This window comes from Camellia sinensis, chromosome 6 (genome assembly GCF_055761805.1).
Source record: "Camellia sinensis isolate YWXY chromosome 6, ASM5576180v1, whole genome shotgun sequence".
NCBI classification, from domain to species: domain Eukaryota; kingdom Viridiplantae; phylum Streptophyta; class Magnoliopsida; order Ericales; family Theaceae; genus Camellia; species Camellia sinensis.
In genome coordinates, this window is record NC_138966.1 from 122243515 (window position 1) to 122315603 (window position 72089).

Consider the following 72089-nt stretch of genomic DNA (forward strand, 5'->3'; position numbering starts at 1 on the left):
GGCTTGGCGAGTTGAAGCCCACTACTGTTACTCTTCAGTTGGCTGACCGGTCTCTCAAAGTGCCACGTGGCATGATTGAGGATGTGCTAGTTAAGGTTAATAGGTTCTACTTCCCTGTTGACTTTTTGGTATTAGATATGGAACCGGTAGCCAGTTCGAGGAAACAAATCCCGGCGATTTTGGGTCGACCTTTCTTGGCTACGGCCAATGCATGCATTAATTGTCGGACCGGGGTTATGGAAGTTTCATTTGGTAACATGCAAGTGAAACTTAATGTTTTCCAAGCATCACAACAACCTCATGAGAGAGAGGAGTGCTTATTAGTGGATGTTGTGGATGAGATTGTTGAGGAGGCTTTGCCCTCCATTCTTGTAGAGGACCCTTTGGAGGCTTGTCTAGCTCATTTTGGGTTTGAAAATTTTGATATAGATGGGTTAATTGAGGAGGTGAATGTCTTGCTTAATTCTTTTTCTACACCGGATTTTCCTCCATGGAGAGCCCGGTTTGAGTCACTTCCTCCTCTGTCGAGAGAGCCTGCCACAACTTCTTTGGTCACACCACCTACACTTGAGTTGAAGCCACTTTCGGCCACACTCAAGTATGCATTTTTAGGGCCCCAAGATACTTTACCGGTCATCATTGCATCTGACTTGACTGCAGCGCAGGAGAGTCAGTTAATGAGTGTTCTCGTGGCACATTGGAGTGCTATAGGGTGGTCAGTGGCTGATTTGAAATGGATAGATCCCTCCGTGTGCATGCATTATATACACCTAGAGGAGGACACCAAACCTTCTCGCGAAATGCAACGGAGACTGAATCCTAACATGAAAGAGGTGGTGAAGAAGGAGGTTTTGAAATTGTTAGATGCGGGTATCATATACCCCATCTCAGATAGCAAGTGGGTGAGTCCCACACAAGTAGTGCCCAAGAAATCGGGCATCACTGTTGTTGAGAATGAAGGAGGAGAGTTAGTCCCCACACGGACCACTACTGGGTGGCGAGTGTGCATTGATTATAGGAGACTAAATTCCTCGACTAGGAAGGACCATTTTCCCTTACCTTTCATTGACCAAATCCTAGAGCAATTAGCGGGGCAGGGTTTCTATTGTTTTCTTGATGGCTATTCGGGGTATAATCAAGTCCTGGTGTACCCCGCTGACCAGGAAAAGACCACATTCACATGCCCTTTTGGCACTTTTGCTTACAGGTGCATGCCTTTTGGGCTGTGTAATGCACCGGCGACCTTTCAACGGTGTATGATGGCTATTTTCTCCGACATGGTGGAGAAATTCTTAGAGGTTTTTATGGATGACTTGTCGGTGTTTGGACCGTCTTTTGAGGAATGCCTTAGGAACTTGACTAGAGTGTTAGAACGATGTACTGAGGCAAACCTAATCTTGAGTTGGGAAAAGAGCCATTTTATGGTTCGTGAGGGTATAGTGTTGGGACACATTGTGTCCCCTCGAGGTATAGAAGTTGACAAGGCTAAGGTCGACCTCATTGCAGGCCTTCCTCCACCCAATTCTGTGCGTCAAATTAGGTCTTTCCTAGGGCACGCAGGTTTTTACCGTAGGTTCATCAAAAACTTTAGTAAGATATCACGTCCTTTGTGTAGTTTACTAGTTAAGGACGCGCCTTTTGTCTTTGATGACGTATGCTTAAAGGCATTCGAAACACTAAGAATGGCCTTGACTACCGCCCCAATCATGAAATCACCAGATTGGTCTCTTCCCTTTGAAATCATGTGTGATGCCTCTGATTATGCCGTCGGGGCTGTGTTGGGCCAAAGGGTCAATAAGGCACCATTTGCTATATATTATGCTAGTCGCACTCTCTCGGATGCTCAATTGAACTACACTACTACCGAGAAAGAGTTGCTAGCTGTGGTCTTTGCCTTAGACAAATTCTGGTCTTATCTCCTAGGTTCCAAGGTCATAGTCTTCACTGATCATGCCGCTTTGCGGTATTTACTATCTAAGAAAGAGACCAAACCTAGGTTGATTAGATGGATTTTGTTGCTTCAGGAATTTGATTTAGAGATCCATGATAAGAAAGGATATGAGAATGTGGTAGCGGATCATCTCTCCCGAATCCTCGTTGAGTATAATAGTGACCCTTTTATTTTGCATGATTCGTTTCCGGACGAACAACTTTTTGAGCTGTCACAATCGAGCCCCCCGTGGTTTGCACATATTGTGAATTACTTGGCCATTGGGCAAACTCCGCAGAATTGGTCTAAGCAAGACAAAGACCGATTCTTTTCATAGGTCAGGTATTACTTTTGGGAGGATCCGGAGTTGTTTAAATATTGCTCCGACCAAGTGATCCGACGGTGTGTGCCGGAGAGTGAGGTGCATAGCATTCTTACATTTTGTCATTCTTCGGCATGTGGCGGTCATTTTAGTGGGCATAAAACGGCTGCCAAGATTTTACAAAACGGGTTTTATTGGCCCACATTTTTTAAAGATGCCCATCAATTTTGTAGAACTTGTTTGCGTTGTCAGCAAATGGGTTCGATGTCTCGGCGTGACATGATGCCAATGTCCCCTATTCTTGTGGTAGAAATATTTGATGTTTGGGGAATTGATTTTATGGGCCCTTTCCCGTCGTCGTTCGGGTTTGAGTACATTCTCTTGGCAGTAGATTATGTGTCTAAATGGGTGGAGGCAATAGCTACCCGAACAAACGATCATAGAGTGGTAATCAAATTTTTGCATGAAAACATCTTTAGTCGTTTTGGGTTTCCTAGAGCCATAATAAGTGATCAGGGTACACATTTTTGTAACCGGTTCTTTGAGTCGGTAGTTAAGAAATACTCTATCACCCATAAAGTTGGCACTCCATACCACCCTCAAACTAGTGGCCAAGTAGAAGTCTCGAATAGGGAGGTAAAGCACATAATTGAGAAAACGGTGAGACCGGATAGGAAAGATTGGTCACAATGGTTAATTGATGCATTATGGGCTTACCGCACTGCTTATAAGACACCCATTGGGATGTCACCATATAGGGCAGTGTTTGGCAAAGCTTGTCATCTCCCGGTTGAACTTGAGCATCGAGCATTGTGGGCCATAAAGAAATTTAACTTCGATATGGCCGTGGCTGGGCTCAACCGGAAATTGCAACTCAATGAGCTGGAGGAAATCCGAAATGATGCATATAAGAGTTCGAGAGTTTTTAAAGCTCGGACTAAGGAATTCCATGACAAGCACATTAATAGAAAATCTTTTGAACTCGACCAAAAAGTGTGGCTTTTTAATTCAAAATTGAGACTCTTTCCGGGTAAGCTAAGATCAAGATGGGATGGCCCCCTTGAGGTTGTTGAGGCATTTAGTCATGGCGCCGTTGAGGTGCGGGATCCAAAAACTGGCCACACTTTCAAAGTGAATGGCCAAAGATTGAAACCATATATAGAGGGGATTGGGAATGGGGATATGATTGAGTCCATTGCTTTGATGGACCCATTTTACTATGATTGATAAATTGATTTCTTGTTCTCTTTTCTTTCCCTTCTATGCTATTTAGTTTTTCTTTGTTCTCGATATGCTTTACTTGCGTCTAGGAGACTTTAAATCCTCTAAAGGTGTAATTCCTTTGGTGTTTGCCGTGCCCGAACGGCATCTGACGGTCTGGTATAGCCACCTAACTGTGTTTGTAGTGAGTTCCTAGGAGACCAACTGAGACGGTGGAAACTAGAGTTCGAATGGCAAAGCCTAGAACACAAAGGTTTGGGATTTCCGAGACTAAAGTCTGGTTTAAATACCCAGGGGTGTGGAGATTGCTTCAAAACTACCTCGGCTTGAACTCTGTATGGCAGCCCCATAGATTGAGGTAGCTTTATGCGCCTCGATTCTGGATACCAAATCAACCTAGTCTGTCACCCTGTTGGAGAATAGGGAAAGTTACAAATACAGTTAGGGAGAAAAGTAGTATCCGTGGTTTTCGCGTGAAGATTATACCTTTAGTGGGCATTCCGTTATTTTCTTATGTACTATATTTATTTCGGATGTCAATTGAAGGTAGAAATGCTTTGTTTTGATTTTTAAAAAAAAAAAAAAAGAGTTATACTTGTTCATGTTAACAAAAAAAAATAACAATAATAATTTTGTATTGTACTTGTTGTAAAAAAAAAAAAAAAACACGTGCGGCGTTGACTCCCACACGTGCGGGAAAATTCCTTAAAACCAACCTTGCACTCTGCTAAATAAGCAGGTGCGGAGGCCCGTGCGTGGACCAGCCGCACGTGCGGGACGCCGATTTGCGAAAAAAAAAAAAAAAAGAAAATTAATTTTGAAATCGCCGCATGTGCGGCCTGGGCCCCGCACGTGCGGGAAAATTGGGCAAAAACCAGTTTGCACCCTGCTAAATATGCAGGTGCGGGACGGACGTGCGTTGACCGGCCGCACGTGCGGCTTGACTCCCGCACGTGCGGGACGACGATAATAATTAAAAAAAAAAAAGAAAAAAAAAGAGAAGCTCGGGGGATGGAATCGCCGCACGTGCGGCCTTGACTCCCGCACGTGCGGGGCGGGGAAATTTTCAAAAAATAAATAAATAAATAAAAAATTATTGTGTTTTGTTTTCTTATTATTATTATTTTTTATTTATTTATATTTTCATTTACTATTTTTTTTTTTTATTTTAAATTTTCGTACCCAAAAAATAATAATAATAATAATAAAATAAAATAAAATAAAACAAACAAATAAAATATTTGTTTATTTATATTTTCATTTACTAATTTTTTTTTATTTTAATTTTCGTACAAAAAAAAAAAAAAAAAAGAGAATCAAACCACCTTATCTACTCACTCTCTCCTAATCACTCTCACACTCTCAGATCTCTATCTCTCTCTCTCTCTCTCTCTTATCCCCACAAACCCATCTTCTTCTTCTTTTTCTTCTTCTTCTTCTTCCCTTTTCTTCTTCTTTATTCTTCCTCACCACCATCATCTCACCGCCGGTACCACTTCCCTCTCCGTCCGGCGAAACTCCGGCGACCACCATTTTTTCCGGCGAACCTCCATTCTTTTTCTCTCTTTCTCCACTTTTTCAAGGTAAATTTTTCTTTTTCTTCTTTTCTTTCTTTTGCATAGATTTGTGAAAGTAGAAATTATTTTGTAAAGTTTTTGATTGATTTATTTATTTATTTTATCTTGATCTAGTGTTCAAAAAAAAAAAAAGAAAAAAAGAAAGAAAACCAGACTCAAACTCGGCTAAGGAGAAAGATGAGGCCGCACGTGCGGCTTGACTCCCGCACGTGCGCAAAAAAAAAAAAAAAAAAACCTCATAAATATTGGTACTAACACTAATCCTAATTTAGTTTTTTTTTATTTGTTATATTTAGTTAGTTTAAATTGCTTCGTAGTGATTCTGGTTAAGTTAATTAGTTAGTGAAATTTGGTTTTATTTTTATTTGTCTTATACTTGTGTAGTTAGTGCTTTTATTTTTATCTTATTCTATGATGTCATTGTTCATATATTTTCTAAATAGTTTAGTTCATTTTCTTTTATTTTATTTTCTGAAGTTTTATTTAATTTTCTTCTCTTCCAAAAAAAAAAAAAAAAAAAAAAAGGTTTAATTTTGGTTGTTTTACTCTATACTTTAGTCTATTTGGTAGTTTAGTTATTTTATAGTTTAGTTTAGTTTATTTTATAGTTTGGTTAATTTAATTTAAAGACATTTTACTTCATTTATTTAATTAATTTCGTTTTTATATATAATAAAAAAAATAAAATAATAATAAAAAAAATAAAAAATAGAAAAAAAAAAAAAAACAAAATAATAATAAAAATATATATATATACATAAATTTTTGGGAATTGCATGTGGTACATTGGTGGGCAAATTTGTGCTTTCCTATTTTATTTGATTCTCATGCTGGTTTCACGGGTATCTGTATTTCTTGTTGGTGTGTGCAGGATATGAGTCGCCGTGTCTCTGCTCGGGCCTCCAAAAAGGCCAAGGGTGCCTCCTCTTCGGCGCCACCACCACCATCATCACCACCATCCTCGCCACCACCACCAGGAGACTTGCCCCGGCCGGAGTGGGCTTCACGGCCTCTGCACAAGCTCACACAGTTCAACCTGCCATTTTTTCAGCATAACGAGGACACTACTTGGGCGGTTGAGCAGCTCCGACTCCGGCAACAGTTGGGCATTTGTGCTGTGACAGCGCCCACTTATCCTCGTCTGGTGCGCCTATTCTACCAGAACCTGGATGAGACACCCACTGCGGTTGGACTGCTCTCTGACATTGAAGGTCATGTTGTTCACATCACCTCGGCCATGATTGCCACAGTGTTAGAGTTTTTCGCCAAACCGGAATATCAGCCTTTCCCGGAAGTTGAGGATTGCCAACCCATACATCGCCTCATCCAGCAATACTTCCCGGGAGCCCACGGTGACAACAGTTTCACTTGCCTGTAGCGGAGCAAGCTACCTAGCCGCTTGCTTTTCCTTGATTCTGTGGTCCATAAGAATGTCCTTCCACTTGGGCATCGAGCTGAGCGCCGTTTGGAGTTTGTGCGGATTTTACACGGGTATCATCTTGGCTATCAGGTCCCGCTTGAGGATTTCATTTTGCTGCATTTGCAGAAATTTCTACGTGAGGCAGTTCGGCCTACTCCTATGCAGAACCTGACTTGGCCACTACCATTCGCCAATTTGTTGACCCTTGTGTTTGCGCTGAACCACCTCCCCATTGCTGAGGATGAGGAGATTGATAGAGGGTATCCGACATTCGGCCAGCGGGAATGGCAGCATAGCATATCTCGCATCCCGCAGCCGGTAGGTGCCCCGGTTGATGAGGCCCAGGACCCCATCCATGACCACCCAGCTCATCCTGTTCCCCCTGTGCCTCCCCACGGGGACCCACTCTACATGACTCGCGAGGAGTACTTACAACTTCAGCACTCTGTCGATCAGGTCCATCATACTCTTCGTGATCACCACCAGAGTCTCATGGAGTTGCGCACGGATTTTCAGGCTTATCGCGACTATTCTCAGGCGCGTTTCGATCAGCTCCACGCCGACAACCTCGCCATCCAGCAACAGGGTCAGGATAACGCCTTCGAGACGCGCGCTTTGATGCAAGCCTTGTTTGCCCAACATTTCCCACCACCACCACCACCACCGGCTTCTCCCTAGTACCCACCTGTCTATTGCTTTGTCTCTTTTATTTTTATTTTTATTTTCCTTTTTCTTAAAAAAAAAAAAAAAAAAAAAAAAAAAAGAAAAAAAAAAAAAGAGTGAAGTGTGTATATGTTACTCTCTGCCTGCCTGGATGTGCACCTACAATTCTGGTAATTTTCTCTCATTTCTCTTTACTTTTCCATTGAGGACAATGTCATATTCAAGTTGGGGGATGAGGGTTATATTTTATTTTGTGCATTCCTATTTGGCTCATAATTCATGCTTATACCTGTTTCACTTGACTGCATTACTTCACCTGATGTGACTTTTTGCTAGTAGGGTGATGATATTTGCATATGTTATTTGGAGATCATAGTAGACTTGTATGAAAAGGATTTATTGGGTAGATACTTGCATGCCATGTTTGCACGAGGAGAGTTGTCTGTGTTTGTGATTTTAGTACACTTGTCATGAGTATGTCTTAATTCACATGAACACACTATCATAGCGGTGATCTTTTTATTATAATACCTAGTGTACATCATTGATAATAGCTATAGTTGCAGAAAAGAATAAATGAAGAACCAAGATTCCTAAAAAAAAAAAACACTTAACTGGTTTGGGTCCGTAGCCTTTTTAACTCGAGTTATTAAGCCCGTAGGGGTGTCTCTACACTTAATGCCCTAAAACCATCTGGTTTGGGAGTCATTGGCCCAAAACTTGCTACATGGGTTAATTAGAAAGCTTAAGGGACTTGGACATTGCACAGTTAAGGAAAAATAAGAAGAATGACTTGTTCAGATTCGTAGCCTTTTCAACTCGAGTGATTAAGCCCGTAGGGGTGTCTCTACACTTAATGCCCTAAAACCGTCTGGTTTGGGAGTCATTGGCCCAATGCTCGTTACATGGGTTGATTAGAAAGCTTAGTGGATCAAGGCATTGCACAGTCATTTAAAAAAAAAAAAAAAAAAACAACTTTGAGAATCTTGGCTGCAACAGGTTAGTTTTTCTGTATATGTTGGGTGTTATTATGAGTTATACTGGGCTATTATAGTGGATAGTTAACTAATATGGAGATTGCACTTTACACCGAGGGTACTCATGACTTGTCTACTAGCATGCACAAGTATAGGAAACTTTACTTTTGTATGAACTGAATTGTGGTTTTGACTCAATAGGTTCCTTCATGCTTGTCCACTGTGCCTTTAATGACTCATGATGTCTAAATATCACACTGTAGTGGCACATAAGTTGATTGTTAGATGGTGTAGTGTGGTCATTTGTTGTTGAGTATATATGAATATGTTAATGTTTGTGGGTATCATTTCTGGAAACCCTCACGAGACTTTACTCGTCCACCTGGGGTCACCTTGTGGTTTAAAGGCTTGTTGCATATGCTAAATGCAACCGTTTTCCCACGAAAGAGGAAATAGATAGATTTTGTTTAATTTTATTTTATTTTACTTGCTTGAGGACTAGCAAGTAGTAAGTTGGGGGATGTGATTAAGGCCGAAATGTACATCATTGAGGCCGTTAATTAGAATCTCTTAACTTCACTTGTTGGTCAAACTGTATATTTTATGTGTGTTGAGTGTCAATCAGGTTGTACATCGTCGGAGCATAAAATGAGCAAAAAGCCAGAATTTGGGCAGAGTTGACTTTCCCGCACGTGCGTTGACTTTTTCCGCACGTGCGTTGACTTTCCCGCACGTGCGTTGACTTTTTCTGGGAAAGTCAAACCGACGTTTTAAACCTGTTTGGACGAGATTGGAAGGATAAAAAGACAAGAAAAAGGCTGGATTAGGGTTCTGAAATTGTTTTGACCTAAAGAGGGAGGCTAGGGTTTGCAAAGGAGGAAGAAACAAGAAGCTTCAAAGATGTCTCCCATGGTTGTTCCTTCTCCTTCTACCTCTTTCCACTCCTCCATGAGTGGCTAGTCTTCTTTTCTAGGGTTTTGATGAAACCCTAGCCATGTAATTATGTAGTTTTCTTTTTTGATTTTATATTATGTAAAGGTTTGAACCATTGTATGGTGTTTTAGAAATTCTTTATATATGATTTTCATTATCTTTTCAAATATTTGACTTTCTGTGATTGTTGAATATTATCCATACATGAGTTTTCTATTCCTTCATATTCAAGGTATGGGACGAACCATGCTACGAGGAACGAGTCGTATCACTACCCTAGTTTAGAGTGAACGATTCGTATTACTTGAGATGGTTCGTGCTCGTACATTGAATGTGATGATCTTCTTGTTAAATGCTTTGAGCTTGTAGTTGTGAAGCATTAATTCGTTCAAACCATAGCATAATTAATTTCAATTGGAAACCCTAATTATGTGGTTAGTGGTGAATTCTCTACCCTAGGATTTTTCCCTAATTTAGTAAATCCAATTTCATTTATTATTTAATTTAATTCCTTAGTTTAATTTATTTGTTATTAAATTAGGTTATGATCATTCAATCTTTTTATCAAAATTAATTTAGGAATTTAACAATTAAATTAGTTTAATTTCACAATAGTCCCTGTGGATCGATACCTGGACTTACCATTATTTTAATAGAATTTGGTATAGTTTAGTATTTAATTTTGGTGTGTTCAACGACCCATCAGTGACATAATGTTTAGGATTACCTTTTCCGTTGAACTGCTGGAACTTGGGAGATTGGTATCCACTAGGCATTTTGAGAATGTCTATCCTCTTTGTGTAATGCTTGGAGTACATGAAAGAGCTTTGCGAGGGCCCACCGTATTGTGCTCGAATGGTATTTGCAATCATGTCTTGGAGTTGTTGAACAGACAAAGAAGCAATAGATGTTGGTTGACTACTTGTGTCAAACTCTTGCCTCACAATAGATGTATGGCAAGTTTCCTCCCCAACAACTTGCTTGGACTTATACGTAGGGTTCACCTTCTCAACAAACGTGCCTTGTGGTGTAAAGCCAGGTGGATGAGAATTGTCTTGATTTGTCTTGTCAGCATTTCGTGCTTTTAACTTGTTCATCAAGGTGGCAATCTGAAGATCTTTCTCTTCCATAGTTTTGGTGAGCTTGTCAATGGCACGAGCCAATTGTTCTTCAACTGAAGTGATGCCAGTGGTCATAACTTGCATAGCCACTGAGTGAGACAAATTTGAATGATTTGATGAAATTGAACGTTGAGGACTACTACGAGATGATCCTGAGTGTGAGCTTGTGCTTGAGTTTACATCAGACGCTACGGGTATTGGGTGTGGAGAGAAACCTTCTGGTAGAGGATCCTTTGAGATAGAAGTGAACTTCTTCCATTCCCTCACTTCCTTTTGCTTAGCCCTCGACGTGGATACCATGAAAGATTTGTGAGACTTGTCTTGTGCTTGCTTTGTTGCATTGGCGATCGACATGAACTTGTGAGTGGTGAGAGCAATGGTAGCCTTGGTCTTGCTACGAGTGATGGGACCCGTAGAAGTGCTGTTGTTGCTGGTCATGACAGCGGAATTCTTGCAAGCGTTCTTATTAATCAGAGCAATTTGAACTTTCTTTGAAGCCATTATGCTTGATCAAACAAGACTTCGAGAAGATGCTTTAGGAGAAAGAGATTAGAGGCAGAGAGGTCCTACAGGGTTTGCCAAAATTTGTAAACACAAATTTCATATCATGCATTTAAAACACGAAATAAATACAAAAATAGTTAATTTTATTGATTATAGTAAATGGGTACAATTCTTTGTGGTTTGCTCTATTATAAAAGAACAAATCCTCTGATTCGATCTCCGAAATTGGTGTGATTCAGCAGTTGTAAAAGCTTGTTGTTGAACTAGACAAGTTGATGGATTTCTTCAAGTTTTCGAATGGAGAAACTTGGAGAAAAAAAAATCTTGATCTCGGGCTTGAACGACTTGATCTCGAATGAGTCTTGAAATGATCTCTTTAAAAAGATAGACCAAATTTGTATTTGTAACTTGAAAAGATTGGCACAAGTTTGGAGTGCTTGATAATCCTTTCTTCTAAATTTGAGGAATTTTAGAGAGAATTTTAAGAAGAGAATTTGGCAAAGTCTCGAGATTGCTTAGAGTTTGCAAGACCATTAGCCAAAGAATATCCCCCATCCTCATGGTGAGAGCCTCTATTTATAGGCCTATGAGGGAAGAGTTAATTTTGGAAGCTCCAAAATTGACTCTACTTTTCAAGAAAAATAGCAATTTATTTATTACTTTATGGAAATGATTTGTATTGAACTTTGAATTATTCCACTAATTTTTTGATAAAATATCTTCGTGGCCCCCACACTTTTGGGTTTACCCAATTGTCAAAATAGGTTCACTTTTGTTTTAGTGTGACTCATAATTTAAAATGAGTTAAATCCATAATTTTAGTTAGACCCATATCCAGTTGAAAATTTTGACCATCTTAATTTTGACCAATTAATCAAGAAAATTTATTTGTTTTGATTAATCAGACGGTGATCAAGACACGTAAAAATTTAAGTGTCTACACATGGTATAAATAATGACACTGGAAAAAATAACTTGAAATATTTTTCTTCTTAGAGAACTTGTAATAGCTTTCCCTAAACTTTAATCATTAGGTTTTCAACTTAATTGGACTCTAAGTGAGTTACTAGAAGCTTAAACTTGTGTGAGAAAACATTCCTTGGGTTAGAAAGATACAGTTATGACGGCATGACTTTAATAAATTTGAGAACTAAAAGCCAAACACAATCTTGCTTAGGAAGATGGTGGTTCACTCCTTGGGAACTCATTTTGTTTGAGCATTCATGAAAATGAGGCCTGATACAACTATTCTTATACTGTTGGTACAGTTAAAATGTGTAGGTATTCAACTCATCTTGATAATGAAAACAAAAAAAAAAAGTTGAAAAATGTCTAAGCTAGATGTTGCAAGCATTCTATCATTATATCACATAGACAAACCAGTTTTCTGAGAATTACAATTGAACAAACAATGGAAAATACCATTGAAAATACACAACAACCATTGAATTAAGATGCTACAAAGAAAGCTACCAAACATTTGGGGCACAATGGGAAGCTTTTTCCTCCTAGCAAAATTAAGAAAGCTCATCATCAATTAACAAAATAATATGCAAAAAACTTTGAAAAAAAAAAAATCAGTAATAGATTCAACTAGTATATACCCAGAAAGCATACTGAAGCAGAAGTATCACAATTTTTATAAATTCAATCATCATAACATAAATCAATCAAACCCAGATGAATTCACACACATATGTATAGACACATTAAAAAAATATCTTCAATTGTTCAGTAAAAGTAAATCAAAGCCCCCTACATTAAAAAAAAAAAAAAAAAAAAAACCTTGAAATCGACCTTCAGGCACGGGCATACAAATTTTATTCTACTCTTCAGAAAGGATATGTCAAATTAGAAACCTGTGATAGAATAAAAAAATGATCATTCTATTTAATCAAAAACAGAACCAGCCTACTATATACCCCAATCTATCAAAAATCTAGATTTTTAATTTCAATCCAACCCAATAAACACCAGTTGAACAAAAAATATATTCACTGTACAAACTAAAAACAAAATAAACAATTCATTATAACCACTTAAAATCAAAATCATAATTTTCCATTACAAATCGCAACAGATCTAAGACAGCCCTATTAACCCACCATAATTTAACCCAATAATCACCAATTGACCAAAAATTCAAGGTGTAAAAAAAAACCCCAGAAAAATCAAACAGATAGAACCAAATATGGAAGCAAAAAACTGAAGAAATGAAGTACCTCTGTTTTGGGGTTTGAACAGACACAACCAGGAAAAAAGAAAACCCATGCTATGCTGTGGTACAGTGATGATGTCGTTGTGGCTGGAACAAAGAAATCTAAGAAAGGAAAGCCATAAAAATCATACACATACAAATGTATATAATAAAGTATTCTAATAAAAACAGGAAATAAAATCCCAAATTAAATTGCCTCAATAGTTTACACAGATTGAAAACCCTAAATTCAATTGCCTCGTATCTATTTTAAACCCAGATAAACAATCAAACCTTGAAGCCTCAAGTTTGGTGTTGAATGATTATACACAATTAAAGTATCGTATGTGAGAGAGAGACAGAGAGAGAGAGAGAGAGAAAGAGAGAGAGAGAGAGAATTGAAGTACCTCTGTTTTGGGATTTGAACAGACACAACCACAATGAACATGCAGTATATTAGTAACCCAAATAAATTCCAAATTCAGAAAAATTAATATACATTTTTATATGGGAATCAAACTGCTAACCATATCTATTGTTTTCAATGGAGGTTAGTGGACAAAGCTGTAGTGGTATATTGGCAGTGAAAAGACATGGGCAGTGTCTACATAGATAAAACCCCAAATTCAAAGAAAGAGAAATGAAAGAAATCTGGAGCAAAGAGGGAATAGAAAGATAAAAAACATAACAACAATTAAACCTTGATAAACAATCAAGCCATTATAGACTAATGTATTCAAATTTGTCCAGAAATTGAAATCAGAGATAATCAAACCATTATAGACTGATGTATTCAAATCAGAGACATGGGTAGTATTGCGTGTGTGTGTGTGTGTGTATGTGTGTGTGTGTGTGTGTGTGTGTGTGTGTGTGTGTGAGTGAGTGAGTGAGTGAGAGATAGAGACTGACCTCGCCTAGGAAGGTCATGTTCTCTTTCTTAATGCTAGGTCATGTTCTCTTTCTTAATGCTAGGTCATGTTCTCTGCTGTCATTTTGTTCTTTATAGTTATCTAAATTTTCGATCAACAACTGCAAAACATATCTATCACTTGAGTTAAAGAATTGCCACTTATTACTTTCATCTCATAACTACCTCTTTATACCTTTAATTGGAAAAAATTTAACTGGGAAAAAAATATTATAACAGGAATTTGAGCATCAAAAGGAATACTATAAAATAATAATTCTAATCAAACCATTATAGGCTGATGTATTCAAATCTGTCCAGAAATTAAAATCAGAGACAATCAAACCATTATAGACTGATGTATTCAAATCAGACAATAGAGAAAGAGAAAGAGAGAAAGAGAGAGAGAGAGAGAGAGAGAGAGAGAGAGAGAGAGACCGACCTCACCTGGGAAGGTTTTTTTTTTTTTGTTAATGCTAGGTTCTGTTCTCTACTGTCATTTTGTTCTTTATAGTTATCTAAACTGTCTATCAACAATTACAAAACATATTTGTCACTTGAGTTGAAGAATCACCACTTATTACTTTCATCTCATAACTGCCTCTTTATGCCTTTAATTAGAAAAAAAAAATTACAACAAGAATTTGAGCATCAAAAGGAACACTATAAAATGATAATTCTATTTAACCCATTATAGACTGATGCATTCAAATATGTCCAGAAATTGAAATCAGAGACAATCAAACCATTAGTATTCAAATCAGAGACATGGGTGGTATTGCATGAGAGAGAGACCGACCTCGTTTGGGAAGGTCCTGTTCTCTTTCTTAATGCTAGGTCCTGTTCTCTGCTGTCATTTTGTTCTTTATAGTTATCTAAACTGTTGACCAACAACTGCAAAACATATCTGTCACTTGAGTTGAAGAATTGCCACTTATTACTTTCATCTCATAACTACCTCTTTATGCCTTTAATTGGAAAAAATTTAACTGGCAAAAAAAAAAAATGACAACAGGAATTTGAGTATCAAAATGAACATTATAAAATGATAATTCTATTTAATCAAAAATAGAACCAGCCAATAAACTCCAAATTTAGAAAATTTAATATAGAAATTTAATATCTGTAGTGGTACATTGGTAGTGAAAAGACATGGGTAGTGTCTACATGGATAAAACCCCAAATTCAAAGAAAAGAGGGAACAAAACCCCAAATTCAAACCTTGATAAACAATCAAACCTTGATAAGGTAGTGTCTACATGGATAAAACCCCAAATTCAAAGAAAGAGAAATAAAAGAAAAGATGGAATAAAACCCCAAATTCAAGCCTTGATAAACAATTAAACCATTATATACTTGAAACATAGACAGAAAGATAGAGAGGGTGAGAGGTACCGGAGGGGGTTCGAAGAAGTTGATGATGATTACTGAGGCTGTGGTGGTGGTGAAGCCAATCAAAGCACAGTGAGAGGGTTGCGACTTGAAACCACTGAGGAGCCAACTCGGTGAGCCAATCGAAGTACAGTTTCACCAAAACATTGAATCGGGAATAAAAACTTACCTTGCGAGCAGCGAGTGAGAGGGTTGCGACTTGAAGCCACTTAGAAAGAATGGGGGAAAGGCAAAATCGAGGCCGAGTTCGAGAGGGAGGGTAGGAAGAAGAAGAATAGAGAGGAAGAGGGAAAGAGAGAGAGAGAGAGAGAGAGGGGAATGGAGAGGAGATGTGCAATAGAGAGGGAGAAAGAGATAAAGAGAGAATGAGGAGGAGACGTGGATAGATGAAAGGTTGAGGAAGGAAAATGTTTGGGCGGGAAACAGAGAGAGAGATAAAGAGAGAATGTGGAGGAGATGTAGATAGGTGGAAGGTTGATGAAGGAAAATGTTTGGACGGGAATGAAAGTCATCTCAACCATGGATGTTTATTAGAATTGATATGAGTCATTTAAATAAAATGTATCTCTAATACATGTTGACATACTTTCAAAAATCGTCTTATTTTATTATATAGATATTATTATATTATTTTTTAAAAAATTTTGTAGTGGTATGTGAATAGTGGGATAGATTATATTTATATATTTTCTAATTTTTTTTTATATTTTTCTAGTCGAGAAAATGTAAATATATATATTTTTAAAAAAAGTTTTAAAAAGATCATAAAAAACAAAAACAAACAATAAAAAATTACTTTAAAACCTATATCCAAATATCACCTACAAAATTAGAGGAAAGGTTTGTTAAGATTTCTCAAAATGACATGTGACAATTGGAGCACCATTACTATAATTTGGCAATTTAGTATTGTAGATTGCCAAATTATAGCAATGGCAATGTTATTATACCATTTGCCATTAGAGATGCTCTACCTTCTATTGGGAAGAAAAAGTTTTGATTTTTTTTGACTAAAATAGTACTAAAAGACAAAATATGCTAAAATAGTTAATAAGATAAAACGTCGTATCAAATTTATAATCATTTCACTTTTTTTCTCACAAACATCATATCAAATTATAAAAAATTCAACTCTCTTTCCAAACATAACTATTTTAGTCTACTAAAATAATCAAAAAATTAGTATAACCTACTAAAATAACCAACTTTCCAAACACCCACATGTACAATTTAAGGCCATCAACCAAATTCAAAATGGCCCAAGCCACAACTCTCGGCATAGGGTCCTTATCGAAGATGCAAAATTTCTCCTGAAAAGATGCAATTGTTCTCTTAGCCACACCTTTAGGGAAGGAAACAGAGCTACAAATAAGCTAGCAAACATGGGAGTGACCGAGGATGAACATCTGGTAATCTTAGGGGATCCACCAGAAGATGTTAGAACTCTGGTCATTGAAGATATGATTCCTCTAGGCTGTAGTAATTGTAATGCTACTTTGAACTACTATAAGCTTTTTATTTCAATTAAATAAATAAATAAAAATGAAAACAATTTAGTGTTCAGCTTGCTCGGGCTATCCTATATCTTTACTCGAACTTGACTTAAATTTAATTTGAACTTCTAAATTTTACCAAGCACTCACTAAATTTAAAAATATATTGCCGAAGTCCTAAAAAACTTAAGAACAAATTTAGATTGGATTCGTTGGAATTACACCCTTAATATCTAAGGTTTCGTCCCAACTAGAGGTGTTAAGTGGGCAAACTCACCAAATTAATGAGTCGAAATGAATTATATATTAAAATAACTCAACTAAAACTCAAGAAATTAATAAAGTGGAATTGGTTTGAATCGGATATGAATTAGGCAATTCAACCCAATCAATTCATTTATTTTATTAAACTTTTTTTTTAATTAATGGCAATGGAGTGGTAGTGGAAATAGCTGAAGAGAAAAGGTAGTGGCGGTGGCAACAACTATGGCCATGACAATGATTATAACTCATTTATGATTTAGACGGTTTTAAACAAGTGCAATTAAATGGATTCCTAGTTTTCGGATTAAATTTGCAAACTTTGATCCCAAATAATCTTCTAAAATAAAATAAAAAATCTTGAGAATTGTCTTTCAAAAATTATAAAATAAAAAATCCTGAGAATAGTCTTAAAAGAAAATTGAAGAATTAAATACTTAACCATTGATTTTTGTTGAAATTCATAATATGTGAGATAGGGTAATATAAAATTCTGATAATCTGGACAATTTGTTAGACTATAGTTATAGAAATGCTCTCCTTGGTCTATTAAAGAAAAGTAATAAAATCTTGGCAGGATTGCGTTGCTGTGAATAGTCATACAGCTAGGAATTAAATAAATAAAAGTGAAATAAGATGAAAAGTGTATTAAATGTCAAAAGGGGTTAATTAACAGTTGGTGGTTACATATAGCATCACATTTAATAATGTGGTTGGCTTCAGAGCTATATAGCTGGATAAAGGAGTGATTTTGGAGCAACGTTTTTGATACTTTCTATTTTATGGTTGCAACTTGCAATAGAAGTTCTTTAATTATGTGAATTAATTATTATTTTAAATTACTAAAATTTATTGTACATGTCGAGGTGATATTTTCACTACCTCTTGTTAAAGCAGAATACGTACAACCAATTTGAGTTTTAATAAGGGTAAATTAAAGTAAACATTTTAAAATTATGATTCATTTGTATTTTGTCTCCTTAAATTTAAAAATTTAATAGTTAATCACCTCAAAATATTTTATTACACTTGACACTTTCCGTTATAAGTTAAAGATTTAAAAAGAATCAAAGTCATGTGTGAATCACATACACACTTACTGATCTTTTATGATAATAATACTCTTATTTAGTAATTTTATTTATATTTTATCTCTCTTATCTGACCAAATAAGAATATTATTGTCCTAAAAATTCAATAATTATGCCATGTGTAAATTTCTAAGAATAGAATTTTAATGAACGGGGTTAATTGTAACAAAAATAAATACTTTGAGATGATTAACAGTCACATTTGAAGTTTAAAAGAATATAAAGCGCAAATGGGTTATGACGTGGGTAGGCCCATAAAGGCCATAACCCACTATGAACAACCCAAGCCTACCACTTAGGGCTTAATACAGAACTCAACTGACAAGGCCCAGCACAGCTGGAAGTCAACATGACTTGAAGGACCAATGATATTCAGACACGTGGCAGGTAAAGGGCAAGCCACATCAGCAAACAAAGATCTGTAAAGTTATTGCCACTACACATCGCCATTAATGCAGCCCCTCACAGCATTTATTACGACAATGCCTCTCCATTGGGACAGCACGCTCTCACCCTGAATAAGGTAAGCTACAACATAAACTTTTGGCCAAGGTGACAGGTCGGAAGGGACAACGAAATGATTACCTAAAAATATAAGTAGACGTTGAAGACAAAAAGAAGGTTAAGCTTTTCTATCTCTATTCCATCTCTACACTCCACTTCTCTCTCTAACTTGCTCATCGGAGGGTTCGCTGGGGGACTCCCCGTTCCCCGTTGAACTCTTGTGCAGGTCTTCAAGTGGGCTTGGTCATTCGGACATAGGATTGAGGAGCGTGGATCAGTCCGACCCGTTCTACCATCACAAACTGTATCATCAGTTGGCGCCGTCTGTGGGAATGCTTTGCTCTGCGCGCCAGTTGTGTTCACTGTCGCCAGAGACCCTGTCCCAATAACCCTTTCCTGCTACCCATTAAAGTGTATGGTCACGACTAGATTCATGGCTTCTCACCATAATGCTGCCGACCATCAAGCCGACCCCCCCAATCCAAACAACCCACCACAGTATTTCATCGAGCTTACCAATAACATTAACCGCATGGCCGAGCAAAACCAAGCCCTAATTAATGCCCTACTCCAAAGAAACCTTCATATGCCTCCTCCACCACCTCTGGATATTCCGTCCAACCAAGAACGAGCCCCGAGCCATACTATCCCGCAGCCTAATCCACCCAACTGGGAAGGCTTGCAACCCCCTCCCCCAGGTATAAACCCGCCACCCCGGGGCCCACAATCGTTGATCCTGGCACCAACCCCTGAAGGGGAAGCCAGTAGCGTCCAACCCCCGCTGCCTTCCAGTGGTATAACATCCCTTTCTAGGATGCAAAACTCTGAGCCATGAAGCTCCAACTCCAAGGGGTCATGCAGAACATCCAGCATAAACTCTCTACCCTAGCAAACTCACCATTTGATGCCTCTATCCGGGACAAACCACTACCCCCAAGTTCAAACCTCTACCAGTCGACCATCTGGAGACCTACAGAACCCTCATGATCCTCCATGCATTCCCCGATGAAATCATGTGTTGAGCTTTCCCCGTAACACTCAAGGGGTTGGCTCGACTTTGGTTTAGTCAACTCCCAACAGACTCTGTCTCCACTTTCCAGCACCTCAGTGACTCCTTCCTCAGCCATTTCATAGGAGCCCAGCGCCAGCTACGTCCAACAACCCAACTCCTCAATATTCGTTAGACTGAGGGGGAGTCGCTGCGCAGTTTCGTTACCCGCTTCAACACTGAAGCCTTGCAGGTAGCCGAAAACGATGACAAGGTCATCCTTATGACTTTCATGGCCGGCCTATGGTCATCTGATTTCCTTTTCTCCCTCTCAAAAAACCCCCCAACCTCCATGGCAGCCCTACTCTCCAAAGCCCAAAAATACATGAACGTAGCAGATTCCCTAGCCGCTCGCCAAGACCCTACAACAAAAAACCCGACCTCCCGAGACAAGCGAAAAGACTCAGAAGCCAGAAACACCCAGTACAATAACCAAACACCGCATTATACCAACCAACCCCCCCGAGCCGACTTGTTGGCACCAGTCCGACCGCCCGGTCGGTTCGAGTGTTACTCATTTTGGGGTTAAAGGCAAGTTAGCGTCGCGATATGTCGGACCGTATGAGATTATCGAAAAGATTAATCCGGTGGCGTATCAAGTAGCGCTTCCTCTTGAAATGGAGCATATGCATAACGTATTCCACATTTCAATGTTGAGGGAATACCTTCGGGATCCTTTCCATGTAATTGAGCCTACCCGTGTAGTGCTAAGTGATGACTACACTTATGAAGAACGGCCTATCCAGATTGTAAACTGACGGATCAAGAAGTTAAGGAACAAAGAAATTCCGTTGGTGAAAGTTGACTAGCAAAACCATGGTGGCGTGTGTGCCACTTGGGAGAGGGAAGATGATATGATGAAGAGATATCCTGAATTGTTCCCACTGAATCCTGTTTTCTTCCAAAATGAAGGTAATTCGAGTTTGGAGGACCAAACTCTTTATAAGGAAGGGAGACTGTGACAACCCTCACTGTTGTTTACTGATAACACCACTGATTACTGCTAAGCTGTGACTGATCATGATAAGTAATTAAATTGATTAAAATTCTGAGCTAATTGATTGAGTGTGTTAGTTTAAATGCATGTCTATCTATTTGACTGTTAAATTATCTGTTCATGTATTATGCTTAAATTGCAAATTGAAGGCCTTATCGGCGGCCGAATATGAAATTGATTAATGTTTTATACTAATTAGAATTTATGTGATTTTATGGTATACTTGATTGAAATGTGATTTGGTATGATTAAATTGGATTAAATAGTGTTAAATCACATAAGTTGGACTTATTTACCAGAATGCCACTTAATGGACTATTTCATGAGCCATTTGTTTGATTTCTTTATGTTAGCTTTATCACATTTCCTCAGCCATTTGAGTCCAAACCGACTAGAGAGAGAGGGACTTAGGAGAGAATTGTTTTCATCTTGTTTTGGCTTGGAGGCTTAGGAGATTGAAGGAAATTTGCATATTTGAGCTTCTGCATTTGTAATTCAAGGTCTAAGGTAGGAGAACCATCTTCTTGAGCTTGCATTTGAGTTATATCTTGCATGATTCATGGAAGTTTAGAGATTAAAGTCAAGTTTTGGTTTAGATTGTTGAATTGAAGCTTAAATAATGCATGCATGTGTATATCATGAAGTTTGAGGTTGTTTTCATGGAAATTCTTGCATGCATGTCCACATTTTTGTTATAGTCCATGAACTCACCATGTTTTGAAGTTAAATCTTGCATTTGATCTTGTTTTAGAACATTGAAGTTTCAAGGAACCCATGCATGTGTTGAATTTGCATTGTTCTTCATGTTCTTGAAGTTTATTTGAAAATTGTGTTTAATTGAACTACCTTTGGGCTTTGATTTGTCAAATTGATCTTTGAAGCATGTCATATTATGAGTTTGCAAGTGTTTTCTAGAAAATTAGCCCAAGAGGATCGAATTTGATGATTTAAAGTTGAGTTTTGATCTTGAGGTTCAAATTTGGAAATTCCAGATTTTGGACCCACGCTCGAGCGAGGAACTCCACGCTCGAGTGTACACTTTGAATACATGACGTTTGCTCGAGCGTAGAAAGTGACGCTCGAGCGTGAAATGCGTGTATCCAGTACTTTGCATGTGTTTACAGTCCGCTCGAGCGAGAGAGTTCACGCTCGAGCGAGGACTTGTGTTTCACGCTCGAGCATGGATCGAGCGCCCGTCGAGCGTGATTTTTGTGCATCCAGTATTTTTACTGTAGCTTACAGTCCGCTTGAGCGATAGAAGTCACGCTCGAGCGGAGCTCCTTTGTCTGCATGTTCGTTCGAGCACGCTCGAGCGAGACCTTTGTTTTCTAAAAATTCTGAAAAGTGTTTTAAAGTGTATCTTTGCATTCTCATTCCATCCTAGGCATTCCTAGGCCTAGTTTAAGGCATCTTAATGAGGATATTGATGTAGAACCACACCGAGGCAAATTAGGGATTAAGCTATTATTTTCCAACTATGTAGCTTAGTGTGTGTTCGTTCTGTAACTGTGTAGGGTTGGCATCCGAGGACGCGTACTAGCTTATCTGTAGCCTAGAACTCTGTGAGTAACTATGTTGTAAAGATATGTTCAATTGAGATTATTTTCTGAACAAATGACTGTACTGCTTTATGAAATGACACTGTTTACTGAATGAATGTTTGTCCTATTTGTGAACTGTATTCGTGGCATCCATAGCAATTTACTGTTACTGAACTGTTACTGCTACTGTTACAGAGATCTTTGTCAGTTCCCATGTTTGGAACCACTACTGTTTACTGATATGATGGCCATCAATTGACTGTTCAGTCTGTTAAGACCTACTGTACTGTTTGCTATTGGATGTACCACTTATAACTACTATGATTGAATAACTAATATACTGTTCAAATGACTGTTTTAAATATTGAAAGGACATTCATTCTTAACCTCTTTACGCATATGTTATTCACTGGGCTTTAGTTTACTGTTTATATATATATGTAGGTATCCATGCACCGGATCGGAGCTAAGGGCGTGGGGTTTAAACTCCCTTTTTGTCAAGCCAACCAATGTGCCTCACTGCGAGGTTCCAAGTGCTGCCAAGCTAAGGCTGCTTCGGGGTGTTTTAGATTTCTCCCTTTCTGTATCTGTTTTGTATAGACTGTATAGACCTGTACTGTACTATTATGGTAAGGACTTGATCCCTAACCCGAATGTTTGTATATGTATGTATAGCATTGTTTTGTTCTGAATGTGAATATGTTTAAAAAAAAAAAAAGTCTTTTTGCATACAGACTGTCACAGCTTATTCCGCCAGCCCCTGTACTCTGTATTACTGTTTTACTGTTAAGCAAGCCTTCGGTAATCTCAGATTACTGGCCGGTTACGGTGCTAAACCCATAAGGGCGGGTTTGGGTCGTGATAGAGGTTTACTCCTACCCATTTCTATGATAAAAAGAGTGATACATGTAATGTTAGTAGGATAAGCTTTGCTTTTAATAATTCTTATAGCTTGGACATCCAAGTGGGTTATAGCAGGATACTCTTAATAAGAAGTCACATATATGAGTGTGAACTGGGCCGGTTCTGTGATAATTGAGAAGGCTAAATTCTCTAGAGCACTCATGAATTACTAGGCGTTGTTCAGGGCCAAAATGAACACAACCGTAAGAACCAAACTGTGTTTGCGAATACACTATGTGTAGTCTATTGTTTTGGCTTACACAAACAGCTGAACAGTTCAAGGCATTGCGTCCACTAGTTAGCCAGTAAGTCTGATAGGCTTTCACTAGAGGAAGTTCAAAGCCAAAAGCTGCCTATTTCGATATGGTGTATCTTTTTTATGCACTCTTTCTTTGTCTGCATCTTGTTGCATGTCCGTTATCGTGAATTCTATTCATGTAGGGGATTGTTTGAAAATGACTTTTGTATAATCTTATTTTTGGCTAACTTTGAGCATTAATTAAGGTGAGACCCAAGCGTTATTTTTAACGTTTCTAATTGGGTTCATGTTTAATACCGCGTAGTGAATAAATTCATGTATTTGGTTACTCAAAACCATTTCCAGATGAATGAGAATTCAACATGCGTTTTCGAGTTCGTGGAACTAGTTTTTTTGATGGGTTTCCTACACATTTGTAAAATGTGCTCGTCCCACATTGGAAAGGCTTGAGGTTTTGAATGGGTTTATATACCTTAACTTGGGATACTTGGGATGGGCCCCAAGGGGTACCCAAGTTTGTGGAAAGGTGAGGTTATGGGTGAAGTGGGCTAGACCCATTAGACCCAAAATTAAAACCACACGCGTGCGCGTTGCTACCGTTCGTCCGGGCGGGCGGGCTGGTGTAGATGCGCCCGAACGTCCCGGGAAAATCTCGTTTTGTTCATTGGGCTCACTACAGTTCAAACTCAATGCCACAGTTCTGAATCTGATCTCGCAAAGTGCAATGCAAGACCGATAAATCACTAAAGAGTCCAAATCCGGCAAATCGTTTTGAAAAATTGATTTTTAGAAAGAAGTGCCAAACATGGACTGCTTTGCCAGATATAGAGTCGCCACCTAAATATTTTATTTTGGGGGAATTTAGGAAACCCTGATTCGCGCCTAAGGCCACGTGTCCGTCACCACCAAAGCTGTCTCGGCTCGGGAACTTGGGTACGAGAGGGGAAGGTCATGCAATGAGCACCCCTGCTCGCCCGATCAAAGATCGACCTTTACTAACATGATATCTTGTTTTTGAAAACACATGCGTTCTTATTCCGGTTATTAGCCTAGAATTACTCTGTGATGCGTACAACACACAAGTATAGACTAGATCGCCTAAGTTGGAACAAAATATCTCATGTTGGTTTATTTGAAAATGGTTTGAAGGTACTACTCGCAAGTAGGCTAAGACGTGGATTTGCCACCCTTAAGTGGGCTTAAACTCAAATTTGATGAATTGTTCCAATTCAAGTAATCCAACCTTCACCCACAGGCATTCAGGCAGTTATATCACATAAGCACATAGCCTCATGGCAAGTATGCTATCATGGCAACACTCACACGCATGCAAGGATGTTAAAGCGTAAACACTCACAGTGTACTCCGAGCCAAAACAGAAACTAGTTAGTAATCAATGCATGATCCTAGTTCATGTTAAGATGGCTAATGCAACACATAAAAAATGCAACTAAGATAGGCTCGGTTATTCTAAAATGTCATGTGGAATGCAAGTGGATACATGTATTCAAACAGGAATTGAAATACAATGCAATTAGCATGATACGCCGAGCCCGGTGCATACAAGACAGATGAATGGATGCAAACATGCGAACATAAGGATGCTAATGCAAACATGCCTTAAAACTAACTATCGCAAGCTGGTAAATAAAAATGAGAAAGAAATGGGGGTTGGAAGACATGCATCACACACACGCATACTTATTTACAACAGTTGTGCCCTCTCGATGGAGGGTTCGAATAAATAATATAGAACCGACTAATTAACTAATTATTCTAGCTAATTAATTATTACAAAACAAGTTGAAACAAATAAATATTCTAAGTTAACAAAGCACTGAAATGGCCTTATGACGAGGGATGCATGCATGTTCGAATCGCCTCGCTCAGAAATCCATCGCGATGCCCCAACTTGCCTTTGCTTGCAACTGTTTTCAGAACATTTCACCAAGCTCTACAAAGCTTCAACTCCACCTAGGAGACCTCTGGGGATGCTGCTGACCAATTGTTGGAGAGGGAGACCACCTGCCGACCATTTTTCTTGCTGAAAAACCAGGAAAAGTGGTCGGCCAACTAGTAATACTGGTCGGCCGACCAATTTTGCTGCACTTCTTCCAGTCTGCTGCAACAGAGAGCAAGAAAGGGCATGACAATGTATTTGTAAAATATGTGTGCACAACCACCCTCCCTATCATTTCATAAGCTTAAGGGAGTGTGGTTCTCGATCCTCGGGCCATCAATCATGCATCTCGATGTATGATGGCCGAGGAGCCGAATTGCGCAACTCAATATGAAATGAATGCACATATGAACACGTAAAGCCTAAAACTTCATCATGTATAGTCAAGTGTGTCGGCGACCGAGAATTGAGGCATGTTTCATCACTTCAAGTATGAAACGTCCCTTGTTTCCCGTGTTTGGACTAACTCCTATTCCAAACACAATGCAACAAATAACATGGCATGGCATACACAATGCGGCTTAAGCGTGCAAACATGCAATGCAACCTAAGCATGCAAATATGCAAGGGACATGATAGCATACACAATGCCAATATGGAATGCAACATGAACAACCTAACAAGGCTAATGGCATGTACAATGCACAATGCTAATGCACACATACTCAATGCAAGATAACATAAGCATGCAACAATATGACAAAATGCGACTAGCATACACAATGCGAATGTCAAATAGCATACTCAATGCGACGAACTACATGGCATGCGTAATGCTAAGTGGACTTAAACCGAAATGGACAGACCTCAATCATGTCCAAATCAGTAGCCAAAACACCAAAACTAAGGCACCAAATGCAAGGCATGCATGCACATGCATTGGCCTATAAGCTAGGTAATAATAGACAACCCTTAGAGGCACTCAAAGGGTGAAAGAAGTGGGAATATGGCAGGCCTAAATGCTCTGAAATATCATGGAAAATGATGCCAAATCACCCAATCAACACAAATGAGGCATGCAAGAGCACCCAAAGCTTGAAGCTAGCATATGCATTTGTACTATAACTATGCAAAACATGAAGCATATGACCAATGTAACCAAAAACTGTCCCAGATCATGGTAAATCATGGACAAAAGCTTCTTAAAGTTAAGCCAAAAGTATGCTAAAATGACATGTTAAAACATGATGCATGTTAGGCTATTTAATGGAAATGCATTACAAGTGCATGGAGCATGCAAGAGCCAACCAAACCGAACCAAAACAGAGTCATGACATGGCAAAACATCACCAAAAACATGCTGAAATGGAAACAAAACAACCTAGAATGACATGCTACTTCATGAAGCATACAAGACTAGTTTGTGTGATTTACACTACAAGTGTATTAGGCATGCATGAGATGACTGAACCAAGTCAAAACAAATCTGAGGCATGCCAAAATAACCCCAAATAAACACTGAAATGATAGCCCAAAGGCCAAAGCATGATGGCATGCACAATGACCTATTTTTAAGGCATGAAACACCAACTCTTCAAAGCATTGAAAGAGTGACCAATGTGAGGATATGGACACATTACACAAACTGAAATCATGTTAGAGATGAGGCCAAAGCATGCAAACAACTCAAGTAAGCCATGTTAGGGACCATGAAACTCAAAGCTAGTGAGCCAAAATGCACTAAGGCTATACAAAGCAAGGCATGCATGACCTAAAGCACTTAAAGCAGAGCTTAAGCATGGAAAAACATGGATAAAATCATGCTGGAGTGTAGTCAAAAAAAGGCTAAAATGATGGTCCAAAGTATAGAGCATGTTAGGCTAGCAATATGGAATTACACTACAAGTGTATGAACCACTCAAGAGACCATCAAACCAGCCAAAAATAGAGTCATATCTGGTCCCAAAAGTCACCAAAACAAGCTTAAACAAAGCCATAAAGAAGTGCAAAAACATGCTCATTTGATAGACCTTCTATGCATACAAACAAGACAAGAGGAGGGGGGACCACCCCCTCTCATTTCAGGCCTTAAAACCACATTTTCCCCACTGAAAATCTACTGGATTTTAGTGGTTAAAAGGCCAATAAAAGATGATCTCAAAGGCTTAAAGAGATGGCTCAAAAGCTATACAAGTCAAGGAGCAAAAGGGAGGAAACACCTCCTAGCCAAACAAGGCACAAACCAACACTTTGAGGACTGAAAAACAGAGTTTTCTTCAGTTCAAAACCAAGCCAAAAATAGTTTAAAATGGTGGCAAAACAAGCATGCAAGAATGGCCAAGGTAGTGTACAAAAATGAGCTTAAAAGAGGGAGATGCTTACCCTTGAAGCACAGTTGCAAAACAACCACTTTTCTGAGCCAAACAACCTTTAATCAACCCAAAAATTAGTCCAAGAGACCTCAACCCATGGATATGCAACTTTGATGAAGGATGCCTAGGCCAACTAGTTATATTTCTCTACTTCTATGCCCTTCTATGCACAAAAGGGAAAGAGAGAGTGAACTATAGAGAGAGAGGCAGAGATTTAGGTATGAAAATTCTAGAGAGAGGAGTTTTTAGAGAGAGAGGCTCCCAAAATTTCTCAAGAAGTTCTCCTTTTGCAAAATGGGAGATATGGCTCATATATAGCAAAAAGCAAGAGTTGGTTCGAAATATCTGTTTATGGAACAACTGGAGGTTGTGGAAGACAGCTGGAGGGAAAATATCTTCAAAAAATCTGAGTTTGGGACCTGCCAGCCACTTTTCTGGTCGGCCGACCACTTTTTTTGGCCGGCTACTTTTTCTGGTCGGCCGACCACTTTTCTACTTTCCAGGTCCAACTTCAAATGGGCATAACTCCTTCATCTAGACTCTTTTTCCGGTCATTCTTGTGTCCAAATTGAAGCCCCAGAAGTAAGATTTCCAATGGTGGAAGCTTTGCATCAAAATTCCAACTATGCAAAAAGTTATGCCTATTTTGGTGAAGCCGCTCAGTTTTAATCCTTCTCGGATTCATGCCATACTTCTCCCAAACTAGTTTTCTTCTCTCCTTTTTCATTTTCTTCAACTCCAAACCCCTAAATAAGGTGTTTTGAAATATTTTTCAAAGATTTCATCTCTCTTTCATTCATTTCCACTTTGTCCTCGCTCGGTTTACCGAAAGGCGCAACATTTAAGAAAATGCGAGCGTTGGAACATCGTAGGAACTTTGTTTCAAAAATGTTTTAAAAGAGAGGGTTTTAAGGTCTAAAAACCATTCAAAATAGCTTTGGTCCAAAATGGGGTGTGAGGTTAGGATTTGACTCTCCTCTTGCCAAAGGAATCGAACCTTTGCACTGTACAACTTTCAACACCAAGTAAACCATCAGTAATGGCGCCCAAGTCTTAAGGGTGGACAAAAATGGGGTGTCTACAGCTGGGCTCGGGTGCGTGGTCTGAGGTTAAGTTAGGCTTGTCTGGCCCAATTCTTATCTTTTTGGGCCAAAAATATTTTTTATTTTTTAATTTCAGTTTCAAAAATTAAAATAATTTTGGTCCAGATTTTTTCTCACCCAAACAGGTTCGAACAGGTTTTATACTTGTTGGTTTCCACCCGAACAGGTTTGAACCTGTTGAATCCTTTCCCGAACAGATCTGGAACTATCCAAATAGTTCAAATAGATTTTCTATCTGTTGAAATCTGTCCTAACAGTTGCCTATCTGTTGGCACCTATTCGAACAACCACCATTCTGCCTACATAAAGCCTGCTTCCAACAATTCATTTCATTCAATTTTCCATCAGAATTTCATCTTTCTTCTCTGTGTTTCTCTGCATCTTTTCTGCATTTATTTTTTTAAGAAAAGAAAGAGAAAGAGAAAGAGTTCAACATAATTTTTGGTTTGCAAGGCTTGGTTTTGTAGTGCTGCAAAATTCAAATGTTAATCGTTGCATCCTGAGAAGTAGACGCCATTACAACTAGAAACACTGAAGCGAGAGCAAAATCTACTTTAAGGAGATTGTGTCCAACACAAGCATCGACATTTTTTTTTGTAAGCATTTAATTCGACAAATAATTTATATAATTATTATCTGAATTATTTTATTTTATCGTTTATTTAATTTATACATTTAATTTACATACATCTTTGTGGGTATAACAAATTAGGCAATTCAACCCAATCAATTCATTTATTTTATTAAACTTTTTTTTTTTTTTTTTTTAAAGAATGGCAATGGAGTGGCAGTGAAAATAGCTGAAGAGGAAAGGTAGTGGCGGTAGCAACAACTATGGCCATGACAGTGATTATAACTCATTTATGATTTAGACGGGTTTTAAACAAGTGCAATTAAACGAATTCCTAGTTTCGGATTAAATTTGTAAGTTCTGATCCCAAATAATCTTCTAAAATAAAAAGTCTTGAGAGTTGTCTTTCAAAAAATAATTATAAAATCAAAAATCCTGAGAATAGTCTTAAAAGAAAATTGAAGAATTAAATACTTAACCATAGATTTTTGTTGAAATTCATAATATGTGAGATAAGGTAATATAAAATTCTGATAATCTGGACAATTTGTTAGACTATAGTTATAGAAATACTATTGCAATGCTCTCCTGGGTCTATTAAAGAAAAGTAATATAAAATCTTGGCAAGGATTGCGTTGCTGTGAATTGTCATACAGATAGGAATTAAATAAATAAAAGTGAAATAAGATGAAAAGTGTATTAAGGGCTAGTTTGGTATGTACTAAATAAGTTAAAAAGTCAAAAAGTTACTATCTTATTTAAGTCACATCATCTTATTTAAATCACATCACCTCTCTAACACATCACATCAAACCCAACCCAAACTCAACCCAAACCCACCAATAAATCAAAAAGTGCACTTTTTTAGGACATCCCAAACCAACCCTAAATGTCAAAAGGGTTAATTAACAGTTGATGGTTACATGTAGCATCACATTTAATAATGTGGTTGGCTTCAGTGCTATATAGCTGGATAAAGGAGTGATTTTGGAGCAACGTTTTTGATACTTATATTTAATGGTTACATATAGCGTCACATTTAATTAATTGTTTATTATAATTTTAAAAAGTTAAAAAATTATTATCCAGTTACATCATTTTATTTAAATTATACCACCTCTCTACCATATCACTTTAAATCTAACTCATATTTAATAAAAAGTCAAAAAATACACTTATTTAAATCATCCCAAACTAATTATTATTTTAAATTACAAAAATTTATTTTACACATCGAGGTAATATTTTCACGACCTTTTGTTAAAGCAGAATACATACAACCAATTTGAGTTTTAATAAGGATAAATTATAGTAAACATTTTAAAATTATGAATCATTTATATTTTCTCTCCTTGAATTTTAAAATTTAGTAGAGCCACCTCAAAATATTTTATTACACACTTTCCGTTACAAGTTAAAGATTTAAAAAGAATCAAAGTCACGTGTGAATCACATACACACTTATTGATCTTTTATGATAATAATACTAGCAATCTTATTTGTACTTTACCTCTCTTATCTTAGTGACAAGTGCAAATAAATCACCAAATAAGGATATTATTGTCCTAAAAATTCAATAATTATGCCATGTGTAAATTGTTAGAAATGGTTTTGGAAAAATTAGATTTTTTCTCAACTTTGGTCTATTTTTTAAGTGGGATCCATGCGCCAAAGTTGGAGGGTTAAAGTGGTAACGCGTTCTATGTTGCGTTGTGATTCACGTAGTATATTTGGTTCCTCAAAACCATTATTGGGTGAATGAAAAATTGAAGCCAAATAGAGCTCCATGGAAATAGAGTTTTGGTGGAAATTTTTTAAAATGTGTGATTTAAGGCTTGTTCCATATTGGTTTGGTGGGAAGAATTTTGTGGATATATAAAATATGGGTTTCTAATTTGGGGAGGGCCCCAAGGGGCACCCTAAGTTTGTAGAAATGAGAGGTTATGAGTAAATTGGGCTAGACCCATTGGACCAAAAAATAAACACGCGCCGCCGCCGTCCATCTGGTTAGTCGGGTAGGCTTGGGCTTGGGTGTGTGGTGTAAGGTTGGGTTGGGCTTGTTCGGCCCAATACCTATCTTTTTGGGCCAAAAATATTTTTATTTTTTGGTAAAATAAAATATGTTCAGAATTCAAAATTAATTCTGAATTTCTGTCCAGTTTAATTTCAATTTTTAAATTCAAATCAGTTTGCACCTCTGTCCAATAGATCTGAATCTGTTCAAGCCCAGAACAGTTTTAGTTCAAAAAACCCTTACCTATTTAATTTAAATTCAAATAGATTTGTATCTGTTTAATTTAAACCGAACAGGTACTATACCTGTTGGATTCAAACCAAAGCGGCCGTTTCTCATTTAGTTTTTCCTATATAAATAGGTAGTTTCTCACTTAATTTCAATTTTGGATTCAAACCAAAGAGGCATTTTCCTATATAAATAGGCAGTTTCTCACTTAGTTTTTCACTCTAATTTTTTATCCCTAACTCTGCCTGCTCTCTCTACATTTTGCTGCATTGTTTTCTGTGAGAAAGAGTGTATACACAAAGTGTGTTCGTTGTGCGAATAATTTGTAGTGCTGTAATTATTCGTTGTTGATCATTTTATCCTAGGAGATAGACGTCTGCAAATCTGAAAGTATCGTGGAGAGGACAAATCTGTCTTGGTGGACTTGATCAGAAAATTTGTTCAACAAATTAATTTGGTAAGTTGTTAATTTATTTTCTGTTTTATTATTTAATTATATCAGAAAAAATTTGTTTTTATTTATTTATTTTATATTCTAGTTTGATTTTTATAATCAAACTATCTCTCTCATTTCCTTTATTTTTTCTGTATTCCGTTTGCTGTTAAGTACACAAATAGAATTTATTTTTAAATATAGTGAAGATTGTCCAACATAAATTTTTAAGAGTAGAATTTTAATGAAAGGGGTTAATTGTAACAAAATAAATACTTTAAGATGATTAACTGTGAAGTTTTGAAGTTTAAAAGAATATAAAGTGCAAATGGATTATAATTTGAGGGCAAATTATTATTTGTTTTTGGGACTCTAAAACAAACTAGTAACTTTTCTAATTTGAGGAGGTTTACTATAATTTATTTTTTTAATAATTATGTGTTAGAGCCTCAATTAATGAGAAATTATTGGGTACGGATAGGATATCATGTGGCAATATCACTTGGTGCTTTCCTTTATTCTCATTAGTTTAGATTGTAGGACCTATTATATTTATGTTAAGTAGTTGGGGAACATGAAAGGGGGCTACATAATTTGTGATTAGTTAAAAAATACCAAATGGCATGCCACTTGTTACCCTATTGGTACCCAATAATTTAGTTGGGAACATGAAAGGGGTTACATAATTTATGATTGGTTAGAAGATATCAAATGGCATGCCACTTGGTACCCAATAATTTTTCTTCAATTAATGAGAAATTATCTTCATTGTTCAACCAACGGCTGAGAACTCTTTGAGTAGGCATTCGTAATTTGTTATTGGTTTTATTTTATTTTTTTAAATTTAAGTTGGAAAAATAATTTAAAATTTAAAATTTGTCAAAAATAAAGTATGTAAATTCAAATTTAGGGTGGTATTTTGCTATTTTTTATGTTTTAAAATAAAATTATTACTAACAAATTTAATGTGTTTGACAAATGATAAAAAAAAAAAAAAAAAAAATTACTTTTATTGTTGAGAGAGTTTATACAAAGTTTGGAAATTTTCTATTTTTTTCTTTGGTGAATTTGTTTTGAATTTTTTTTAAGATTCTTTTATACTACAAAGACCTAAAAAGTAATATATATATATATATATATATACTGGTTTAAAAATGCTGATGCAAGGCATGAGCTATTATTAAAGTATGTTTAAGTTTTATATTTTGATAATTTTTTAAAAATTAAAATATTATTCTATAAAATTGAATAGAATAAATCATTAAATATATGGTATAATTATGTGGTATTATATGTATTATTTTTTGATTTGTTATACACCTAATGATGTAGACTCCAATTTTATTACCATATCATTTTGGGTGAATTTATGAGTCTTTAACATTTCTTCTGAATTTATAAAAAAAAAAATTGTGGTGTATAGTTTTTCTCAACAGATAAATATAAAACAAATATTAAAATAATTCTTCTATCTAAAAAAAACTATTAAGATAATTCATTGAACTAATAAAGAAGCAGAAGAAAAAAAATATATATATATACAAATGACTAATTTTATTAATACATAAATCATATTCGCATAACAAATGACCAATTTTATTAATAAGTATATCAACAAGTTTTAATGATATGAAAAATATTTTTCATTAACTATTTTGTCATTAAATAAATCATTAAGGCAATTAACAATTTTTAATGATATAAGAAATATTTTTCAATAAACAATTTTGATAATTTATTACTGCATAGGAGAATAGTTTATTTTTTCCCCTAAGTATTGTGTTAAATTATAACAAATGATAGTTGTAATTTCTAGTATTATATGACCGATTCATATTTTAAACAAACCTTATGGGTTTATTTGTAGTTTGTTAAAAAATAAAAGATTTATGTTTCATAATTGACCGAGAATGTTTGCGTAATTAAAAATCTGCTTCATAATTGCCCAAGAATATTTACGTAATTACGAAAAAATCTTCACTCAATATATAGGCTACCATTAATAAATTATTCAAAATGAAAGAGTAAAATCAGGAAGAAAAAACGACTCTCAAATAGCTAAGCGGTTCTTACATATATATATATATATATATATATATAATTTTAAAAATTCAGTGAAGATATAAATTTTTTTTAAATATATATTATTTTTTTAACACTTACTAAGCAATTGGATCCTATTAAAAAAATTATTTTATTAGCTAAATAAAGTGAAACCAAACACTCAAAATATATTTTAGGTTAAATAGATTTAAAAATAAAAATAAAAATAAAAAAACTTTCTTTTTTGAAACCAAACCAACCTTATACTAGGTAACTTTTTAGATAATTGTTTTTTTTGGTATTATCTAAATAAATATATTTTTTTGACATTTTATAAAAAAGATGTATAAAAAAATAGATAAATAATGTGACCCAAATAAATGCACTTATTTAATTTATACCAAATAGTGTCTTGCTATATATATTGTTGTTGTTTAATATAAGGGTAAATCACACTGACACCCTTTGAGTTTCTGTTTAATATAGATCTCTCCCTCACATTTGAAAAATTATACTTACCCCTCTGTCAGATTAAAATGACATATTCACTCCATAGTCTTTGTACATATAAACTAACAAAACAATATAGATATTTTGTTCATATTATTTTAAGGGAAATAAAAATCATTTTTTTTTTGTTTATCTCACACAAAAAATTAAGTTTTCTTGTTTTCATATTTTGTTTTATTTTTACTGATTTTTTAAATAATTTTTTATTTTTTAGATACACCTAATCTAGATATACTTAAGAAATATAATATTTTGTGATTTTTTTTTAAATTCAAAAATACAAAAACAAAAAGAAAAAAATACAAAAATTCAATACATTGTATTCATTGATTTTTAATTTTTTTTAATACTTTTTAAATATATCTAGATTAAATTGATATAATCTACATATAATGGTGAAAATAAAAATGAAAAATTATATTCATATATAAAAATTTATACAAAAAAAATATTATAAAAATATTGTGATATTGATATTGTTGTAAATATAAATCATGTTTATGGATGTTTTGTTTTAAAATGAAATGTTACCATTAAGCTATATCATTGTGTTTGAAAATTCTACATAAAATTTATATTTATATATATCATTACTCAATAAGAATATGTTTAGATAGAATTTAATGATGAAAAATTATATAATGTAATTATGAAAATAGGAAGAAGAAATGATAAAAAAATGACAAGATGATTATTTAAAAATTATAAAATATGACATCAACAATTTCGAAAGTAATTTGTAATAAAATTACAAATTTTAAAAAGAAAAATATAATTTTTTAAATGTGAGGAAAAAATATATATTAAAAAAAAAAAAAAACCTCACGTGTCAGTGTAATTTACCTGTAATATAAATGGGTCTAAATGAAGAGCATCTTCAGAGTTTCTAGAAGAGACATGAACTCACGGCTGTTTTAGCAATTAGGTGTTTGTTGTGGTGCCGTGGCTGTGTATTACTCTACCAACACCCACACACGTGGTTACCAAACACCCTTTTTGGTTCGATGGTAAATTACATTGACACCTTGAGGTTTGTCTGAAAATTACATTTTTTTTTTCCTTAAAGTTTAAATTTTTTTATAATTTAATCTTTTTATTAATCAATCTTTAAGTTAACTAACGAAAAAAATAATATAATAAATTATTTTTTTTAAATGCCTATTTTACTCTTATTAAAAAAAATCCTTTTTTTTATTAAAAAAAATCCTTTTTTTTATTAAAAAAAAAGTGCTAGATGAGTAAAGAAAATCTATAAGAAATTACAAAAATTCATTTAATACTAATACATATATTATTATACTATTAAACATTTAGGTAATGCTATGATATATAAGCTTTTGTGGTGTTAATTATCACAAATATTATAATTAAATAATTTTCTATCATAATTAACAAAATAGTTATAATTAAAAACCACATAAGGCAGAACTAAATACCTTTTGAATCGTAACCAAAATAACATTATAATCAATAGTTATAACTATTATAATAGGTTATAACCAAATACCATGACTGAGGCATATAAAATTTTCTTAAACAGAGAATTGTTTGTCAATTTTGTATATATAAATAAGGGTAAAATAAGCATTTTAAAAATTAGTTTCTTATATTAGTTTTTCTGTTAGCTAACGTAACGGTTAACTAAAAGAAGGATTAAATGATAATGAAACTTTAAATCTTAGGGAGATGATGTAATTTTTAGAACATAAGGGGGTAATTGTATTAAAGATAAATCTCAAGGGTGTCAATGTAATTTACCCTTGATTGATTAAACTTTTAGGTATATTTTATATCATATGCACTCTATTACAAATTATTATAATCTCATCATGAAATTTCATAACATCAACTATAAAATTTGTAATCTCATCAAAAATTGACGTAACAAAAAAAATCATAATCAAGTCACAAATTTTTGTGACATGAATTACAAAATTTTGAATAATTTATTACATTAACTTGTGCTAAAATTACGTATTTTTACGATTAATGTTACAAAATTTTGTAATAAAATTATTCCAATTGTGATAGGGTTTTCCCAAACTTCCATCAGTTACTCCTCTCCCTCCTTCTCTCGTATCTCCCTCTTACTAACACAAAAATCAATCATAAAAATTAAGAATGAAATATGTTAATGTATATTGGCTTTATTATACTTATCTATACTGTATTGTAGATATATCTTTTCTCTATCTCTATCTCTCTCTCTATCTCTATCTTCTTCTATACTTGTCTAGGTTTCTCTACAACCTATAAATACATGCTTCTTCTATTGTATGTCATTCAATTCAATATATATAAAATACATAGTTTATTTTTCTTTTCTCGCAACCATTCTAACATATCAGAGCACAGAGAGAGAGGGACGAAAATATAGTAGAACTGGAAGTCATATGATTACAGCATGTAGAGTCAAAATACCAAGAAGATGTACCTGAAGTCATAGACAAAACAGTAGGAGAAGGTGTACCAAAGGTGGAGAAAATTTGTTTGAACAGGGCCTCAACATCAGTTTGGAAAAGACAGGGGCAGACGGATCGAGAGACTCGAAGAAATCCTCAGAGGCAGTAGCAACAGTGCGATGAGCAGGCAAAGGTCTAGACTAATTCTTGGGACAATGTGAACTATCCTTAGAAGAGCCACCGCGAGAGGAAGGTCCAATAGAAGATGACTGGGAGGGATTGTGAAAACAATTCTATTGTAGATGACTAGGACCAATTTTGTTGCAGTACCGAAAGGGTCTGACTAGGTAATGAACCAGAAAATGAGTAGAAGGAAGGCAGGCCCCGATTTTGACAATAAATGCAAGCAGTGAATCGCTGGGTCAGCATGGAAGAAGTCCGTGACTGAGGAGTGGCAAGAACAGAGTCTACGTGATGAGCTTGGAGAGTACCGAGACAAGTCTCCTCAGATAATAGCTCTGAATTAACCTGTTCAAGAATGGGCAGTGGAGTACGATAAATGAGAGATGCACATACAGCCTCAAAATGGCTAGTGAAAGCCATGAGAACTTGAACCAACTGCTGCTGATTACGATATGTAGTGAATAAAGTAACATCTTCAGTGTGAGTCTAGGTAGGTTCTGAGAGAGCAAACTAGTCCCAAACAGAATACATTTGAGAAAGAAAGTCATTAATAGACTGACCAAGGTCTTGGCTCATGCAGTGAAACTGACTTTGAAGTTGATACTGATGAGCAAGATCAGTAATCTAGTATCGTTCTTTCAAAAAATCCCAAATATCTTTAGTAGGAGTGGTAATAGAATCAAGCTGAAAACGTCCAAACTAAAGACTAATAGAAGTAACAGAGGTATTTCGAAGCCAAGTAATGATCTAGTAGTTCTTACTGTCCTAATATTCTAATCGACCTTCATACTTAGCAGCAGTTTCAGCAGCTTCTTTTACAAGTTTGGTCGCATCCCCGGTGATAATACGCCAGAGTTTCCTACATTTGCGTAAGGAAGATATGGCTTGGGCCTACCGAACATAATTGGAGCCATCAAGAAGTTGATACTGATGAGCAAGATCAGTAATCTAGTATCGTTCTTTCAAAAAATCCCAAATATCTTTAGTAGGAGTGGTAATAGAGTCAAGCTGAAAACGTCCAAACTAAAGACTAATAGAAGTAACAGAGGTATTTCGAAGCCAAGTAATGATCTAGTAGTTCTTACTGTTCTAATCTTCTAATCCACCTTTATACTTAGCAGCAGTTTCAGCAGCTTCTTTTACAAGTTTGGTCACATCCCCGGTGATAATACGCTAGAGTTTCCTACATTTGCGTAAGGAAGATATGGCTTGGGCCTACAGAACATAATTAGAGCCATCAAGAATAACAGAAAATTGGATGGGAGGCATCATAGCGATCCATAATAATATTGTGGTAGGACTAAATAAATAGAAACAGAACTGTAAGAGCAAAATTAGGTAAAACAGATCGTACTAATAAGTCCAAAAGGTTGAAAATAGCTAGAAAAGGGCTTAATGGTATAGAGATGACGTCGACAAGAGGCTGAATGATGCCAACAGAGGCACGGTGCACAATAGCAGAAGGAGCCGGGGCTCATAATAGCAGTAAGAGGCGCGTGGCGCACATTAACAGAAACGGCACACGCGGGTACACAGTAGTAGAAAATGGCGCACATTGGTGCACAATAACAGGAGCAGCGCACGTTGGTGTACAGTAACAAAAGCGGGCGCACATTGGTGCACAATAACAGGAGCAGCGCACGTTGGTGTACAGTAACAAAAGCGGTGAGCACGGTAGCAGGAATGACGCACGAGGGTGCACGGTAGCAGTAGTGGCGCACACGGGTGCACGATAGGACGCATGTGTGCGCGTGGGAGAATGGCAGCGGAATGCTGGACGCGCCGGCGAGAAAAATGGCGTGTGAGGGCACGTAAGAAGGTTTCTTGCGACGAGCCTGGTGGCGTTGAAACCAGGGCACAATTCCAAGCACTGTGGGGCAAATTTTTTAAAAAATTTTGGTCAACAATGATGACAGAACTGTGACAAAATCTTGTTGTGGAACAAACAATAGTGTATTGATGAAAAAGAAAAGAGATGCTATAGGGCCATTGTGTACGGCAAGAAACAAGAGAAAATAGGAGGTTACATATAGACTTCCTCAAGAAGATCACCATTAAGGAATGCATTTTTGACATCCATCTGAAAAAGATTCCAGTAGCGAGCAACGACAACAGCAAGTAAGATATGCACAGAGGTAAGCCGAGCAACCAGAGCGAAAGTCTCCTCATAATCAATGCCATATTCCTGGGTGAAGTCCTTTGCAACAAGATGGACTTTGTAGCGCTCAATAGAGCTAACGGAATGGGTCTTGATTTTGTATACCTATTTATAGCTAATCGCAGTCTTTCCAAGAGGAAGATCAATAACATTCCAGGTATGAGTTTTGTCCCAAGCCTATAGTTCATCAATCATAGCTTGCTACTAAAAAGATTAGTACAAGCCTCACGATAGGAGGTAGGTTTATAAGTAGAAAATGCAGTAGACCCGATAATATAATCACGAAGATGAACAGGTGGTTGGGTTACCCGATGACGACGACTTGTGGAAAGAGCTGGTTGGGAGGTAGGAGACGAGCTAGAAAGCGCAATGGGAGGTGGACCATCAAGGAGAGCAATCTGGATGAGATCAGGTGTCAGCAAAGGCATCTCTACAAATGAAGAACTTGTGTCAAATTCATTAGAGAAGAGATCTATGGAAGGATTAGTGAACATGATGGAAGTAGATGGAGAGGGTAAGTGAAATGATGATAGGGAGGAATACATTTTATGCTCCCATAAAATCACATGACGGGATACACGAAGACGCTTAGAGAGAGGTCCCAACAGCGGTAGCCTTTATATTTATCCCATACCCGAGAAAGCAACAAGGACAAGAACGAGGTTCAAGCTTGATGTGTTCATGAGGTTAAAGCAAGACAAAAACATGCAGACCCAACAATCCACCGCCTGAATTTATTGTCAGAGTCGGGGCCTTCCTTTTACTCATCTTCTGGTTCATTGCCTAGTCAGACCCTGTCAGTACTGCAACAAAATTGGTCCTGGTCATCTACAACAGGATTGTTTTCACAATCCCTCCCAGTCATCTTCTACCGGCCCTTCCTTTTGCGATGGCTCTTCCAGGGGTAGTTCATATTGTCCTGGGAATCAGTCTAGACCTTTCCTTATGATGTCCATCTTGTTATTCAGTACATATCGACTCCCCGCATCCCACATTATACTGTTCTACTTCGCATACTTCGCTACCTTAAAGACACTGTTCCATGGCCTCCACTATTTTGCTCACTCTTCTCTTAAGTTTCATGCCTTTTCTAATGTTGATTGGGTTGGGGATCCTACTGATCGACTCTCCACTACAGGTTTCTGTTTCTTCCTAGGGATTCTCTTTTTACTTGGCACAGCAAGAAACAGTCCCTCACTGCTCGCCCTAGTACTGAAGTTGAATACTGCACTCTTGTTGACACTAGTCAAGAATTGTTTTAACATCGCTAGCTCTTTGCTGATATGGGTGTTTCTTCCCCTGGTGCTACCTCTCTCTATTATGACAATCAAAGTGCCATTCAGATAGCTCATAATGATGTCTTCCATTATCGCACCAAACATATTGAGATTGATTGTCATTTCATTTGACATTATGTTACATGTGGCACTGTTCATCTTTTTTCTATTTCTTCTGCTGATCAACCTGCTAATATTTTCACTAAGATTCATCCTCTTGGTCGTTTCAGTGATCTAGTTTTCAAACTCAAATTAGTTGATGCTTACCCATCTTGAGTTTGAGGGGGACTATTAATGTTTATTAGCTTTATTATACTTATCTATATTGTGTTGTAGATATATTTTATCTCTATCTCTATCTCTATTAGGAATGGCAACGGGGCGGGTCGGGGTCGGGGATCACACCCCCCATCCCTGATCCCCGATGGTACAAATTCCCCCGTCCCCATCCCCAATCCCCGACGGGGAACCTATCGCCATCCCCGCCCCCGTCTCCTAACGGGGATCGGGGTTCCTCGGCCCCGAAAATTCCCCGGTCAAAAAAAAAAAAAACATTGAATGAGAAGATCTAAATCCAACACACAGATCTAAACACACCATTCAACAAATCCAACACACAGATCCAAAAAAAAATTATAGATCTACTAAACATTTATATATATAAAGATCCTGAAAAAAACATTTAGATATGTTAAAAAAAAAAATTAGATCTGAATCCATATATATAAAGATCTATATCTAAAAAAAAACATAGATTTGTTGAAAGGATTTAAAAAAAAATCCAGTTGGTTAGTGTAGGCATAAAATTAATTGGTCCAGTTGGTTAGTGTAGGCATAAAAAAAATCTCGGGATGGACCATAGATTTGTTGAAAGGATTTCAAAAACATAGATTTCAAAAAAAAAAAAAATCATAGATCTGTTAAAAAAATCATAATATATATATATATATATATATATATGGATGAAAGGATTGTAAGTTGTAACAGAGGCTTTCTTCAGATTTGCTTACTTCAGATGCTTCTTCAATGGCTTGTAAATTGTAACAGAGGAACTTTGAGTGAGAGGGAGAGAGAGAGATGAGATACGGTGAGTGAGTGAGAGGGAGAGAGAGATGAGAGACGGTGAGCACGACAGAGAGATCAGAGACGGTGAGTGAGTGCAATGGAGAGAGAGAGAGAGATGAGAGGGAAGAGAGAGAGGGAGATTAGATGTGAAATGAAAAACAAATCAAATAAAAGAGAGAAAGAGAGAGAGAGAGAGAAAAAAAAACAGTATAGAAAGTATATATAATATATATATATATATATATTGCTTCGGGGACAACCGGGCCGTGGATCGGGGCCGGGGCCGGGGCTGAAATATGTGTCCCCGGCCCAAATATCATCGGGGATGAATTTTTGCATACCGTCCCCGGTCCGTAGGGGATATTTTTCGGTGAATAACCATTGAATTCGGGGTCAGGGAGTCGGGTCACTGTCGGGCCGGTTTCAAATTGCCATCCCTAATCTCTATCTCTGTCTCTATCTCCTTCTATACTTATCTAGGTTTCTCTACAACCTATAAATACATGCTTCTTCTATTGTATGTCATTCAATTCAATATATATAAAATACACAGTTTATTCTCCTTTTCTCTCAACCATTCTAACAAAATACATATCAATAAACAAAATTATACAAGGAAATAAAATTTAATCATAAAATTAGATACAGAATGCTTATAAATGAACAAATTTACATAAGGTTGGTTAATAAAATCCACTTTTACAGAAAGATTTTTTTTCCCTCAAAGTTTAAATTTGAAATTGAGAGAACTTGAGAAGTTCGTGAGATTCACTATAGGTTCTGTTTCGATAATTTGAATCGTTCATTTTGTAAGATACTCTATGCATATCATCGATAAAAAAAATTAGATCGATTTAAAATCGTAACTTTTTATTTTCTTTGTTTGTTTTAAAAAAATATGATTTATTTTTTTAAAAAAAGAAGAGAGTGTTATACAAAATCCAATCATCGAAACTCATCAAGTACAAATTCTTCATTCAGGTATAAACTCGAGAGAAATACATCATTTTTAAAAAAAAAAAAAAAAAACCCTTATCAGTTCATAATACATTTTATTTTGGAAAAATTATGAAAAAAACTCAGAATTTGACCTTGTAACAAAATAAACTCTGAACTTTAAATTTTGTTAATTTAAACTTACATTTTTTTATTTAATTTTAATCTAAATAATTTACTTTTTTTTCTTAAGTAAAATAGACCAAAAAATAGTATTTAGGCTCCGTTTTGTGGAGTTTTCAAAATATAATTCCATATTTACCTTTGAGTGTGGTGTTTGTTTAGCATTTTTAAGGGCAAATTACAAATATCCCCCTCGAGGTTTGGTGAAAATATAGATTTTCCCATGAGATTTGAGAAATTACATCACACCGCTTGAGGTTTATATTTTCATAACAAATTGCCCCATGAGGTTTTTATTTTCATACAGATTCTCCCCTAATTTCTCCTAGTTTGTTATGAAAATTTGACTCTCAGGGGGCAATTTGTAATTTTTCAAATCTCAAAGGGAATCTGTATTTTTTCCAAACCTCGAGGGGGTGTTTGTAATTCGCCCTATTTTAAAAAATTAATTCTACACTCACTTTTGAAAACTCTTTTCAATGCGGGAAAATTTAGACTAATCGGTCGGTTGACCGGAATAGTGTTCGGTTTCTCTTTTTTTTTTTTTTGCATCTGTTATTTTTATATTACAAAAAAACATATTTGTGAAATTTTTTTAAAATTTTTTTATGAGCTTTGAATAAAATTTTTGGTTGTGTGTTTGGTTATGCATTTTAAGTTTTTGTATCAAATATCATATGTTACATTACTCAATTCAAACTCAATTTAAAACTCGTTTCAAAACTCATAACCAAACAAATTTTTCACACTCAAATCATAACTCCAAAACTCACAAATTTAAAATGCAACTCTATTATCAAATCATAATTCTAAAATTTAACCAAATAGTATCTTAATTTTTAAAATCAATGAAAAAAAATATTTTATATATACCTACATTAATTTAATGACTAAAATACTATTTTTTCATCAATTTTACTTAATAAAAAATAGATGAATAATTTAAATTAAATCAAACGAAAAAATTAAGATTTAAATTAATAAAATTAAAATTTTATTTTATTAAATGACTCAAATCTTGAGTTTTTTTTTTTTTTTTTTTGTTCTTCTGTAGTTGGCTCTTTTATTTTTTATTCTGTTACCTAGGGGTGTTCGCGGATCGGTTTTGTGCGGTTTGCGGTTCGGTTTTGACCCGCCCGCATCTATGCGGTTTGGGAAAAAGTCAACCCGCAACCGCCCGCAATGCGGTTTGCGATTTATGCGGATAGGGTTTGCAAATGTACGGGCGGTTGTGGGCGGTTTGCGGTTTACACTTTTTTCTTTAAAAATTAATTTTCAAGTTTTTTTTTCTCAACGAATTTAGGCATCAGATTCATTTTATATATTTGTGATAACAATTTTTTGATGAGTTTATAAATAAAAATTGAATATCAATGCATTAAATGAAAGTACCCAAAACAAAGAGACCCTACACTAGCATTTTTGCCATGAAAAAAATGTATATCAATGCATTAAAGGTTGTACTCAATTAGAATTGCCAGTTCAGTAATCAATAATCAAACTATAACTTCCATTGACCATTAGAAGGAAAATTTTATTAGGAAAAAGTGGATGAATCACCAATGAAAATCATATAAGAAACCAAGTTTAGGACTTGATAATTCTACGGCATTAAGAAAGTTGAGAAATACTTAAAAATAAGGATCCTAGTGTCATAGAGAATATAATGGTACTCCTGTAAAAGTTATAAAGTTGGTATATAAAAAATAATAATAATAACAATAATAATAATAATAATTAAAGTGCGGGCGGTTTTTGCGGGTTGCGGGTTTAAACCGCGACCCGCCCGCAACCCGCAAATTTTTCATATTTCAAACCGCATCCGCCCGCATTATATTTGCGAAACCGCCTATTTATATGCGGATTGGACGGATTGGGCGATTTGAACGATTCGGATAAATCGTTGCCCACCCCTACTGTTACCCATTTTTGTGTTGGTAGATTCTCTCTCTCTCTCTCTCTCTTCATCTTCGCTAGGTGCCAACAACCACTTGCCAACCATCTACTACTCACCACGCTCTTTGAATGCTAGGTCTCCTCTCCAACCTTTCCTCTTAAATACCCAGCTCACCACTCTGCTTCTCTCTGTCCAAACTCCCAATTCTCTCTCTCTCTCTCTCTCTCTCTCTAAAAGTCATGGCACCAGCATCTGAGCAGCACAACTCCAAAACGGTCTGTGTAATGGATGCCTCAGGCCGATTTGGCTCAACCCTGGTCCAACGCCTTCTCAGAAGAGGCTACAAAGTTCATGCTGCTATTCAGAACCCTAGTCAGTCCCAGTCCCTTCTATTAGAGTTTTTGTTGATTATACTGCTTATATACAGATTATGGGTTTTATGATTAAAGCTTACATGGATTGGATTGGACCTTTTTTTCTTTTCTTTTTTTTTAGGTGAAAATCAGGGGCTTGATTGTGAAAACAAAAACTTGAAAATATTTCAATCAGACCCCTTCGATTACCATAGCATAATTGAAGCTTTGAAGGGCTGTTCTGGTTTGTTTTACTCATTCCAGCCTCCTCAAGATCAACCCACCTATGATGTACATCTCTCTCTCTCTCTCTCTCCCTTTTTTGTTTAATTTACTCTTCTTTCTTTTTTTTTGTTATGATTTTATTTACGTGTATCAGGATTATGAAAATTCAAGAAGCAATATTTGGGTGATATATTTTATAAAATTGTTTTTCTAACTTCTTAAAATAAGCTAATCTTTTTTCCCCCTTAGTTTTAATTCTTTATTTTTAATAGCAACATAAACCAATGCTTGATTTCAATAATTGGAGGGATTAATATGTTTTCTTAATGAAAGATGTTATTACACGAGGGAAAGTGACATTTTTTTCCCCTCATAATTAATTTCTTACTCCTCCTTTGAGGATTTGACTATTTTAATTAATTTTTTTAATTTTCTATCTATTTTAGTAGATGGAAAAAATTATGTTTGTGATGATTTATAATTTTTTTATAATTAAATAGATAATTATAATCAAAAAAATAATTAATTGATACATAAAATTTAATATTTTATTTTATGAATTATTTTAATTATTTTAATCTTTATTAACTATTTTGATAAAAAAAATATTATTAAATATGACCTAAATTTTAAATCCAAACCCACCATGTAAAACAGTTTTACACTTTCTCGTGCGCTTTGAATATTGAATCAAACTACACGCAAAGTAACCTAGTTGGAGGAGCAAGGATCATCTCCTTGATCTCTCTACTTGGCCCTTTATTTGGTAGGTTGTTGGGCTTATCTCTCGAATATATTGTATTTGTAAAAAGTTAAATTGATCATATATCGGAAACTACATATTGAACTAAAAATAATTTATTAAAAAAAATTTAATAAACAATTATTTTTTAATGAAACTTTTAGTTTGATGATTTGAACATATGGTTTTCGATATCTGATCGACTTGATTTTTTACGGATATGATATATTCGATAAATTTCAAAATGTGAACGATTCTGATTATTAAAATTTGATCCAAAAGTAGGCTCAATGGCTCACCAAATAAAGAGCCAAGTGGAGAGATCCATGAAGAAGATCTGGACTGTAGTTGGAGTTGGCTTTCAATTTCAAAGGTTGGGGTTTGAGTTTGGGTCCAATAATTGTAGTAGTCACTATTAATCATATTGAAGAAAATTGTTAAATCCACTTCATCTAAATCCTTTTATTCTAGAATCATTTTATAAATATTAAATTTCAAAATAATTTTGACTTTTGTCAAGGTAATATTTTTAATTGTCTAATAGTTGTACTATTATACTTTCATAATAAAGATTTCCATTACTTTGTTTATAAATAGCCATCCTTAAAAAATTACTTGTTTACTTTAAATATTATCCATGTCTTCTTATCATTAGTTTTTAGTTAATAAACAAGAAACTGTGTGAATGGTAAAGGGGATAAAAATTAAAAGGATAAATTTCTTAATATTTAAGAAAAATATAATTTTTATAAAACCTAATCACACTAACTCGCTTAAAATTTGAATTTTCATAGGACTTTGTACTCATCATCAATCATATAGTTAGTAATATAAATTCAAAATAATAATGTCGTTTATTTATACTAAGGAAAATGCTATGGATCCCAAACAAATTACTAAATTTTTTACCAAATCTCTCACATCGGTGTGGGATCCACACAAATCAAATGTGTATGGGTCCCACACCCATGGGAGAGATTTGATAAAAAATTTGATAATTTATTTGAGATCCCTAGCATAACTCTTATACTAAAACATATAGGTATAGTCACTTCAAATCAAGTTTGAATTTAAAGCGATTACTTCAATTTTAATGTAATTTTTAAGTTGATGTATGATTTTGTGCCATTAATGAACATATTTTAAATGAAAAAAAAAAAAATTGATTGTCAACTAATAAATGAAAAATAATTTTTGATTATGGAGCAGGAGTTAATGGCGGAAGTGGAAGTAAGGGCAGCGCACAATGTGTTGGAAGCGTGTGCCCAAACAGAGACCATAAACAAGGTTGTATTTACTTCCTCTGCCACCGCCGTTATTTGGAGAGACGATCGTAAATCTTCATCGTCCGATTTCGACGAGAGACATTGGTCCGACATTAATTTTTGCCGTAAATTTAAGGTAACATTTTTATTGAAATAATTAAGCAGAGTAACAATAATGCATGAGTCAGATTCAGGAATTGTTTGAGAATTCACTAAATAAATGTATTTATTTGGTTTATATTATTTATTTATTTATTTTGTATTTTTTTAATAAAAAATTTAAAAGTAAACGAAATAAGCAAACTCCAAATAATCCCTCATTGACATATATTAAATTTGAATTTATATTATATATTTAATTTTATCGCATTTTTGAATTACTTTCTTTCAATTTTAGTCACTATTTAGTTTTGAATTTTTAAAAATAATTTTTGAATATTTTGTTTTTTGTGTTTTGTTATTTTTAATAATTTTTTTTTTTTTTTTGTATTTTAGTCATGGAATTTATTTTTCAAATGCACCTAATCTAAATATATTTAAAAAGTAAAATATTTGTAAAAAATATTAAAAAAAATCAATAAATATACAAAAATACAAAATTGTATTTAGTGAATTGTTAAAAGATTTTTTTTTAAAAAAATAAATTTTGTACTTTTTACATGTATTTGAATGTGAAAATTAAAAATTTTAATTAATTATGATTATTAAATTAATTTAAATTTTTATTAATAATCTATCTATAGAGACCTAAAATATAAATTAAATTGAATTATTAAAATGTGGAGTTTGTGATGTGTTCATATATCTAAATTATATTGTCCAATCTACTAAACTAGTGATAAGTTATTCTCTACAAACTAGTGATAAGTTATTCTCTTAAAAAGTATAACATGTATAATATATTTACGGGTAATGTTTGGATGTGCAAGGGACATATCATATGTACTTGTGTAAGTTTTCACAAATATATATAAGTTATCTCATAAAATAGTTTAAGTTCTCATAAATATATGTAAGTTGTGGTTTCTCAAATTTTTATAAGTTAACTTACGTATATTAGTAAAAATTTATGCGATTTTATAAAATAATTTACGTATATTTATAAGAATTTACACAAATCTATATGATATGCAATTGTAGATTTAAAAATACCCTACATGTCATGTCATAAACGTTTTAGCATAGATTTTTTTGTTAATTGACAAAACTAACCGTTTATTATTCAATTGACACTTAATTGAGGGTAATTCCGTCAAATTTGGTTTGAATATTGAATTTGCATTCTTACCATTGGCTTGGCATGGACAGTTGTGGCATGCCCTATCCAAGACACTAGCAGAGAAGACTGCCTGGGCTTTGGCAATGGACAGAGGGATGAATCTGGTGTGTATCAACGCAGGATTGCTGATGGGTCCCGAACTATCGATCACCAACCCATACTTGAAAGGAGCGGCTGAGATGTATGAAGACGGGGTGTTTGTGACCGTTGATCTAAATTCCTTGGCCGATGCCCACATCTGTGTCTTCGAAGATGTCTCATCATATGGTCGTTATTTGTGCTTCAGCCACGTGATCAATAGCACTGAGGACGCCATCAAGATGGCCCAAATGCTTGATCCTGCATCTCCACAACCTCAAAGGTAAGCCGTTGATCAATCATCAGGCACATTAATCAACGGTTTAGATGTCTTGTGACATTGATTATGGTGGTGCTCACTCTCACACTATAATTTGTTCCTTTTTTTACTCTACAGTCATGACCAGGACATGAGGATGATCCAGCAGAAAATAAGCAACAAGAAATTGAATAAATTAATGGTTGATTTCGAGAGTGGACCCCAGGTTGATTGATTCACTCACAGCTGTCCAACGTTGTATGCCTCCCAAGTTGAGGAATCTGTCCTGTTAATCATATAGTGATGAAGTGATTTGAAAAGAGGGATAAAGAAAATCCAACCGTCTCAAATTGTACAAATGTTGGGTTGTTTTTCCGTTAGCAAAATGGCTATAAAATATTATTGTACTTTTGTAACACTTAAAATGTTTGTCCAAAGGTGTTTTTTTTTTTTTTTTTTTAATGTCAAAATTAAATGTTATACCATTGTACACGTAATACTTGGTGTGCAAGACTTTTGACTTTTTTTTTGATTGTGTACTCCCACCTAAGTGGCTTCAATGCAGTACACACTACATATGTAAATTTATATTTTAAAATTTATCTTAAAAATGAGATGAATAATATAAATTTAAAATTAGTCTAATACAAGTCACACTTAGGGTCCGTTTGGCAAAGAGGTTTGGAGTTATTTTAGTCAAAAAAAAAAAGAGAGAGACTATTTTAGCCACAACAAACAAAACATCACATTCAATCCATAATCATTACACTCTTCTCTGTCAAAAAAAATTAAAAAGTCATTCCCAAACCATGTCTTTTAACCCAAGTTAAAATAGCCAAAAAAATCAGAAAGTCAAAAAACCAACCTACTTCTCAAACGGAGGTTTAATATAATGTGACTTTTTGATGTAGTTTTTAATTTATTATTTATTTTTACTTATAGAGAAATTAATTCTAGAATCATATACAACTCTTTAAAAAAATAAAATAAAATAAAACTCATTTCATGTATTTTTTTTTAATTTATTATAAGAGCTTTGCTACAAACACAAAAATAGTGCATAAAATAAATTACAAATAAGACACAAATGATAGGTCTAACATGTGAATCCCACAAAAGTGAGACACATCTTTTATGTGTTGACGCATTCTTTATGAATTCTTTTGAGAAGTGCGTTAAAAGTCACTTTTTAACTTGTAATTCATTTTGAATCATATTATCTCATATATTTTTTATACATTTTTTTAAAAAAAAATTAAAAAAAATTAAAAAATCAAATTTTAATTATTTTTCCAAAATAAACCTATGTTGTGTGTGTGCACCATTTCCTAACACTAATGTTTTCATGATTGTTTTCTGATACGAAAGTCAACGTATAAGAAGATCAGCGTTGCGTGTGGTGTCCTTGAAGACAATAATGGACTCGTTTGGTAGAATTTTGAGGAAGTAATTATACTTTATAATTTAATATTTTATAATATATAGTTGTAAATATAAATTAATTTTTAATTTATAAATTAAGTTTCTCCTCTCCATTTAAAGAATAAGTTAATTTTTGATTTATAAAAAGTTATAAATTGTATTGTTAAATTGAACTAAATACATCAAAATAGTTTAAATTAAGTTAAAAATTGAAATAAGTTAAAAATAAACTCTACCAAACAGGACCAATGCCAGAGATTTGATAGATTTTTTTTAAAATTTTGTTAGTATCCCTAACCTTTTTTTATTTTTATTTTAAGGATAAGATGCGTACAGGTGACCAGTAACATTTAAGAGAGGCATGTGATGTGGGGTTCGCAATGTCAAAGACGCTCATGACCCTTCAAAGTTTCAAGTCATGCATTTTGAGTGAGAAAGTTTCTTACTCCACTTCACAAGATAGAGGGAGAGCATTCTACATCAATTTCCAAAGGGCTGATTCATGCATTTAGGTTTGGTTTAGCATGTTTAAAAAAAATTAAAAAGTCACTATTATATTTAAGTAATATCATCTTATTTAAGTCACATCACTTCTTTAACACATCATTTCAAATCCAATCCAAACTCAATACATATTTTATATAAAGTTAAAAAATACACTTATTTAGATCATCTCAAATAACTCCTTAATAAATCCAAAGTGGTCATTGTTGGATTACCACTTTATTATTGGAGAGCATTCTACATCAATTTCCAAAAGGCTGATTCATTCATTCATTAAGTCCAAAGTGGTTATTGTTGGATTACCACTTATTATTAGGTTATTAATATGATTGGACTTATTTTATGTTGAGATTTCAATATTAGAATATTTAAAAGGTTTATAAGATCTAATACAGATTTCGTTCCAATAATTTAAACTGTTTATTTTATAGAGTCTATGAAAAAAATTAATTCGATCCAATATTCATAATTTTTTCATTTTATTATATTTGTCTCTGAAAAAATAAATGACAAATATATTTTTGAAATAGATTATCCATATTTTAGAGATAAACACAAAAAAATAAAATAAAAATAAAAATGAAAAGATTACGATTATCGGATTGATTAAAAATTTTTCACGAATGATACACATTCAAGATCCTATAAAATGAACGGTTCGGATCATTTCTCAACATTAGAGAAGTCCAACCCTAATAGTATGTATGTTTATATATATAATATATACACTCACAAAATAGAGTATATATTATAGCATTTTCGGAAAATACAAATAGATTAGAGAATAATATGCATGCAGGGCCGGCCCTGAGTTCGTCGGGGCCTAAGGCGGATTTCGGAAATGGGGGCCCTTTTATATTGAAAAAAAATTCATGAATAAAACGATAAGTTATAATTTTTTTATTTGTTTGTAACCATAAAAAAATTTACTTATACATATAATTATTAAAATTATAAATAAAACAATTTAATAAAACAAAATTAGAACAAAAAAATTACGAAAAAATTATTCAATTAAAATTGATAAAGACCTAGGTAAAAAAATTTGAGCAAAATTATTTATTCCACTAAAATTTAATAGATAAAGAAGGTAAAAATAAAAAAAATAAAAAATAGGGCCCATATATTGTATGTATTATTTTTCTTGAGCCCAAACACTTTTTTTTAATATATATTTTCATTTTAATAGATATGGACCAAACTATACTTATAAATAAATATGGAGTAAATCATACATGGACCAAAAAAAATATTTTTGGGCCCTTTAAATTGATCCTAAAATCAAAAAAAAAAAAACATTGAGCCTATAATATTTTACCAAATTTAGGGGCCCTATTTTTGGGCCAAATTTAGGGGCCCTATGTTATATATGTTTATGTTTTACCAAATTTAAGGGCCCTATTGTTTTTTATTTATTTATTTATATATTTTCATTTTAATAAATATGGGCCAAACACATTTATAAATAAATATGGGCCAAATTATATATGGCCCAATAAAACATTTGGGGCCCTTTAAATTGATCTTAAAACCAAAAAAAAAAAAAAAAAAAAAGTTGAACCTATAACAATTTTTTAAATTTGGGGCCCCATTTTTGGGCCAAAATATGGGGCCTAAGGCACAAGCTTTACCTGCCTTAGGGCAGGGCCGGCCCTGTATGCATGAAGAAAGATAAAACACTAGAATACAATAATAGCACGGATGAAGAGGGTGAGAAGACCTCAATTCATAACCTAGGAAATGGCTTCAATTGCCAATTATACCCCCATCGTCAGGGGTGTAAAAATTACTCGCAGCCCGTGGACGGTTTGAAACTCGTCCGCCGTCAGGGATGGGTTTAGCCTAGTTAGGCCGGGTTAGGCCCAGGCCCGACTCCAGTCCGAAACTCTAGACTTGGGCCTGGGTCGCCATTTTGTTGGGTTAGATTTATTTATTCTTTTGTTTGTTTTATTTATCATATTATATACCAAAAAAAAAAAATTAAAAATAAACTAATGCACATGCATATAAAAGAAAAGAAAGCAATCAAGAAAAAAAGATTATCTATCAAAAGGAATCTGAATTTTTTTAATTAATGCTTCTGTGTGATTTTATAAGTTTGTACTTATAAAAATAATGATACTAATAACAAAAAATAACTCTTGATATTGATGGATACCCAAGAGGGTCCAATCATGAGGGCCCAACCCACAAGGGCCCAACCCACGGAATAGAGCCAGTCCACACCCTAGTTATCAAAGCCCAATAGCTCTGAGAAATTAATATCAGGCTAGGACCAATAACGTTCAAACACTTGCCAAACAGGGGTCTAGACACATAAGCAGACAAAGATCCTACAAAGTTATTGCACCACACATCATCCATTAATGAGACTCTCACAGCATTAAATGCGACAACCCCTTCACGTCGGAACAGACAGCCTCACCGTGAACAATGCAAGCTAGAGTATAGGCTTTCGACCAACACGACAGGTCGAAATGGATGATGAAATGATGGACAAAGGATATAAGGAAGTTTCCAAGACACATCAAAGGTTAAGTGCTTCATTATTCTTCTCTTCTCTTTCCTTCTCTCTACACAATCAATCTCTTATGTTCTAACTTGATCGTCGGAGGGTCCGCTGGGGGACTCTCATTCTCCATCGGACCTTTTTGCAGGCACCACCAGTGAGCTTCGAGACCAGCAAAGTTGTTAGAAGCTTGGATCTGCCTGACTCGTCCTCTGTTGAAACTACAACATTATCAACTCTAACAATATCAGCACCGACATCATATTATGTGTATGGAAACTTGTTTGTTTATAAGGGTGGGGGGTTATGGGAAAATAGGAAATAGGTATTTTGTTTTTTATTAGAATTTAATAATGAAATAATGGTGGTAATGTGAGAACATTATATTTATATTTTATTTCAAAGAAAAAATTATTAAAAACTTTCAAAGTATCATGAATTTGGGTGGGGGGTGGGGATGCCAAATTCATAAGATTTAGGGTTGGTATCAACGCAACATTCACAATGATTAACCCACAGTTAATTATATTACAAAAGAGTAATTCTAATTAGGTAGAAAAGAGTAATTCCAATTTTATTAAGAAGAACAATGTATTACTCATATTCATTTTAAGTGTTTTTATATCCTCACTGTTTTGTTTTTATAAATAAAATTCTGTGAAATTTTTTCTATATATCTAAAATTACTAATTAAAAAGATCAATAGACTATGAATGGAAACTATAGATGACCCACTACTCATCTAATTAATGTGGTTATTTTATGTAGAACATTCTGATTTGTAAATGTCATATGTCGGCAGTAATATTTGAAAAGAAATTTGAGGGAGTTTCTTTTTTTTTTTTTATTGAAATTTGAGAGAGATTGTTACAGAATTTTGGGAATGTTTTTCAACAATTTTGGTTTTATATTGTTTGATCTCATGTTTAATTTTTGTAGAGAGGATAATTTGGATGATACGGACCGCCTAGCATGGGTGACAAGATTATTTCGGGTTAAAAGACTATTTAAAATTAAATTAATTTTGATTAGTTTTAAATTTTTAGACTTAAACTTATTTTGAAAGGTAGATTAAAAGTTAATTTTTTGATCTTTTTTTTATAATGTGTAAAAAATTAAAGAGATGATGTGATCTAGAAAAGCCAAAAAGCTTGCTTTCAGACCTAGTTTGGAGAGTGGCTAAAATATCAAAACATCACTGTAAGTTATCACACCATTCTCTTTATTTTTTACATGTATTTTCATAAAAACTAAAAAATAACTAAATTAATTAATTTTCAAATCAACCCCCAATCAGTTGTCAAAATAGGCCTAAAAACGAAAGGATCATTTTAGAATCCATATAAATTTAGTTAGGTCCCGTTAATAACATTTTTTTTTTATTATTTCATTTGTTTGAGTGTATTGTTTTGTGTAGACTAACTTGAGATTATGGATTCAATTTCTACAGAAAGGAACTTGATATTGTTGGAATAATTTTCTGTGTAAAATAAATAACTTGAAATCAAATTAAACAAATAAAAATAAATTACCTATAAAATTTATTAACCGAACCGAATAAATATAAAAAGATCAAGTCGAATGTGTCATATTGTGCCCTTAAGGTAGATTCGCTCCGCTCCAGTTATTACGGTTAAATGGCGTCTATCTCCCAGGATATAATGATCTACACAGATTGTAGTAGCACTCCAAACAATCTGTACGGCGAACCAAACCTGTGTTCTATACACTCAGAATTTTTCCCTAAATAACTAATATGAAGAATAATGCAAATAGAGTGCAAAAACGGGAGAGAATAAATTTTCTAAATGTGAAAAACTGCTGAAAATGATCTCTATTTATAGGCAACTTGGAGACAGTTTGAACAAATCCGAATAGGTATGAAAAAGAACTAAATAGGTGCAATAAACCTGAACGAATACAATTTGAATTTTGACCAGATCTACTGGCAATTTGAATCTGGCCAAAACTGTTGGGTAGGGCAATTTTAAAACTGTTAAGAAACAGTTTGAAACTGTTGGAAATTTGGACCGAATAAGACTTGTTTGGACAGAAAATTTGACTTCAAATTTGGTGCAAAATTTGAATTAATTTCCAGCAAGAATTTTTCAAACAAATTCAAATAAATTTCGTCTAAAAAATTAATATTAGAACCTACCAAACCCACAACCCATACCTGCGCCTGCGCTCGGTCGGACGGTGGCGGTGGCGCACGTGTGTGGTGGTTTGAACCAAAGGCCACTTTGTCCATAACTCCTCCCTTCTACAAACTTGGGGTGCCCTGTAACAACCCTCATACTGTTTACTGATTAATGACTGATTGATTACCGATAATCACCGATTACTGCTAAACGGAACTGATAATGACTGATAACTGACTGATAATTGAACTGATTAAAAGTACTGAACTGACTGACTGAAATTGGAAACCGAATTGATTGAGTATATGTTAGTTAAATTGCATTCTATCTGTTTGACTGTATGATTATCTGTTCATGCTTATATGTTTAAACTGTAAATTGAAGGCCATATCGGCGGCCGAATTAGAAACCGATTGATGTTCCATGATCCTCAGAATTAATGTGATTTTATGGTATAATTATCTGAAAATTGATTAGGTATGATTAAATTAAGCTAATTAAAGAGTTGGACTTAATTACCGTTTTGCCCTTGAGTGGGCCACTATCTCACACATCTTTAAGCCTTGTATACACTCATACACTTGAGCCAAAGACAACATTTCCTCAGCCATTTCCCCTCTCATTGCCGACCATAGAGAGAGAAAAACTAAAGGAGTGGAGTTCATCTCAATTTTGCTTGTAAATTGCTTGGTAATTGAAGAAATTGTTGAAGTGATTGCATATTTGAGCTCCCTTCTTGAAATACAAGACTAAAGGTAGCTCCATTGTCTTCTTATTCATGTTTTGAGTGGATTCTTGCATGGTTCATGTTAATTTGTAGAGCTAAGTCATGATTTGGTTCATTAATGGTGGATTGAAGCTCATCTCTTACATGCATGTTAGTATTGTTGCATTTTGAGGTTGATTACACGGACATTAGTACATGCATGCTCATATTGTTGTTATAGGCCATGTTTTCATCTGGTTTTGAAAAGAAATGAGCTCATTTGAGCAAGCTTTGGAGCTTTAATTTGGTTTAAAACTCATCCATGCATGTTTGAATGTTGTTCTTGAAAATGGGTTTGAATATGGTTTTAATTGACTCACCTTTGGGGCTTGAATTCATAAATTGAGCTTTGAAACTTGTTATACATTGAATTTAGTTATGTTTTCCAGAATTTGGGCCCAAGAGGTCGAGTTTGGAGTGGTAGAATGCTTGGTTTGAGCTTGGGAGGCAAATCTGGAAATTCCAGATTTGGCTTTCTCGCTCGAGCGAAGGGTTCCCCGCTCGAGCGAGCACCTTTGTCCAGGGCTCCGCTCGAGCGACCATTGAGCGACCATCGCGCGTAAAATCTCAGCATCCAGTATTTTTACTGTTTTGCAGACCGCTCGAGCGAAGGATTACTCACTCGAGCGAAGCCTTTGATTTTGGACGTACGCTCGAGCGGAGAAAGTCTCGCTCGAGCGAGGTTCCTATTTTCAGCAAACTGTGCAAAATGTTTTCTAAGTGTATTTTTGCATCCTCATCCCATCCTAGGCATTTTTAGGCCTAGTTTAAGACATTTAGATGAGGATATCGTTGTAGAACACACCAAGGCAAATTAGGGATTAAGTTATGATATTTCCCAACTGTGTAGCTTAGTGTGTGTTCAACCTGTGAACTGTGTAGGGTTGGCAACTGGGGAGACACGCTCTAGCATACTGTAGCCCAGAACTCTGTGAGTAACAATTGTGTAAAGATATGTTCAACTGATATCTTTTGAATACTGAACTGAACTGTTTACTGAACTGGTATTATTTACTGAATGAATGTATGTCCTTTATTTCTGAACTGTACTGTGGCATCCTTAGTACTTACTGTTTACTGTTACTGTTACTGCGACAGAATTCTCTGTCGGTTCCCTCGTGGAGCCACTACTGTTTACTGACTGATGGCCATCATTACTGTTCGGTCTTTCAAGACCTACTGCTACTGTTATGCTAATGGATGTACCACATATGACTGTTTACTGTACTGAACAACTGAAATACTGATTGAATTGAACTATTTTCATTACCGTAAGGACATTCATTCTAAACCCCTTTACGCTTTATGTTATTCACTGGGCTTTAGCTCACTGCTCATATATATATGTAGTTGTACAGGCACCGGACCGCGGCTAGGAGCGTCAGGGTTACTCCAGTTTTGTCAAGCCAGCCTTTGTGCCTCACTGCGAGGTTCCGAGCCTATCTGTTAAGGCTTAGGGGTCTTTTACAATTCCCCCTCCTGTACTGTTTTACTGTTCTGTATAGACTGAATGTTTACTGTACTGTTATCAAGGGATTAGGTCCCTGTACTGTGTGACTGTAAATTTTGTATAGACTGTACTGTTTGTATATGTATGAATGCATGAAAAATCTTTTTGGCATACAGACTGTCACAGCTCAATGGACACTATTTACTTACTGTATTGGCTTCCGCTAGGCCCTGTACTTTGTTTTACTGTATTACTGTTAAGCAGGCCTTCGGTAATCTCGGATTACTGGCCGGTTACGGTGCTAAACCCATAGGGCCGGGTTTGGGTCGTGACAGAGTGGTATCAGAGCGATACTTACCACGAGTTATACCGCACACACGTGTCCAAATGAGCTATAGGGTGTCCTAGAAAAGTTATTAGGGCATCTCATGAGCATGATAAGTGTGTGGTTATGTTATGACTGAATACATGCTAATGTGGTAAACTGTTAAACAAATGACTGCTTATGTTTAAAACTGTTATAACTGCTTATAGTGAAATGGACAATGCAAATGAACCTGAATCCTCGTCTACCGAGGCAAGAATGGAAAGAATGGAAAGAATGATAGAACTGATAACTGCTAGACTGGAACAACAACAGAACCAACAGCCTCCTCCTCCTCCGGTTCAACCGGAACCTAATGTTAATGTGAATGATGGGGATATTATTGCTCTCACCCATAAATTCAGCAAGATGAAACCGCCATCCTTTCAGGGAGGCCTCGAACCGTTAAAGGCTGAAGCTTGGGTGCTTGAAACAGAAAAATTATTTGAAGTGTTTCCGTGCTCGGAAGCGAATAAGGTATTGCTAGCTACCTTCACCCTACAAGAAGAAGCTAGAAGGTGGTGGATGTTGATCCGCGATACAAATACTGTTATGACTTGGGCTCAGTTCAAGGAGTCCTTCTTTGAAAAGTATTTCCCTCAGTGTGTCAGGGATAGAAAAGTGACTGAATTTGAACAGCTGAAACAGGGCACAATGTCCGTTGCAGAATATGAAACCAAATTTACTGAACTTGCCCGTTATGCACCGCACATGGTGGATACTGAATATAAGAAGGCCAGAAAATTTGAAGGTGGCCTTAATGTGGCAATACTTGACCGGATAAATGTTTTGAAATTACCGACTTTTGTGGGTGTTCTCGACCGGGCATTGATGGCCGAGTCGAACATTGCAGCGGTGAAACAATCTGAAACACCAACAACTGAATGGCATGGTAAAAGGCAGGGTTTCAAATTCAAGAAAGGCAAGCACAACCCAGCCAACAAGAAACAGAATACGGGGTCAACGACTAGCCCCAGCCAAGGGAGTGGGTTCACTCCACCCTGCTCTGTATGTGGCAACAGGCACAAAGGGGTTTGTCACAAATTATTTGGAGCCTGTTACAGGTGTGGCAAGGTGGGCCACATGGTTAAAGATTGCCCTTCTGCTCCTCAAGGCAATAGCAAAGCTGCAGCCAGCGGCGCAGCATCAAATGCTCCACCAAAGCCTAACCCTAAAGCTACCGGGAAAGAGCCTGTGAGGCAAGGCCGAGTGTTCGCACTAGTACCGGGAGATGTGCAGAATACCGAGACCGTTGTGTCAGGTATCCTCTCTATCTGTACGCAAAATGCATATGTATTGATTGATTCGGGGTCTACACATTCTTATGTATCATATGCTTTTTCACGGAAATTGAATAGACCCTTAGAACCCATGAACTATCTGCTAGTCGTATCATCACCCGTAGGGGGATCCATGACATGTGCTTATATGTACCCCGCATGTGAAATTATTGTTGGGGATATGCATCTGTTTATTGATTTACTGCCATTGAACATTGATCATTTTGACGTAATATTGGGGATGGATTGGTTACAAAAATATCATGCCACTATTGACTGTGTGACCAAGCAAGTTGTTTTCCGTCCACCTGGTTTGCCTGAATTTGTGTTTAATGGGAGTGGAGTAGTACCTCCTCCGTATTTGATTTCGTCAGTGAAAGCTGTTAAATTAATTAGAAAGGGGTGTAAAGGATATCTGTGTTCTGTACTGACTGTGTCTACTGATGATAGTGTTAAAACTGATGTGAATTGTATTCCTATAGTCAGGGAATTTCCAGATGTTTTTCCAGATAATCTTCCAGGAGATTTGACTGACAGGGAGATTGAATTTACCGTTGATGTGATTCCCGGAACACAACCAGTTTCTAAAGCTCCTTACAGAATGGCTCCAACTGAACTGAAAGTGCAATTGCAAGAACTGTTAGACAAAAAGTTCATCAGACCTAGCACTTCGCCATGGGGTGCTCCTGTTTTGTTTGTCAAGAAGAAAGATGGCTCACTGAGACTGTGCATTGACTACCGTGAACTGAATAAGGTAACTGTAAAGAATAAATACCCATTACCGCGTATTGATGATTTATTTGATCAGTTACAGGGTGCACAAGTGTTTTCCAAAATCCATCTCAGATCGGGGTATCACCAACTGAAGGTTAAACCAGAAGACATTGATAAAACTGCTTTTAGAACAAGGTATGGCCATTATGAATTCTTAGTTATGCCATTCGGAGTCACGAATGCCCCTGCTGCTTTTATGGACCTCATGAACAGAATTTTTAAACCGTACCTTGATGACTTTATTGTTGTATTTATCGATGACATATTGATTTACTCCAAAAGCATAGAACAGCATGAACATCATCTGAGACTAGCCCTACAAACCTTAAGAGAACAGAAACTGTATGCTAAACTGTCTAAATGTGAATTCTGGCTTGACCATGTTATGTTTCTGGGGCATGTTGTTAGCAAAAATGGAATTTCTGTTGATCCGCAGAAAATTGAAGCTGTAGTGAACTGGCCTAGACCGACAAATGTGACTGAAGTCCGAAGCTTTTTGGGACTGGCTGGATATTACAAAAGATTTGTCAAAGATTTCTCCAAAATTGCCCTACCATTGACTCAGTTAACTCAGAAGGGGACATCATTTGACTGGACTGACCAAAGAGAATCTGCTTTCCAGGAGTTGAAAACTCGATTAGTGACTGCACCGGTTCTTACCTTACCTTCAGGTACGGATGGTTATACTGTATTTAGTGATGCTTCTCATAAGGGTTTGGGATGTGTTTTAATGCAGAATGGGAAGGTTATTGCTTATGCTTCCCGGCAACTGAGACCGCACGAAAAGAACTACCCGACCCATGATCTGGAACTTGCTGCAGTAGTATTTGCACTGAAAATCTGCCGTCACTATCTGTACGGGGTGACATGTGAAGTATACACCGACCATAAGAGTTTAAAGTATTTCTTCACACAGAAAGAACTGAACATGAGACAGCGGAGATGGCTAGAACTGATTAAAGATTATGACCTACAGATACTGTACCATCCGGGAAAAGCCAATACCGTTGCCGATGCATTGAGCCGGAAATCGATTGGAAACTTAGCCTGTTTGCTTACAGGACAGAAAGAGTTGCTTTGTGACCTTGAAAAATCTGAAATCGAAATTGTTTTACGAGAACAAGGTGGAATCTTAGCTGCTATTTCTGCTCAACCGGCACTGATTGAAGAAATTAAAGAGAAACAGCAACTGGATGACTTCTTGAAGAAGATCATCGAAGAAAGAGAATCTAAACCGAGACCGGGATTCAAATTTGAGAATAATGTACTGAAATTTCAAGAAAGACTGTGTGTACCAAATGATACTGAACTGAAAAGAAGAGTTCTGCAAGAAGGCCACAATTCGAAATTGTCTATCCATCCGGGGAATACGAAAATGTATCAAGATCTGAAACAGAATTTCTGGTGGCCGGGAATGAAGAAAGAAATTGCTGATTTTGTATCCAAATGTCTTCATTGCCAACAAGTCAAAGCTGAACATCAACGACCCGCAAGCTTATTGCAGCCTTTATCAATACCAGAGTGGAAATGGGAGCATATCACCATGGATTTTATTATGGGATTACCTCGCTCCAGAAAAGGTATGGATTCAATTTGGGTTATTGTTGATAGATTAACCAAATCTGCTCACTTCTTACCTGTCAAGACAATCTATAATGCAGACAAATTGGCTGTTATCTATATTGATGAAATAGTGAGACTGCATGGAGTGCCTGTGTCTATTGTTTCTGACAGGGATTCGAAGTTTACATCGAGGTTTTGGCAAAGCCTACAGACTGCATTGGGTACTGAATTGAGGCTGAGTAGTGCCTATCATCCTCAGACAGATGGCCAATCAGAAAAGACCATCCAAACTCTGGAGGATTTACTGAGAATGTGTGTCCTTGATTTTCAGGGAAATTGGGAAAGCCATTTACCTTTGGCTGAATTCGCCTACAACAACAGCTACCATTCGAGTATAGGTATGGCGCCTTTCGAGGCATTGTATGGCAGAAAATGTAGATCTCCGATTTGCTGGGCAGAAGTCGGAGATGGGCCTTTGCTTGGGCCCGAGATTGTGTATGAAACAACTGAAAAAGTGAAACTGATACAGCAAAGACTGAAAACTGCACAGAGTAGACAGAAAAGTTATGCAGATGTCAGAAGACGGGACAGAGAATATGAAGTGGGTGATCACGTTTTTGTGAAAGTGACACCGATGAAGGGCCAGACTCGTTTTGGAGTCAAAGGCAAGTTAGCGCCAAGATACGTCGGACCATATGAGATTATTGAGAAAATCAATCCGGTGGCGTATCAGGTTGCGCTCCCTCCTGAAATGGAACACATGCATAATGTTTTCCACATTTCTATGTTAAGAGATTATCTCCGGGATCCGTTCCATGTAATAGAGCCTACCCACGTAGTGTTGAGTGATGACTACACTTACGAAGAACGGCCTATACAGATTGTAAACCGACGGATCAAGAAACTGAGGAACAAAGAGATCCCGCTAGTAAAAGTTGACTGGCAGAACCACGGTGGCGTGTATGCCACTTGGAAAAGGGAAGATGACATGGCCAAACGATATCCTGAACTGTTTCCACTGAATCCTGTTTTCTTCCAGAATGAAGGTAACTCGAGTTTAGAGGACTAAACTCTTTATAAGGAGGGGAGACTGTAACAACCCTCATACTGTTTACTGATTAATGACTGATTGATTACCGGTAATCACCGATTACTGCTAAACGGAACTGATAATGACTGATAACTGACTGATAATTGAACTGATTAAAAGTACTGAACTGACTGACTGAAATTGGAAACCGAATTGATTGAGTATATGTTAGTTAAATTGCATTCTATCTGTTTGACTGTATGATTATCTGTTCATGCTTATATGTTTAAACTGTAAATTGAAGGCCATATCGGCGGCCGAATTAGAAACCGATTGATGTTCCATGATCCTCAGAATTAATGTGATTTTATGGTATAATTATCTGAAAATTGATTAGGTATGATTAAATTAAGCTAATTAAAGAGTTGGACTTAATTACCGTTTTGCCCTTGAGTGGGCCACTATCTCACACATCTTTAAGCCTTGTATACACTCATACACTTGAGCCAAAGACAACATTTCCTCAGCCATTTCCCCTCTCATTGCCGACCATAGAGAGAGAAAAACTAGAGGAGTGAAGTTCATCTCAATTTTGCTTGTAAATTGCTTGGTAATTGAAGAAATTGTTGAAGTGATTGCATATTTGAGCTCCCTTCTTGAAATACAAGACTAAAGGTAGCTCCATTGTCTTCTTATTCATGTTTTGAGTGGATTCTTGCATGGTTCATGTTAATTTGTAGAGCTAAGTCATGATTTGGTTCATTAATGGTGGATTGAAGCTCATCTCTTACATGCATGTTAGTATTGTTGCATTTTGAGGTTGATTACACGGACATTAGTACATGCATGCTCATATTGTTGTTATAGGCCATGTTTTCATCTGGTTTTGAAAAGAAATGAGCTCATTTGAGCAAGCTTTGGAGCTTTAATTTGGTTTAAAACTCATCCATGCATGTTTGAATGTTGTTCTTGAAAATGGGTTTGAATATGGTTTTAATTGACTCACCTTTGGGGCTTGAATTCATAAATTGAGCTTTGAAACTTGTTATACATTGAATTTAGTTATGTTTTCCAGAATTTGGGCCCAAGAGGTCGAGTTTGGAGTGGTAGAATGCTTGGTTTGAGCTTGGGAGGCAAATCTGGAAATTCCAGATTTGGCTTTCTTGCTCGAGCGAAGGGTTCCCCGCTCGAGCGAGCACCTTTGTCCAGGGCTCCGCTCGAGCGACCATTGAGCGACCATCGCGCGTAAAATCTCAGCATCCAGTATTTTTACTGTTTTGCAGACCGCTCGAGCGAAGGATTACTCGCTCGAGCGAAGCCTTTGATTTTGGACGTACGCTCGAGCGGAGAAAGTCTCGCTCGAGCGAGGTTCCTATTTTCAGCAAACTGTGCAAAATATTTTCTAAGTGTATTTTTGCATCCTCATCCCATCCTAGGCATTTTTAGGCCTAGTTTAAGACATTTAGATGAGGATATCGTTGTAGAACACACCAAGGCAAATTAGGGATTAAGTTATGATATTTCCCAATTGTGTAGCTTAGTGTGTGTTCAACCTGTGAACTGTGTAGGGTTGGCAACTGGGGAGACACGCTCTAGCATACTGTAGCCCAGAACTCTGTGAGTAACAATTGTGTAAAGATATGTTCAACTGATATCTTTTGAATACTGAACTGAACTGTTTACTGAACTGGTATTATTTACTGAATGAATGTATGTCCTTTATTTCTGAACTGTACTGTGGCATCCTTAGTACTTACTGTTTACTGTTACTGTTACTGCGACAGAATTCTCTGTCGGTTCCCTCGTGGAGCCACTACTGTTTACTGACTGATGGCCATCATTACTGTTCGGTCTTTCAAGACCTACTGCTACTGTTATGCTAATGGATGTACCACATATGACTGTTTACTGTACTGAACAACTGAAATACTGATTGAATTGAACTGTTTTCATTACCGTAAGGACATTCATTCTAAACCCCTTTACGCTTTATGTTATTCACTGGGCTTTAGCTCACTGCTCATATATATATGTAGGTGTACAGGCACCGGACCGCGGCTAGGAGCGTCAGGGTTACTCCAGTTTTGTCAAGCCAGCCTTTGTGCCTCACTGCGAGGTTCCGAGCCTATCTGTTAAGGCTTAGGGGTCTTTTACAATTCCCCCTCCTGTACTGTTTTACTGTTCTGTATAGACTGAATGTTTACTGTACTGTTATCAAGGGATTAGGTCCCTGTACTGTGTGACTGTAAATTTTGTATAGACTGTACTGTTTGTATATGTATGAATGCATGAAAAATCTTTTTGGCATACAGACTGTCACAGCTCAATGGACACTATTTACTTACTGTATTGGCTTCCGCTAGGCCCTGTACTCTGTTTTACTGTATTACTGTTAAGCAGGCCTTCGGTAATCTCGGATTACTGGCCGGTTACGGTGCTAAACCCATAGGGCCGGGTTTGGGTCGTGACATGCCCTTTGGGCCTAACCCAAGTATTGCCACCTAGAACTTATATACACACATAAGTTTTCTTAAGTTTTCAATGTGGAATAACCATTTTAAGGAAATCCACATTTTATTTCTTTAATAATCTATTTCACGAACCCGAAAACGACGTCAACTTTCCATTCACTCATAAATGGTTTTGACGAACCGTCTTCACCGTGTGACTTGCCATATGGCAAGGAACACGTCACCTCTTTGGACCCACTCCAAAAGACATGTGGGCCCCATCCAAATTTGGGTTCAAAGTTAAACTAAAATAAGCCTATAAAAATCATAATTCCAACAATCCCCACATGAATGGAATTTGATGGAGAGAAAATGCAATAACATGATCTAATTACAGAGAGTACAAAAATTGGAAATATTCTGCAAATAATATGTAACTTTTGGCTTTGAACCTTCTCCTGTGAGACACTATCGGATTTACTAGCTAAGCAGTGAACATGATGTTTTAAACTGTTCAACCATTTGTGTAAACCAAGACAATAGAACTCACACAATATATTACTAGACACAGTTTAGTTCTCACTAATGTGTTCATTTTGGCCCTGAACATCCTGGTCTTTCATGAGTGCCCTAGAAAATTGTAATCCTTCACAAATCTCATAGAACCGGCCCAGTGTAGACATCTCATTTTGGCCGGCCCTAAGACTTTGACGCTTTCTTTTGATTACCCGATGATGAAAATAAGAATATGCTATCTCACAAAATTCTTAGTGAAAAGATGGAATGTAAACTTTAATCCCAGCCTTACACCTGTTTTTGTCAAATTATTTTAGACTCATTCTTCATTTTCTTCTCCTTTATTATGTATTTTATATATATATATATATATATATATATATATATTATGTTATATTATTATATAATATTTTATTAAATTTATTCGATGTCGTAGTTTCACCCACACACCATACTTTTGTGTATATATTAAATATTTTATATATTATTATATTATATAAGGGTACTATTCCCCCTTTGAAAAATTTACCACACTCCCATCGTTTACTTTTTTATCTTCTTTTGAGTTAAACCTGCTTTAGACCCAAATTATGTTACATATTTGGCTTGCTAAACTATATTTTATTAGTCCATGTAGTTTGTTATTTTAATGTTACATATTCGTGCGTTTTTATATATTTTTTTTGGGTATTTGTACATATATTTATGCTAATAATATCTTTTATATATTATTATATTGTAAAGTGCATAGTAATTTTACCAGTAAAATCACTGTGCACCTTTTGAAATTAGCACCGTTTGTTCTTTTGTCATGTTCTTTATTTTCTTTTCTATAAAAGGGGATTGGGAGAAGAATTGAACGAGGGGATTAGATTAGATAATTGAAAGGATTGAAAAGAGAGAATTAAGAAGGAGAGATCAGAAGATTGAGAGAAAAAAAGAGATTAGAAGATTGAGAAGAAAAGAAAAGAAGGAAAATCTGTTTTTGAGGGAGGGAGAAAGAAAAATATTTTCTTAGATATTTTATTTTTTTGAACTAAACTTTTATTTCTATTTCATCAATACACCATTCAAAAAATCAACCACTAAAGCTGAAATTTCAAATTTTGGATTGAGAGTTGAGAATATATTCCACAACCTTAAGGGTAATCAAAAGAAAGTTTGTAAATCAAAAAATTTATCATTTCCTCGAAATGTGAGTTTTCACAAATTTTCATTTGATTTAAAAATGTGATATAACTTGTTTAAATACTTCATTTACTACTTTTCATAACTGTTTTTTTTTATCGCTTTAATAAAAAGGCTGCACCACTCACATATCTATTGTAAATTACTTTTTATATAATTGTTTTACCATTAATGGGAATTTAATATTATATATAAACTGTCGTAATTATTACTTTAAATAATTTACCCCACTGGATGAATAGTAACCGCCGGCGGTGGATAGTAACCTCCAGCTGTAAATAATAACCTCCGGCAATAAATAGTAACTTCAGCGATGAATAGTAACCTCCAGCAATGAATAATAACTACGAACGAAAAATGTCCAGTAAGATGAATAATGATAAAAAAAAAAGGTGAATAGTAATTATCGTGGTGAATAGTACTGTCGGCGGTAAATAATGCCCCGGGATGAATAATGCTCCCACAAAATAAGTTTCCTCAAACAGAACAGAGCAATCTTCATGCTTCAAGCGGAACCGTTTCGGGTGGTTTTCAAGGCATATAAAGATTTTTCTTTTGTTTATTTTATTTTGAGTGTTTTGTGAGGTTTTTATTTTGTTGTAATATTTTCCTCATCCCTCTCTAATTTGGTTTGTAATTATTCTTTCAAGAGTTGTAATAATTCCCCACCCCGCTTCTTTCTATCCCGTTCGTTTACTTTCTTTCTTTATCTGTGAATATACATTATATTTATTTTTCATCATATTCATGCTTTGCATCCATGTTTCATGCATCTTAATTAGGCTAAATTTGCATTTGTGGATTTAATCAATTCCTATGTAATTATGTGCGCTATATCATGTTCTTAAGATGATTCACATGTCATATTTTAGAAGTCGAATCTTTAGTTGCATCTCATGAGTGAATTGCATTAGGATTTTGTATATAAGATCATGCATGTTTTACTAACTTTGTTTTGTAGCTTGTTCGCGGGACGTCAAACATGTAAGTTTTTATACTTTAGTATCCCCGTTTGTATGTGTTTTTCTTACTATGTTTAGTATTCTACCATGAGGCTATTTTCTTATGTGATATAACTTTATAAATGCCAGTGGATGAAGGTTGTGTCGCTTAATTTGGAATTATGTTTATTTTCTTGTTTGTAAACTCAATTATTTGGGTTACATCTTCAAAACTCTTTCAAAACTACATGAAATCAAGTTGTTTCAAAGTGGGTGACATAATCTATGCTTGTATGCTTCATATAGTAATTTTTTTAGGATTTATTAAATAACCGGAAGATGAACATATAAAGCAAATAAAATTTATATCGTGGTTTAGTAAAGACCGATCTTTTGATCGGGTGAGTAGGGGTGCTCAATTAATGACCTTCCCCTCTCATACCTAAGGTTCCGAACCGAGGCAACTTTGGTTATGATGAACAGTGGCCTTGGCACAAGTCATGGGTTTCCTAATTTCCCAAAATATTAGGTAGCGACTCTGAGATTTGATGATGCAGTCCATTTCTAGCAAAATATTTTTTTGCAATAAAATGGATTTTCTAAAATTTGCCAAATGTGGACTCTCGTCTATGTTTCATATTGCACTTGTGAGACTAGATCAAAGAGATCTCGGGGGTCCGAACTGTTTAATGCGCGTGGGTACTCCCCGGGCATGTTACATCCAATTCACACTAATATAAGTGATTCTTATGAAAAGTATCCTACCATACTCCACTAGGTATTCCTAGATATAGGAATCATTAAAAGTATTGCTTAACCTAAAATGCTGCAGACATCATCACTATTTCATCATAGAAATGGGTAGTAGTTTGACTCCCCAATGATCCTTATGAGTCATACATAACTCGGTTGTCTCTTTGAACCTAGATTTTGGGATCTCCAGTCAACTAGGTTGGGTTGCTGTTGTGGTAACTCTTATTTAATAGGATTAAGTTCCATCCCCCTCGATGAATTCTCAAGTAACTCTCTTGCTAACCCTTTGGTTAGTGGATCCGCTATGTTATCTTTAGACTTCACATATTCAATGAAAATAATTCCATTAGAGAGTAGTTGTCTCCAGGTGTTATGCCAACGACGAATATGTGGTGACTTACCGTTATACATATGACTCTATGCTCTACATATTATTGATTAACTATCGCAATGTATGCATATAGCAGGCACCAGTTTTGGCTACATTGGAATATCTTCAAGTAAGTGACGAAGTCATTCTGCTTCTTTCCCAACTTTATCTAAAGTTATAAATTCTGATTCCATAGTAGACTTATCAACGCAAGTCTGTTTGGAAGATTTCCAAGGTATAGCTGCCCCACCAAGTGTAAAGGCATACCTACTGGTGGATTTTGAGTCTCTAGTATCTGATATCGAGTTTGCATCATAGTATCCTTCAAGTACTGCTGGATATCTAGTATAATTTAGCCCAATGTTACAAGTAAATCGGACATATCTTAGAACCCTTATAATTGCTTTCCAGTGTTCTACTCCTGGATTACTCATATATCTACTTAATTTACTTATTGAATAAGCTATATCCAAGTGAGTGCAGTTCATCAAGTACATTAAGTTTCCAATAATTTGGGCATACTCTAATTGAGAAATACTTTCATGTACATTCTTAGAAAGAAATAAATTAATATTCTTAGGTGTTCTAGCAAGATGATCATCATCTTTGCTAAATTTGTCAAGTATTTTCTCAATGTAATGTGATTGTGACAAATCATAACCTTCTAATGTTTTGGTAATTTTCATACCAAGAATTACATTAGCGATCCATATGTCCTTCACGTCAAAATATTTATTCAACATTTTTTCGTAGTTTTAATCATGTTATTATTACTACTTATGATGAGCATATCATCCACATAAAGACATACTATAACATAACTATTGTTTGTATTTTTAATATAAACACATTTATCACATTCATTAATTCTAAATCCGTTTGACATCATTGCTTTGTCAAATTTCTCATGCTATTGTTTTGGCGCTTGTTTTAAACCATATAGTGATTTAACCAATTTACACACTTTCTTTTGTTTCCCTAGAATAGAAAATCTTTTTGGTTGTTCCATGAAAATTTCTTCATTTAACTTACCATTTAAGAAAGTTGTTTTCACGTCCATTTGATGAATTTCTAAATTGTTCAAAGATGCAATGACAATTAACATTCTAATAGATGTTATTCTAGTAACTGGTGAGTATGTGTCAAAGTAGTCAAGACCTTTTTTTTGTCTATATCCTTTGATCACAATTCTTGTCTAATACTTATCAATTGATCCATTCGCTTTCGTTTTTCTTTTGAAAATCCACTGTACCCAAGATGTTTACAACTTGGTGGCAAATCTACTAATTCCAAAGTGTGATTTTGCAGGATGGATTCAACTTCGCTATTTACAGCTTCTTTCCATAAAGAAGCCTCAGGACTGGATATAGCTTCTTTAAAAGTTAAAGGCTCATTTTCTAACAAAAATGTTAGAAAATCTGGACCAAAAGATTTTGAGGTTCTAGCACGTTTACTACGCCTAGGTTTCTCTTTCTCATTTTGATTTATCTCTTGCTTTTGTTCTTGATCTTGTCCTTGGTCATGACTAGTAATAGCATCATAAGATCTTTTATTAGTACTAGTCTCTTGTCCAATCTTATTTGAAAATATATGTTTAAAGAATGATGCATTCCGAAATTCAATAATAGTATTTACATGTATTTCGGAATGTTCTAATTTATGAATCAAAAACCGATATGCACTAGTATTCTTGGCATAACCAATAAATATACAATCAACAGTTTTAGAACCTATTTTAGTCTTTTTAGGACTAGGAATAGCCACTTTAGCCAAATATTCTTACACTTTTAAGTATTTGTAGGATGGTACTCTCTCATGCCGCATTTCATAAGGTTTTTGATTTACTTTCTTTCGGGATATTTTATTAAGTATATAATTAGCAGAAAGTATCGCTTCCCCCCACAAATTCTGAGGTAAACTAGAATTGATTAACAGGGCATTCATCATTTCTTTTAAAGTCTTATTTTTTCTTTCAACAATTCCATTTTGCTGAGGTGAGTAAAGAGCGGTGATTTGATGAATTATTCCATGTTCTTTACAAAACTCACCAAAATGTGATTTATATTCACCACCTCTATCACTTCTTAGTTTTTTAAAATTTTCTTACCAAGTTGATTTTCAACTTCATTCTTATATTGAATGAAAGCTTCCAAAGCTTCTTCCTTGATTCGAATTAAATAAACAGAACTGTATCTAGTATAGTCATCTATGAAAGTGATAAAATATTTTTTCCCACCTCTAGTTTGAATTGATTTGAAATCACAAATGTCACTATGAATTAATTCAAGTGGCTCCAGACTTCGTTCAATTAAATAAAAGGAGTTTTAGTTAATTTTGCCTTAACACAAATTTCACATTTATGATTTAATCAATGTCAAACTTAGGTAAACATTCCATATTAATTAATCCACACAAAGATCCATAATTAACATGTCCTAGTCTAGTATGCCATAAATTTGAAGACTCAAGTAAGTAAGAAGAAGATATATTATTATTAATAACAGAAGGGACAATAGTTATTACTATAACAACCCCGACCTTTGATTAATGTTAATTTGTGATTAAATTAGCCTAATCAGTAATTAAGGTGAAATTCTCAATTAATTGCATGTGCGTGTGTGTCGCATTGTTGTGGTTATATCTGTTTATCGTATAAAGATTTGTTTGCATTTCTGTTTCTTCTTGCGAATTGAAGGCCTTATCGGCATCCAATCATGAAATTGATTTGATTTATGTGCTATTTAGGATTTTTAGAACATTATGGTAGGATTAATTAAATTCAATTCGAAACGATTAAATTAGAATAATTAATGCTAACTAATTAGCCAACTCCTAATTAAGCCTATACAAGGCACCTATTGTGCCTCTACTCATTCTTTTTCTTCATCTCAATACATCTTTGAGCTTACACACAGAAACCAAATGTGGGAGAAAGAGAGAAAAGAGGAGTTTGAGCTCAATTAAGAAGATTGTTAGAGAACTTACAGATTTTGGCTTGGAACTTCTAACAATTGATCATCTAGAGCATCATTGACAAGCCTAGGTAAGAATTCAACCTTTAGATTGTACAATTATGATGTGTAAGACATGAACTCTAGAGAATTGTGATGGATAATACAAGAATTGAGCTAGAAATGATGAGAATTGAACCATATCCTGCATGCATGCATATATCATGGCATTTTGAGTAGATTTCTAAAGAATTTTCACATGCATGTGTCTATCTTGACTTGGTTTTGAGAATTCATCACATTTCTGACCATTTGACCTTAATTGATCATGTTTTGGAAAGCCTAAGCTCAAAGTACTTCATGCATGTCATGTTCATGGC

General features: G+C 35.4%; 1 protein-coding gene across 1 annotated transcript; it reads left to right on the plus strand.

Moving 5' to 3' along the window:
• Positions 1-44554: 44554 nt before the first annotated feature.
• On the plus strand, positions 44555-49234 carry LOC114315625 (cinnamoyl-CoA reductase-like SNL6). Its single transcript, XM_028262233.2, has 5 exons — positions 44555-44908; positions 45032-45180; positions 47066-47257; positions 48430-48761; positions 48876-49234. Exons 1-5 carry the CDS (start codon positions 44776-44778, stop codon positions 48970-48972), a joined length of 903 nt encoding a protein of 300 aa, XP_028118034.2. The 5' UTR covers positions 44555-44775; the 3' UTR covers positions 48973-49234.
• The last annotated feature ends 22855 nt before the right edge of the window (positions 49235-72089 follow it).

Excerpts from the sequence above, each read along its gene's own strand:
- LOC114315625 (XM_028262233.2), top strand. The coding sequence starts at position 44,776 with ATGGCACCAGCATCTGAGCAGCACAACTCCAAAACGGTCTGTGTAATG. Across the intron at positions 44,909-45,031 it reads TGCTGCTATTCAGAACCCTA|GTGAAAATCAGGGGCTTGAT; the intron begins GTCAGTCCCAGT and ends CTTTTTTTTTAG. Across the intron at positions 47,258-48,429 it reads ATTTTTGCCGTAAATTTAAG|TTGTGGCATGCCCTATCCAA; the intron begins GTAACATTTTTA and ends TGGCATGGACAG.